The 63,324-nt window shown below is 38.3% G+C and overlaps 1 protein-coding gene across 1 annotated transcript; it reads right to left on the bottom strand.

Moving 5' to 3' along the window:
* Positions 1 to 4,280: 4,280 nt before the first annotated feature.
* On the bottom strand, positions 4,281 to 58,373 carry LOC101408850 (antigen WC1.1-like). Its single transcript, XM_087442806.1, has 16 exons — positions 58,251 to 58,373; positions 45,024 to 45,338; positions 39,156 to 39,464; positions 38,745 to 39,062; positions 25,700 to 25,792; positions 25,308 to 25,622; positions 23,861 to 24,175; positions 9,059 to 9,100; positions 8,644 to 8,966; positions 8,498 to 8,540; positions 8,390 to 8,422; positions 7,856 to 7,993; positions 7,358 to 7,453; positions 7,048 to 7,134; positions 5,824 to 5,970; positions 4,281 to 4,537 (listed from the first exon to the last, which is right to left on the bottom strand). Exons 1-16 carry the CDS (start codon positions 58,315 to 58,317, stop codon positions 4,419 to 4,421), a joined length of 2,760 nt encoding a protein of 919 aa, XP_087298932.1. The 5' UTR covers positions 58,318 to 58,373; the 3' UTR covers positions 4,281 to 4,418.
* Positions 58,374 to 63,324: the final 4,951 nt, after the last annotated feature.

Genomic DNA, 63,324 nt, shown 5'->3' with positions numbered 1-63,324 from the left:
AAAGACATTTTATGATGTATGAAAACTGAGAAGATTTCTTGTTAGCAGATTTTCACTATAAAAAATGCTATAGGAAATTCTTCAGGCTGAAAGTAAATTGCAGTAAATGAAAACTTGGTTCTACCAGAAGTAATAATTAGAAGCGTGAATGGCAAACAGATAAGAAACTATGAAAAATCAAATTTTTCTTAATTTCTATGAAATACATATTACTATTTGAGGCAAAAATCATCAAACTGTAGTATAGTCATCAAAATCCATGTAAGATATGATATATATGACAGCAATAGCTCTAAGGATGGGAGTAAATAGAACTATACTGTTGCAAAGTTCTTATATTCTACCAAAAATGGTGCAATATTACCTCTAAGGAGACTGTGAGAAGATATTGGTGCATATTATAATGCCTAGAGGAACCACTAAAAATTGATGTAAAAATGTGTAGCTGAAAATCCAGTAGAGGAATTAAAATAGAATATTATATATATTCAATTAACTCAAAAAAAGTCAGTAAAAGATAAAGGAGGAAAAAAGACAGATAGTACAAATAGAAAACAGAGAGCAAAATGGTAGTGCTAAATCCAACCATATTATAATTATATTAGATGTAAATGGACCAAACCCTCCAATTAAAAAACATAGGTTGACTATTACATACCTGTTAGAACAGCTAAAATAAACAATAGTGATAATACCAAATGCTGATGAAGATGCAGAGAAACTGGATCTCTCATACATTGCTGGTGAGAATATAGTCAGTCTGTAAAACAGCTTGGCAATTTCTTCAAAACTAAACATGAACTTACCATATGATGTAGCCATTACACTCTAGAGCATTTATCCCAGAGAAATAAAAACTTATGTTCACATAAAAACCTGTACACAAATGTTCTCAGCAGTTTTATTTGTGATAACAAAATACTGGAAACAGCCCAAATATCTTTAATTGGTGAACAGTTGAACAAATTCTGGTACATCCATATGATGGAAAATTACTCAGCAACAAAAAAGAATGAACTACTGATGCATACATCAACCTGGATGGTCCTCAAGAAAATTATATGTACTGAAAAAGGTCAATCTCAAAAAGTTACATCCAATATGATTCCATTTATATAACATCAAAATGACAAAAGTATAGAGATGGAGAACAGATTAGTGGTTGCCAGGTGATAAGGAGAGGGGCAGGGTGGGGTGGGAGGTGGGTGTGAATGCAAAGAGGTAGTGTGAAGGAGTTCTTTTGTGTTTATTGACTAATTCTGTATCTTGATTTTGGTGGTGGTTATATGAATCTATAGAGGGGATAAAATTGCACAGAGCCACACACATGTGTACCCATGCATGCACATGTGTACACACGCACACACACACAAATGCAGTTTCACTTTCCTCCTCCATTGACATTTAGAGTGCAGGATCAGTGCTGTTGCAGAAATGGGACTAAAGGTGACTTTAAGCTTTTCTTGTGTTTTGTATATATATACTTTCTCAAGTTCAAACCTCACTGCTTCCATGTAAGCATAAATTCAGTACTTTGCCCTTATTAATAGAGGAGATGACTGGGTGGTAAAGTGTAATATTAAACTTCCCTGTTGTTTACATATAGAAATGTACATAATAATTTTTCACTTCTTTGCTCATTTCTTCTACCACATACTAATTCCATAGTGGTGAGTGGATTTCCTATCCTATTTACACAATCTTTCTCATTTCTCAATGGATATGAGTTCATTATCTTAACTTTTAGGTACTTGCAAATAACCAGCCCTCTTTTAGTCAATAAGAAACCAAAATCGGCCCTCCATTTAACAAGTTCAGTTCTGTTTAGTCCTTTGCCCTTTTTACCCTTGTCTTTACATAGTTTTCACAGCCTCTTGTGAAAGCTGCTAGGCGTTTATTTCTGTATGGTCTATTCTTGATTGATAGCTTGGGAGGGAGTACTGGTGCACGAATTTTATCCTGTAGATGCCCACTTTATTTTCTTTGCTGTAATTTGGATATTGGTTTATATTTGTAAATTATATTCCCGGGTTTACATGCAAATAGCGAAAAATGAGTGTGGTTGTCTCTGTTTCCTATTTGTCTCAGATCAATAGCTGACTCTGGTTAGTACACAGAGCTAGCTAGGGTCAATGGGTTGGTATAGACCTAGGTCAGAGGAGATAGTGACAGGAAAATAGTCCTCACATAGAAATTGATGCAAAGTTATTCTCTCAAACTCTCTTTAGAGAAAGAGGATCTTTAGGATTTCAATCAAATGAATTCTCTTTGCTGTATTTATTGTGCTATTTAGGGTCTGATCCTGATTTAAAAAACCGATCTTATTTCTCTTTCAATCTTATTGCCTCTCAGTGGGAACTGAGTCTGTTCTATACAGTGTAGTTAGAACAATTGCCAAAGGATTAAAACTCAGATTTGGTCCAAAGAATTGAAACCACTTGGAGTGATCCAGGCAAACTTTTCTAACTGGATACACAGAAAAGCTGAAAAGCAATGTGTGAAAAGACTGAGATCATCAATTAATGAGTTTGTCTTAACGCTTATTTGATGTTTGAATGAAATTAGAGATTCCAAAAGCTTTGTGTTGGTTAGCTGGAGTGAATGTTGTTTCTGTCTATCCCTTGTATTTCAAATATGTGGCACACAGGGACAGAATAAACTCTAGTTTTACCATTTCTGGAAAAAGGAATTGTGATAGCCTGAGTTAGATAGCATTCGTTCTGAATGCTAGACATGCACGTATTAAAAGAGGTAGTAAAAACAAAGAAATATATTCTCAGGGATGACAAATTTATTCATTTTAAAATCAGTTATCTTAAGCCGTACAAAGTAATTAATATATAAATATTCTCCAGTAGGACTCTACTTCATTAAGTATCTGATAATTACGCTAACTCAGTTTAGCTTATTGAATTGATAACTGATATGAGTAAAAAACAGACAAACAAACAAAAACCTCAGTTAAAATTGGGAGAGATAAAGGGGAAAAAGGTAAGGACTGGAGAGTGAAGAGGGCCGTTACAGAGAGAAGAAAAATGTATAAAACACAGAGTTGCAAAAGAAGCTGATGTGTTTAGGGAATGCTGAACAGTTCGGTATTGCTTGTTCCTAAAATAACTGTAAGGAAATAGCTAACAAGGCTAAAGAAAGAAAGTAGAGTTCCAAATGTGGAGAGCTTCATAGACTAAGATAAGAGATTTGAGCTTTCTAATGTGGCTTAGTGTTTCCCAAATTTTGATTTAAGGTAGTGCATGGAGGGATTTTGAAAAATAACTGTACACATAGTTTGTGCATTTTAGAAAACTTTCATTATTTTATGGATATTCTTTGCAGTAATATATATTTTATTTTTGAAGAAAATATTTGAATTAAAAAGATAGTAAATGTAAAGAAAATCTTGGTTAAACAATTATACAGTTAGGATGCAGACATGGAAACATTCATTATTCTGGCATGCAAATGCAAATCACTGAATTTTGTAAATTTTGCTATAGATAATAATGAACCAGTAGTATTTTTCAGGAAGGAAAATAACATTGTTTGGCTTGTGTGTCCTCCTCCTCCCTGCTTTTTCTCTCTTTTGATACAACTTCAGTAAATATGTGAATACGGTTTGGGATGGGAAGAGTTCAAAGTAAATACAGCCACTTAAAAAGCTTTCACCATGGGGAAGGTTAGAGCTTTTGGGTGTCTACACAAATACAGCCAGAGAAGGGAATGGAAGAGAGATAGCTAATGGAAAAGGACAGAAAACAATAGGATTTATGAACAATATAATGTGCAATTTGATGGAGAAGGGGAAGATTTAGGATGTTGAGGAATAACTATAAAAGAGAAAAGGCAGTTAGAGTAAAAGATATTGTTAGGTACAGTAGATTTTTGCTATCGATATTAAAAAATTTGAGCAAAATTAGAAGACCTGCAACCACTTTCCTTCTTCCTGACCAATCTCATTTACTTTGAATCTCACTTCTAGGTTTTAGTAGAGGATGGGTGGGATATATTGGAATATTCAGTTATGTGTTTCCAAGTTTATCTTCCTAAGAGTAAATATTTGGTTCAGGGCCAGGTTTCAGAGTTTCATGCTTAAAGAAAAGCATTAATTTCTCTCTGTTGCCTAAAGGAAGGCATGAGTATAGTCTGTGGGAAGGTGATACTGATTTTTCAACTGAGATTTCACTTGGTGAAAGGGATATGTTTGAAGAATGAATTTTCCAAAGTCAGTGTGGGTGAATGTACTTTTAGATTCTTAGAGAACAGCACTCTTCTGTGAAGCTCAGAGTATTTATTATGAATAATTTCCTTTCATTATAGGTACGTGTAAAAGCTTTGCAGTAATGAAGAAGACAGGACTCTCATTTGTTTGGGAAACAATGTTACAGAGATTCTTCAGCGAGTTACTGGCGCCAAAAATGGTGCTACATGGTGCTAAGCTCAACATCATCATACCCAGGGTCTTCTTGTCTCAGGACCAATGAAGGTCCTTTCTCTTCCATGCTAGACTTGACAGCTTGTCTAAGAGACAGCAGAGAGATGCCTGAAATAGTAAGGAAAATCCTGGTTTCAGTGCTGACAAAAAGACAGGAAGGAGACTAGCACAAAGTGGTTACGAAATGTCTGTAAGAACCCAGCACTTGTCTGAAAGGCTAGACAGAGCTACTTTGTACTGACTCAGCTACTCTGTGCAAAGTCTTGTCTTGATCTTGGCAGTTGGAAAAAAGACAGATCAATAACGGCAAGGAATGGAAAAGAGACATGAATGTTCTCTTCCACACTAGTCTGGTCTGATTTCTTAAGGAATGGATGCAGGAGATGACCTCTCTAGAGCACCTCACATGACCTTTCTTGGCACCTCAATAACAGATCAAGCCTGACCTAGCAGTATACGTGAGAACAATTTGGGTCCTCTGTCAGATCCCAAAAGGGAGCAGCCCAACCAGATCCCACAATCTCCTGCTCTCCAGGGACCACATGTTCACATATAAGCAGAAAACCTAGTCCTAAGGAATGAAGGTCTTCATTTGTCAAATGAAACAATGAGAGAAAATTGTCTCCCAGTTTCCTTCTATTGCTGAGATTTTATGACGCTCTAATTAAGGCCATTGTACGTACTGCATAAATAATGGGCAATGTCAACTTTAAACATTTGGTTACATGAACTGCTCAAGACAATTTTTGTGTGTGTGTGTGAGGAAGATCAGCCTTGAGCTAACATTCATTGCCAATCTTCCTCTTTTTGCTAAGGAAGATTGGCCCTGGGCTAATATCTGTGCCCATCTTCCTCTACTTTACATGGGATGCTGCCACAGCGTGGCTTGACAAGCAGTGCGTTGGTCCGCAACTGGGATCTGAACTCGCAAAACCCGGGCCACTGAAGTGGAGTGCACAAACTTAACTGCTACACCACTGGGCCAGCCCCAAGACAAATTTTTATAGCTCACAAATTTAATTTACATTGCTATTAAAAAATTTTCCAGATTAGTTCTCGCAATGTGAGAGAGCACCCAAATTTACTATTGGAAAATATATTTCAATTTGGGGTATGAAAAATGAGAAAAAAGCCTCTGCAACACATATAGACTTGTCTACATCCAATTGATAGTGGACATGGACACAGAGAACATTATATGTTTCTCCTCTCAGAAGAGATGAAATAGCTACAATATACCAGGGATAGGGAAGAACTGATCTTATCTAGGTATACGAGGCTGATAGTAGATTTACTAAATGCTGATAGTAAAGAAAAACTGACTATTGATGGTCCAAAATCATCTTCTCCATGACAAGGAAATAAGGCTACTGGAGACAGAGCTGTCTACTCACCTTTTTGGGAATACCTGGCACTACTTCCCTCCTCTGGGAAAAAATAATTCTCATTCATCCCAGGGAAAGAAGGAATTTCAGGAACAGGCAACTCTTCAACATCATCATAACCATTTCCTGTGGCATTGACATGCTGTCCTGGAGGCTCTGAAAGCAGACAAGGACTTAGGTGGAACAGCAAAATATGGGCTGGACTAGGTCACGTCCTAAGTCCCTTATAATGCAAAGATTCTAATAGCTGATAAATATAGACACAATATTCCAGGTTTGTCTCAAAAGCATATCTATGATCTCAATATTCTGGGATTTCATTCAGATCTTCTAAGTATTCTAATATACCAAGGTCAATAATATTTTTCTAACATGACCCCTCATACCATAAAGCATCAACAAAAGCTATTGTGCTATAAGTTTCAGGTACTACTTTCAAGCGTATGGTACAAAGTTGTAACATATAATATGCACATATCAGTGACGGACGAAAGCTGAATCTGGATCAAGAGAACCCAGGCTGTTCACGTGTCCTCTGAAGCTGTGGGAGACACAGAGCAGGTAGGGAGAGGGAAGCCTGGATATCTGTCACTCACGGACAGGAGATCCCACCAGTCCCAATCACAGGAGACCTGCATTTGAATCCCATCTAGTGCTCGATTGACCTCAGAATCCAACCTCTAGGAACCCTTCTGGACATGCCTCATTCCAAGAGCTATCCATCTTTACTATCTGGAGAAGATCCAGGAGGGACATCTCTTCTCTTAGGTCCCTTGTAAATAAGAGTTTCTGGTAGTTGATAAGTACAGGCACCAAGCACTCCATGTATTCCAGGGCTTATCATCAAAATCATTTTTTTTGGTCTCAATATAAACATAATCTTTTAAATGATCCAAATATCATACTATCTCAGGGTCCAACCATACTTCCTAGTGTTCTCTCTCACCATGGAATTTTTGAGATTATGTTTCAGATGTTATTTAAAAAACATGGCCTTTGAACCTGTAATAATACATTAGATGCATGTCTGTAAGTGAGTAGAAGTAGTGGTGGATACAGAAAACTGAGTCTGATCTTTGCCTTTCTGAGGCCACAGAGTGGGCAAAGAGAGGAAAAAATTGTTGTCAACTGGAGAGAAGAGATCCTTCTCATCCTAATCACAGGAGGGGTTCTCCTCAGATGACATTCCTCCTCCTCATCCCCATCACCTAAGGGAAGACCTGTCTCTACTACCTGGGGCACCTTCAGGGCCTCCATTCTCCTCGTTGTCCCCTGAGTAATACGGCAGCTTAGTCACTGAGTCATCAGACAGGTTACCTGCTAGAGAGAAAAACATCACAAACAGAAAATCTTTTCCCATAGTTGGAGGTCCAATGTCATGGTTTAGAAGAAATCTTGAGGATTCAGACTTGCAGAGAAAGGGTTTGGAGCTCTTGACTTAGGAGGAGGCTGACTCTTTGAGGTTGGGTTAGTTGTTGGGTCTGTGCTTCCTGAAGAAAACCCACAGCCAGCTCATGAATAAAGGGGAGGGCATGGAACATACCTGAACTGTCCAACAGGTCCTCCTTCTCTGGTTCTATGAGATAATCGATCTCCTGGTACAAGGGCTCATTGACAGCATCTTCAAAAGCAGATAAGGCTGGGGAATGTGGCATGAATTTAGAGCCTGCCCCTGGAGATATTCCTTTTACCAAAGCTTTCAGTGCTTTCCAATGCTCATCCTTGGAGAAACCTCTCTGGGCTGCTAGGGCCCCTTTCTTAGCCTTGGGCCCTTTTGGGACAGAACTAAATTTGCTGACCCTGATCTTGATCCTACACTCAATTTCCACTGTTCACAAGGGAGTCATAATTTTTGAGAGATTTTACATTCAACCCAGGACCAAGGATTCAGTTCTTTCAAATCTTGAAGTCTATTGTAGAGAAGGTGGAGTTTTGCCAGATAATGAAGATGGAGACCAATACTTGTTTAATTTTCTTGATGTTATGACTGAAAATAACCTTCCCACTACTTTCCAGATCATTTAGCATCCCTAAGGCCCACCTTGATGCTCTGCTCTCCATCTATGCAGCTGAATCCCCAGGACAGTAAGGACCAGGAAGAGAAGGGCCCCCAGTATGATACAGAGGATCACAGGTAGGGAGAAGAAGCCAGGTATAGGAGCTGAGCCTGAATTGCTGCCTGAGGAGAGAAGAGGGCCATGAGGTTTTAGAGAGGGTCATAAGCCCAGGAGAACTCCCCCTTACCTTGGGGTGATCTCCTGAGTCCTCAAGACCGTGAAGTCACCATTCAGATACAGTGGATCTGCCTGTAGCCTAAGATATGATTCAACCAGCCCTGAGCTGTGTCATCTGTCTTCCAAATCTGGTTCTAAGAGATTTTTATAAAATGAAAGCGGGTAAAGCTTTGGAGCATCACAGCTGTCACAACTCAATAGGACTATAAACACCTGATCATTAGGCCTTTCCTATACTAATATGGTTAATTTTGCCAGAAATATGTAGAGTCCATAGTGCATGTGCCTGAAAATATGGATGTCTCCTCTATCACATGGCTCGGAGCAGAAGAATCACTTACTTCCACGGGTTGGGAGAACTGCTGTCCTCTTACCTGCAGAGAAGAGAAGGAGAATAGGCTCACTGTACTGAGTTGGCCTGGCAAAGCCATAGGGTTACACCTACCAACCGCTGGCATATTGTTTTCTCCCAGATCCCAGGAGATTAGGCAATACCATCTCCTGGAGCCAGAGCAGAGAACAGCAGGTTAGTTCAGGAGGTGCTTCTGGATTCAACCTCATATATCCTTTGATTCCAGCCCAGGGCCCTGGTCCTCCACTCACCAGAGCACCTCACTCCAGCATCCTCCTCATGCTTGCAGTTGCTCTGCCCCCAGGGCTTCGCAGCACAGGCCCACAGGGAGGACTCCCTGCCCCTGCACTGCACCTCATCCAGCCAGATGCTCCCATTTCCTGGGCCAAACGCTGCCTTCGGCAGGGCGTCCAGGGCAGAGCCACAGCCCAGCTGCTGACACACCACCTCGGCCTCTGCCAGGCTCCAGGAGTCATCACACACGGTGCCCCAGGAGCCCTCGTGCCAAACCTCCACTCTCCCTGAGCACTTGGTGTCTCCTCCTCTCAGTCGGAGCTTCTCTTTGTCTGAAAAAACAGCAGCACCTTCTGTTACTGCCCCTGGTGGGAAGGAAGGAGCCCTTGGGAGCCAACAGGGGAGGTAGGAGGGGCTGATGTACCTGTGCAGGGGGCAACAGTTGGACAGCTCTTGGGTCTCATTCCTGCAGAAGCAGACAGTGGGGAAACACTGGATCAGGGACAGCTGGGGGTGGTCTGGTCCACAAACAAGATTATCTAAGGTCCTTGGCTCAGTTCAATGAAAGGTGAAAATAACAGGTTTCATAATTAATCTAATGGGCTATGTTGCTGTGACATTCACTGGATCATTGTCCTTATCGCCAGTTGAAATTATTTTATCTGTTTACTTGTTTATCACTCTCCACATTCCACAATAAACACAAATAGAGACATGCACACACACACACACACTCACACACACACACCCCTGAATGAAAGTTCCTCGCGAGGAAGGACCTTGCATTCTTACTCACCTCTGTGTTTCTACTACCAAGACAGTGCCTGGTATGTTGTATGCATTCATTCAACAAGCATGTAAGGAGAACCTTCTACAAATACTAGGTATAGGAGCTTGATAAATATTTGAATGAATGAATAGATGAATAGAATCCAGTGAAATATAATTCCTTTAAATTATTACTGATCAGTAAAATAATAAAAGAAATGTAAATTAATGGTACTGGTTTGTGGTAACAAATGGTGCATATTAAAAAATAATTATTAATAAACAGAATTAATTTACATTCAATATTATGTTTACATAATTTTTAATGGAAAATTATAAAACAGATTCTAAACTACTCATCTATTTTTGAGTATGACATGTGGGCAAACAAAGATTACTATAGTAAGAGGAAAGTCTTAAAACAGGTAATGTACAGACTAGAACAAGTAGAATTCAGAGAAAGATAGGTGGACAAATAGCTAGCTAGTAAGACATAAATGTCTACATGAGACTCAAATAAATATGCTGAAAAATATATTGAGGCAACATAGAGATAAGCAAAAGACTAAAAAAATAAAACAATTGAAGCTGAAAGAAATATATATAAATTCAAAACAACACAAGAAAACATAAGTGTACATGGTATGTTTCATAAAACATCAGAATTTGTATATCCTTTCTACACCATCGTATCAAATCTCCTATCCTATGCAGAGAACATCTCAGAAAATGATGGCAGGACCTCTGTGGGGTGGCTGCTCACTTTCAGGGTCAGAGACTTCACTACCTCTCAATTAATAGTGTTTTCTTGTAGAAAAGATATTACCATATAATGTCTAATGATTTAAACACTCATTGGCCTTCAACAGGGAAAAGACAACGAGATGAGGAAAGAGGCACAGAAAAGAGTGAGCCTCTGCCTTGGAAATATCTATCGCTACATTCTCCCCAGCTGTGGATTTCAAGCAACTCCCAGCATATTGTCCATGGTAAACCTGAATGGGGTGTGTGTGTGTGTGTGTGTGTGAGAGACAGAGAGAGAGAGATTGAGAGAGAGAGGACAGAAATGTTGAGGAAGGTGTCCCCCCACAAACATTTATTTATTTATTTCAATATGTGGAATATCCAGGTAAGACTGACAAAGAAGAGGCAACAAAGTTGAATATAGTTAAGGGAGAATGATTATGATGTTAGATCATGTTATATAATCTGGCTAAGAAAAAAATATGCAGATATGAGGAAAGTGAAAAACTAACTAAAATTGACAGGGGAAAGGTGGGGTATCTTCATAATGATAAAAAATTATTTGTAAAGTAGCATTGCAGGATATAATCCATAAGGTTAAGAAGCAGTGGTCAGAGAATGGGGTAAAGAAATCAAGATTTCAAGATGTTCAGTTATTGATGGTCATTAGTGTATGCATAGGCAGAGGAGGGATGGAAGGAAAGGTGCTTGGAAATGAGGAACTCAATGAATTGAGAGGCCAGAATGTAGTCTCAGTTGTGTTTAAGGAGGCTGAAGTAGCTACTAATGGTTCCAGGATTCAGACAGAGATGAAGAACCTGGCGAGCCTGGTGCTGCAGTCTTCAGTGGACAAGGGGGAGTGACCAGAATGTTGGATATGACAACCACAAACATAAGTAGTGGGTGATATCACCTCAAGGCATGAATTTCAAAGTAGCTGGATGTTGAGAAGAAACACACAAAAGGAATTGTTGAAAATGACAACTGAGACCAAGGAGTATACCTATTCCAAGTCTCAGCCCAGAGAAAAGTGTGTTGAAAGAGAAACACACAGCCACTAATTCGTAGGGAAATCAATGTTTTCAGAGAAAAGTCAGGTTTTGATCAGAACAGGAAAGTGAAGGAAATATATAGGGTATAGAGGAAATTTGAAGATGAAGGGTTCCAAATTCCAGCAGGTTCTGCAGAAGATTTTGGGAAAGTGAGATGATGGGGACAGATTAGTACACAGTAGTGAATGAGAAACGCCCAGAAGATGAAGGATTAGCCAAGAAGACTGGGATTCTGAAAGTCTGTTAGAAGAGATAAATTCAAGTAGAAAGATATGGGGAGCCCAGGTGACTGACCACTCAACAGTTCTCCAAGATGTGGCAACTGAGAAGATAAACAAATTCCTCTTTAACAGGATTGTTTTCTTGGGTCCTGCACAAGAGAGGTCTTGGCTCTGCTCACCGTTCCAGGGTAAACTTGCATTGCTCTCCCTTACCCTCTTTCTGCTCTGGCCATGATGGAATTTTCTCAGTACCTCAAAGACACCATGTTTCCTCCCACCTCAGTGTTTACACTGACCAAAGAGATCTCTCCACTTTCTTTCCTTTATTGACTTTATTGATGTTATTGACTCATCCTTCAGGTCTCAATCTAAATAGATTTATTCTTTTGCCCAAGTACACAATTCCACAGCACTTTCTAATCCTTCACAACACTAGAAATTTCTGCCTAGTGAGTGTTTCTAGCATAGGATTGTAACTCCATGAAGATAGTGTGTGATATATAATAAGAAATATATATTTGGTCTTCATCCATGGTTCCTGGCACATAGTTCCTAAAACCCTAATTTCCTAAGTGATAAGAGCTTTAGGGGCATCTTTTGTTATAATATTATTTTTTTGTTCCTGGATCCGGAAATAGCTCTGAAGCAGAGAAATAAACGTGCAAGAAGTGTTTTTTAGTTATTCATAAGAAGTCTCTTTCAATCATGCCTGAGTTTATGTAACAAAGTGGTTTCTGGAAAGCCCTTAGATAGATAGATAACCTCAGGATGGGGGCTGGTTGGACGGGAACCAGCCATGTATTATAGGTTTGGAACTTTCAGCCGCAACCCTTGACCTATAAGGAGGGGAAAGAGACTGGAGGTTGAATCAACCACTGATGGCCAATAATTTTATCAGTCATGCCTCCAAATGAAGATTCCACATAAATATTAAATGATGGAATTTGGAGAGCTTCTGAGTTAGTGAACACAGGAATGTGCTGGGAGAGTGGCACACCTTGAGAGGGCATTTAAGCTCCATGCACCTTTCCCCATACGTTGTCCTACGTATCTCTTCTGTGTGGTTGTTCATGAGTTGTATCTTTTTATAATAAACCAGGGATCTAGTAAGTAAAATATTTCCCTGAGTTTTGTGAGCCATCTTAGCAAATTATCAAACCCACAGAGGGGGTTGTGGGAATCTCTAGTTTATAGCTGGTCATCAGAAGCTCAGGTGACAACATGGACTTGTGATTGGTGTCTAAAGTAGGAGCAGTCTTGTGGACTGAGCCCTTAACCTGTGGGATCTGATGTTATCTCCAGGTAGCTAGTGTCATAATTGAGTTAAATTGTACGATACTCAGCCAGTATCAGAGAATTTCTGGTGGGAAAATCCCCCAAATTCGATGACCACAATAGAGGTATTGATAGTAGAGTAGAGTGGTGAATAGACAGAAAAAAGAGGAATTTTCCTTTACACAATAGCTATATTTCCTCCCCTTCTCTGTCCTCACACCTGGAAGTTAAGTTTGTACCTACAGGCACTCAATTACTATCTGCCAATAGACAGACTTGAGAAGTAGTCTAAGTGATGTAAATGCATGTCAGAGTAAAAAGACCATAAGCCTAAGAGATGGAGCAATCAGGATTGGATTCCCTGCACTGTTGAGTCTATAGTTTAAATACTCCTAACCTCAGTTTCCTCATCTGAATTAAATGATCACCGTAATACCTATTAATACTTTGTTGCACATATTGAATTTCATTAGATGTGAAAAAATTCAACATAATGGCTAGCACATAGTAAGTTACTTGTATAACTGAAGTCTTACTTCTCACCCTTTGGACAAAGGAAACATAAATTAATAAATATAGTCTAACATTGCATTAGCAATTCCTTAGAAAGTTTATCAAAAGTGATGGAAAAATATATTTCATGTAAATGGAAACCAAAAGAAAGCTTGGTAGCTATATTTATTTCCGACAAAATAGACTTTAAGACGAAGACTGTAGTAAGAGAAAAGAAGGTCATTATATAATGACAAAAGGGTCAATCCCACAGAAGGATATAATATTTACAAATATTTATGCACCTAGCATAGGAGCACCTACATATAAATCAAATACTAATAGACCTATAAGATGAAAGAAACGGCAATATAATAATAGTAGGGGACTTTAATACTCCACTTATATCAATGGATAGATAATTCAGCCAGAAACTCAATAAGGAAACATTGGCCTTCAATCACACATTAGATCAGATGGCCTTAGCAGACACACACAAAACATTACATCCAAAAGCAAAAGAATACACATTCTTCTCAAGTGCACATGGAACATTCTCCAGGATAGATCATATGTTGGTCTCATAAATGAAATAGAGACTAAAAAGACAATAGAAAAGATTAATGAAACTAAGAGCTGTTTTTTTTTAAAAGATAAAATTGGCAAAACTTTAGTTAAAATAACTGAGAAAAAAGAGAGAAAACTCAGATAAATAAAATCAGAAGAGAAAGAGGAGATATTACAACTGATACTACAGAAATGCAAAGGATCATAAGAGACTGCTATGAACAACTATCTGCTAAAAAATTGGACAACCTACAAGACATGGATAAATTCCTAGAAATGTATGAACTATCAAGATTGAATCATGAAGAAATAGAAATTCTGAACAGGTTACTAGTGAGGAGATTGAAACAGTAATCAAAGACATTTTAACAAACAAAAGTCCAGACATGATGGCTTAACTAGTGAATTCTGCCAAACATTCAAAGAAGAATTAATACCAATCCTTCTCCAACTCTTCCAAGAAATAGAAGAGGAAGAAACATTTGCAAACTCATTTTATGAGGCCAGCATTACCTAGACAAGGACACTTAAAGAAAAGAAAATTGCAGTCCAATATACATAATGAATATAGAATATGCAGAAATCCTAAACAAAATACTAGCAAAGCAAACTCAACAATACATTAAAAGGATCATACACTATGATGAAGAGAGATTTATTCCAGGGATGCAAGGATGTAACATCTGCAAATCAATCAACATGATACATTATATTAACAAAATGAAGGATAAAAATCATATGATCATTTTGGGAGTGACATCACCATCATGATGGAGTGAATTGTTCCCTTTGTCTCCCTCATGAATTACAACGAAACAGACATCCATAGACCAACAGAGGATTCCCTACACAGCACAACAGGATGCCTAAGAGATCCAGGCAGTTATACATCTGAAGGTGGGTGGACTGGACCCCTGGAAATCAATGGACCTATGACAGCAGCCCCCTTCCCCCGGTGGCAGCAATACAGAGTCTAGATCCTCATGCAGCAGCCAGGAGAATGTGAGCAAAGGTAATGGTGGCCCAACCCCATGCATGTGAACACCTGAGGAGTGGTGGTGATGGTGGCCAGCAGCAGCATGCCTGGCAGTGGCCCAGCCTTGTAATGATTGATGGAAGTGGCAGCAGCTCAACTCACACAACTGTGAGCAGATGGGGCAGGATCACCCAGCTCCCAGTGGTGGCACCACTGACACCAACTTCACCAGCAACAGGGGCTTCATACAAGTCCCCAGGTCCTGGGCCCCACGAGTGACAGCGACAACTGTGAATCCAGCAACCCAGGCAGTGGTGCAACCAGCATCCCCATACAACTTGGGAACAGCAGTGCAGGTGGTGCACAGGACAACAGCATCTGAACCTATGAAGACCCAGTGGGGGAACACGAGATGCAGGTGACCAGAAGCAAAGTAACCATAGTCATACCCTAATAAGAAAGGGTGATTACTACCACAAATGCACTGGCAGAGGATCAATTCCTCAAACACCATGAAGAACTACAGTAACACAGCAGAACAGAAGGAAAATGACAAATCTCCAGAAACCAAACCTGAAGTCACAGAAGATTAAAATATAAATGACAGAGAATTCAAAATAGCTGTCATAAAGAAACTCAAGGAGTTACAAGAAAAGTCAGAAAGACAGTTCAGTGAGCTCAGGAATAAAATGAATGAACAGAAGGAACATGTCACCAAAGAGATTGAAGCTTTAAAAAAAACCAAACAGAAATTCTGGATATGAAGAATACAATTAATGAGATGAAAAATAATGTAGAAATCATTAAAAAGAGAGTGGAGCTTATGGAGAAGGGAATTAGTAAGCTTGAAGATAAAAACATAGAAATGATTCAGGTGGAAGAGGAGAGAGAACTAAGTTTTAAAAAAAAAATGAAGAATTCTTCAAGAAATAGTTGACTAATTAGGAGAACTAACAAAAGGATTATAGATATCCCAGAGGGAGAAGAAAGGGAGAAAGAGGCAGTGAGCTTATTCAAAGAAATAACAGCTGAGAACTTCCCCTAGAGAAGGAACCAGACTTGCAAGTACATGAAGCTAAAGGAATTCCTGATTACATCAATGCAAAAATACCTTCTCCAAGGTATAAAACTGTCAAAACTGAATGACCAAAAAAAAAAAAAAAAAAAAAAAAAAAAAAAAAAAAAAAAATACTAAGGGCAAGCAGAGAGAAGAAAATAACCTACAAAGGAGTCCCAATCAGACTTTCAGTGGATTTCTCGGCAGAAACCTTACAGTCTAGGACAGAATGGAATGACATATTGAAAATACTGAAAGACAAAAACTACCAGCCAAGAATACTCTGTTCAGCGAAATTATCCTTCAGATATGACAGAGAAAAAAGAGCTTTCCCAGACAAAGTATAGCTGAGGGAGTTCACTTCCACTAGACCTGCCTTACAAGAAATGATGAAAGGAGCCCTCCTACCTGAAACAAAAAGGCAAAGGTTTACAAAGCTTTGAGCAAGGAGATAAATAGACAGGAAAGTTCAGGAAATTGCAGTTCTATATCAGAGTAGGTTAGCAAACACCTAATTATTACATAAAGGATAAAGGGAAAGAAAGCATAAAAATAACTGAAAGACTTCAATTTGTTCACCAACTCACAAGACAAAAAAGAATAATTTGTGATAACAAAAGGAAAGAAGGGAGAGGAAAGGGATGGAACCTGCATAGGCTAATGGAGATAAGAGGCTATCAGAAAAAGGACTAGCTTATCTATGAGACCTTTTATACAAACCTCATGGTAACCACAAAACAAAAAATTAGAGCAGAGTCACAAATCATAAAGAGAAAATGGAGAAAACCATCACAGAAAACCCCCAAACTGAAATGGCAGACAGAAATACAAGGAAAAAAGAAACAATGGAAATATAGAACAACCAGAAAAAAAAAGATAAAATTGCAGTATTCAGCCCTCATACATCAATAATCACTCTAAATGTAAATGAATTGAATTCACCACTCAAAAGACAGAGAGTGGCTGGATGGATTAAAAACGAAGACCCAACAATACCCTGCCTCCGGGAAACACAGCCCTGCTCTAAAGACAAACACAGGGTCAGAGTGAAGGGATGGAGATGATACTGCAAGCAAATGACAAACAAAAGAGAGGAAGTAGCCAAACTTATATCAGATAAAACAGACTTCAAGATAAAAAAGATAATGAGAGACAAATATGGGCTTTATATAGTGATACAAGGGACATTTCACCAAGAAGACATAACACTTATTAATATATATGCACCTAACACAGGAGCAGCAAAGTACATAAAGCAACTATTAACAGATCAACAGGGAGAAATTGACAGCAACACAATAATAGTAGGGGACCTTAACACCCCACTTACTGGATAGATCATCCAGACAGAAAGTCAGAAAGGAAACAGTGACCCTAAATGAAACACTAGACCAGATGGATTTAATAGATATATACAGAACATTCCATCCAAAACCAGCAGAATATACATTCTTCTCAAGTGCACATGGAACATTCTCAAAGATAGACCATATGTTGGAAAACAAGGCAAGCCTCAATAAATTTAGGAAGATTGAAATCTTATCGAGCATCTTATCTGACCACAATGCTATGAAACTAAGAATCAACTACAAGAAGAAAGCTGGAAAAGACACAAATATGTGGAGACTAAACAACATGCTACTGAACAACTATTGGATCAATGAAGAAGTCAAAGGAGAAATCAAAAAATACCTGGAAACAAATGAAAATGAAAACACAATATACTCAAACCTATGGGATGCAGCAAAAGTGGTACTGAGAGGGAAATTTATAGCAATACAGGCTTACTTCAACAAATAAGAAAAATATCAAACAATCTAATACTATACCTAAAAGAACTAGAAAAAGAAGAACAAAAAAGCCCAAGGTCAGTAGGAGGAAGAAAATAATAAAAATCATAGCAGATGTGAATGAAATAGACACTAAGAAAACAATAGAAAGGATCAATGAAACTAAGAGCTTGTTCTTTGAAAGGATAAACAAAATGGACAGACCCTTAGCCAAACTCACTAAGAAAAAAAGAAAGAAGACTCAAATAAATAAAATCAGAAATGAAAGAGGAGAAATTACGATGGACACTACAGAAATACAAAGGATTATAAGAGAATACTGTGAAAAGATATATACCAACAAACTTGATAACCTAGAAGAAATGGATAAATTCTTAGAATCATACAACTCCCTAAAAGTGAATCAAGAAGAAATAGAGAATCTGAACAAACCAATCATAAGCAAAGATATTGAAACTGTAATCAAAACCTCCCAAAAAGCAAAATCCAGTACCAGATGGCTTCTCTGGAGAATTCTACCCAACATTCAAAGAAGATTTACTTGCTATCCTTTTCAAATTATTCCAAAATTGAAGAGGATGGGATGCTTCCTAACTCATTTTACAGGGCAAAAATTACCCTGATACCAAAAACAGACAAGGACAACACAAAAAATGAAAATTACAGGCCAATATCGTTGATGAACATAGACGCAAAAATCCTGAACAAAATATCAGCAAATCGAATACAACAATACATTAAAAGAATCATACACCATGATCAAGCAGGATTTATTCCAAGGATACAAGGATGGTCCAACATCCACAAATAAATCAATGTGATACCCCACATTAAGAAAATGAGGAATAAAAATCATTTGATCATCTCAATAGATGCAGAGAAAGCATATGACAAGATCCAACATTCATTGATGATAAAAACTCTCAATAAAATGGATATAGAAGGAAAGTACCTCAACATAATAAAGGCCATATATGACAAACCCACAGCTAACACTGTACTTAATGGTGAAAAACTGAAAGCCATTCCTTTGAGAACAGGAACCAGACAAGGGTGTCCACTCTCACTACTCTTATTTAACATAGTATTGGAAGTCCTAGCAAGATCAATTAGGCAAGAAAAAGAAATAAAAGAGATCCAAACTGTAAAGGAAAAAGTAAAACTCTCAGTGTTTGCAGATGACATAATTCTATTTATAGAAAACCCTAAAGTATCCACCATAAAATTATCAGAAATAATGAATAGCTACAGAAAATTTGCAGGGTACAAAATCAACATGCAAAAATCAGTTGCATTTCTATACACTAATAACCAATTAGCAGAAAGAGAAGTCAAAAATACAATCCCATTTACAATCACAACAAGAGAATAAAATACCTGAGAATAAATTTAACTAAGGAAGTGAAATATCTACACACTGAAAATTATGACATTATTTTTGTTTGTTTTTGGTGCAGAAGATCAGCCCTGAGCTAACATCCATGCCAATCCTCCTCTTTTTGCTGAGGAAGACCTGCCCTGAGCTAACATCTATTGACAATCCTCCTCCTTTTTTTTTTACCTTTTTCTCCCCAAAGCCCCAGTAGATAGTTGTATGTCATAGTTGCACATCCTTCTTAGTTGCTGTATGTGGGATGCCGCCTCAGCATGGCCAGACAAGCAGTGCGTCGGTGCGCGCCTGGGATCCGAACCCAGGCCGCCAGTAGCAGAGCATGCGCACTTAACCGCTAAGCCATGAGGCCGGACCCTATAAGACATTATTGAGAGAAATCAAAGAAGACACAAAGAAATGGAAAGATATACCATGCTCACAGATTGGAAGAATAAACAAGGTTAAAATGTCCATATTACCTAAAGTAATTTACAGATTCAACGCAATCCCAATCAGAATCCCAATGACATTCTTCACGGAAATAGAACAAAGAATCCTAAAATTTATACCAAACAAGAAAAGAGCCTAAATAGCTAAAGCAATCCTGAGAAAAAGAACAAAGCTAGAGGTATCACAATCCCTGATTTCAACAGTACTATAAAGCTATACTAATTAAAATAGCATAGTACTGGCAGAAAAACAGACACAGATCAATGGAAAAGAATTGAAAGCCCAGAAAGAAAACCACACATCTATGGACACCTAATCTTCAACAAGAGCCAAGAATATACAAAGGAGAAAGGAAAGTCTCTAATAAATGGTGTTGGGAAAACTGGACAGCCACATGCAAAAGAATGAAAGTAGATCATTATCTTACATCATACACAAAAATTAACTCAAAATCGATTAAAGACTTGAATGTAAGACCTGAAACCATAACACTTCTAGATGAAAGTATAGGCAGTACACTCTTTGACATCTGTCTTGGCAGGACCTTTTCGAATACCATGTCTACTCAGGCAAGGGAAACAAAAGAAAAAATAAAGAAACAGAACTATGTCAGACTAAAGAGCTTCTGCAAGGCAAAGGAAACCATGAACAAAACAAAAAGACAACCCACCAACTGGGAGAAAATATTTGCAAATCGTATATCTGACAAGGGGGTAATTTCCAAAAATATATAAGGAACTCATACAACTCAACAACAAAACAGAAAATGACAAGATAAAAAAACGGGCAGAGGCTATGAACAGACATCTTCCCAAAGAAGACATTCAGATGGCCAACAAGCACATGAAACCTAAGTGCCCATCAAGGGATGAATGGATAAAGAAGATGTGGTATATATACACAATGGAATACTACTCAGCCATAAGAAACGATGAAATCCAGCCATTTGTGACAAAGTGGATGTAATCTATGCAGAAATAGAAGTACAATGATGTACACCTGAAATTTTTACAATGTTATAAACCAATGTTACTGCAATAAACAAAAAATTAAAAAAAAAAAAAGATGCTCAACATCACTAATTATTGCAAAAATGCAAATCAAAACTATAATGAGATATCACCTTACACCCGTAAGAATGGCTATAACTAACAAGACAAGAAATAAAAAATGTTGAAGAGGATGTGAGGAAAAGGGAACCCTCATACAGTGCAGGTGGGAATGCAAACTGGTGCAGCCACTATGGAAAACAGTGTGGCAATTTCTCAAAAAATTAAAAATAGAAATGCCATATGATCCAGCTATTCCACTACTGAGTATTTATCCAAAGAACTTGAAATCAACAATTCAAAGAGATTTATGCATCCCTATGTTCATCACAATATTATCACAGCATTATTCACAGCAGCCAAGACATGGAAGCAACCCAAGCAACCCATCAACAGATGAATGGATAAAAAAGATGTGGTATACATATACAAGGAATACTACTCAGCCATAAAAAAAGACAAAATTGTGCCATTTGCTACAACATGGGTGGACCTTGAGGGTATTATGCTAAGTGAAATAAATCAGACAGGGAAAGACAAACACTATATGATTTCACTCATATATGGAAGATAAACATACAGATAAAGAGAACAGATTAGTGGTTACCAGAGAAGAAGGGGGTGAGGGGGAAGGCAAAAGAGTAAAGTGACACATACATATGGTGATGGATAAAGAGTAGACTACTGGCAGTGAACACGATGCAGTCTATGCAGAAACTGAAAAACAATAATGGACATCTGGATTTTATACAATGTTATAAGGCAATATGACCTCAATAAAAATAAAATCATATGATCATCTCAATAGATGCAGAAAAAGCATTTGACAAAATTCAACGTCTATTTACGATAAAAACTCACTACAAACTTAGTAAAAAGTGATCATACCTCAACATAATAAAGGCCATATACGACAAGGCCGTAATTAACATCGTACTGAACTGTGAAAAGCTGAAAGCTTTTCCTCTAAGATCAGGAACAAGACAAGGATACCCACTCTTGTTGCTCTTATTGAACATAGTTTTGGTAGTCTTAGCCAGAGATATTAGACAAGAGAAAGAAATAAAAGATATCCAAATATGAAAGGAAGAAATAAAACTGTCACTATTTGCAGAAGATATGATATTATATAAAGAAAACCGTCAAGATTCTACCAAAAAGCTGTTAGAACTAATAAATGAACTCAGTAAAGTTGCAGGATACAAAATCTATATGCAAAAATGTTACATTTCTATACACTGACAATGAGCTGCCAGAAAGAGAAATTAAGAAAATAATCCCACTTATAATTGCATTGAAAGGAATAAAATACCTAGAAATAAATTTAACCAAGGAGAACAAATATCTGTACACTGAAAACTATAAGACATTGATAAAAGAAATTGAAGAAGACACAAATTATTGGAAAGATATTCTGTGATCACGGATTGGAAGAATTAATATTGTTAAAATGCCCACACTACGCAAAGCAATCTACAGGTTCACTGCAATGTTTATCAAAATTCCAATGGCATTTTTCACAGATATAGAACAAACAATCCTAGAATTTGTATGGAACCACAAAGACTCCAAATAGCCAAAGCAATCTTGAGAAAGAAAAACAAACCTAGAGGCATCATATTTTCTGATTTCAAATGATATTACAAAACTATAGTAATCACAACAGTACGGTATTGGCATACACATGGACACATAGATCAATGAAACAGAATAGAGAGCCTAGAAGTAAATCCATGCATATATGGTCAATTGAGTTACCACAAGGGAACCAAGAATATATAATGGGGAAAGGACAGTCTCTTCAATAAATGATGTTGGGAAAACTGGACAGCTACATACAAAAGAGTGAAACTGGACCACTATCTTACACCACACACAAAAATTAACTCAAAATGGATTAAAGACTTGGAATTATGATCTGAAACCATAAAACTCCTAGAAGAAAACATAGGAAAAAAGATTTTTTGGATTTGACACCAAAGCAAAGTCAACAAATGCAAAAGATAGGCAAGTGGGACTATATCAAACTAAAAAGCTTCTGCACAGCAAAAAAAAAAAAAACAAAAAAACAACAAAAAAAACCCCCCAAAAACCCATCAACCAAATGAAAAGGCAACCTACATAATGGGAGAAAATATTTGCAAATCATATTTCTGATAAGGGGTTAATATTGTAAAATATATCAAGAGCTCACACAACTTAATAGCAAAAAAACAAACAATCTGATTAAAAAATGGGCAGAGGATCTGAATAGACATCATTCCAAAGAAGACATACGGTTGGCCAACAGGTACATAAAAAGGTGCTTAACATCACTAATCATCAGGGAAATGCAAATCAAAACCACAATGAGATATCACCTCACATCTGTTAGAATGGCTATTATCAAAAAAACATGAAATAATAACAGTTGGCGAGGATGTGGAGAAAAGGGAACCCTTGTGCACTATTGGTGGGAAAGTAAAAAGCTGTAGTACGGAAAAATCTACCACGGAAAACAGTATGGAAGTTCCTCAAATACTAAAAATAGAACTATCATATGATCCAGCAATTTAACTTCTGGGTATTTATCTGAAGGAAATGAAAACACTAATTTGAAAAGATATGCAGACTCCATTTTTATTGCAGCGTTAGTGACAATAGTCAAGACATGGAAGGAATCTAAGTGTTAATCAATGGGTGAATGGATAAAGAAAAAATGTGTTATATACATATTGCATATGTTTTATTTATATATATATATAATGGAATATTAATCAGCCATAAAAAAGAAGGAAATCTTGCCATTTTCAACAACTTGGATGGAACTTTAGGGCATTGTGCTAAGGAAAATAAGCCAGACAGAAAAAAACAACTACCATATTATCTTACATGCAGAATCCTTAAAAAAAAAACAAAAAACTGAGCTCATGGATACACAGAACAGTTGCTGGGTACCAGAGGTGGGGGGTTGGGGTGGGCAAAATGGGTGAAGATGGTCAACAGGCGAAAACTTCCAGTTATAAAACAAATAGTTCCTGGGGATGTAATGTACAACATGATGGCTATAGTTAATATTGTATTGTATTTTTGAAAATTGCTAAGAAAGTAGATCTTAAAAGTTCTCATCATAAGAAAAGAAATTTGTAACTATGTATGATGATGGATGATAACCCCGAATTATTGCAGTGATCATTTCCCAATATATACAAATATATAATCATTATGTTTTACACATGGAGCTAATACAATGTTATGTCAAGTATATCTCAGACAAAAAAAACAAAGTTGGAACATGAGGATTAAACTTGCTCCATCCTAACTTCATTTTGTAGACTTATCTTACACCCATCACTTAGATTTGAAAATATAAAATCTCACGAACAACATCTCACAGAGTTGAGACAGACACATAGAAACAGACAGTAATTCACCTGTACATGTGATATAAGCTTCCTGTGATGGAGGACATGAACTGTATTTCCAAGGGTCAGAAGGACACTCCCAGAGAGAGGTATCAGTTTTCCGACACTGGATGCCATCTACCCACCGGGGTCTAGAACCTTCTCTAAAGGCAACAGAAGAGTTGAGGGTCCCACTGTCCCCACAGCCAAGCTGTCTGCAGATCACGGACAAGGTCATGGCTTCCAAGCGGTTGCGGCAGACACTGCCCCAGGTCCCGTTGTAGAAAACTTCCAGCCACCCAGCACACTCCTGGTCCTCGCTCAGCATCCTGAGGGTCAGAAACTCTAAAATTGAAAGGAGGTGAACAGGGCACAGTGAGCCTTCCACTCAACACTCTGGGTTTTTCTTTATCCCACAGACTGTGAACACTCATTGCTGACTCTGCTGAGGAAGCACCCACTAGGTGGCAAGACTGAAATCTGTCTCCCTTTTACCTGACTTTGCCCATTTGTATCTCTTTCTATTTCTACCACAATGATGAAGTGGAATGTGAACTGAGAGGACCACTGACCTGGGCACTTTTCACAGAGAGAAAGCTGAAACCTGCATCCTGACAGAACTTCTGACAGAGTATGTGAAAGGGAGTGTGGATAGTGGGGTGGTAGGTAGAATAATGGACCCCCAAAAGTGTCTACATCCTAATCCCTGGAACCTCTGAATAAGTTACCTTACATGGGAAAAGGGACTTTACTTATATTATTAAGATAAGGACCTTTGGATGGTGAGATTAACCTGGAATATCATGGATTAACCAGGTGAGCCATCTAATCCCATCCTTAGACCTACTATCCTTAAAAGTGCAATACCTTTCCCGGCTTTGGTTAGAGGGAGTTGTCATTATGGAAGAGTAGTTAGAGATATGCACATTGCTGGTCTGATGATGAAGGAAGGGGGATATGAGTCAAGGAATGCAGTCAGATTCTAGAAGCTTGAAAAGACAAGAAATGGATTCTTCCCAAGAGCCTCAGAAGAGATGCATTGCTGCTGACAACCTTGATTTTAGCCCAATGAGATCTGTGTTGGACACCTAACATACAAAACTGTAAAATAACCAATATATGTTGTTTTAAACCACTAATTATGTGATAATTTGTTACAACAGCAAATGGAAACTAGTACTGTGGGTCTCAAGATTTTACTATCATTGGTAACTAAAGAGTGAATCCTGCTTTCCAATGGAAACTCTGTAAGAAATGGCTCTGCGAGGAGATATTGCTGAGAAGGAAGGACCAGAAACTCAGCTGCTATAGGAGGAAATGAAAGCACCTAATCTTCATAACTGCTAGAAAGACAGGCACTATGGAAGGAAGCTTTCTTCTCCTATGGTCCTCACAGCCACATCCACTTGAGGCTCAGACTCCCATTATCAAGAGCCCCACCTCCTCCCTCAGCCTACAGACAATGTGAAGCACAGACCTGAGCAGATGACCCCTGCGTCCTCCTTGTGCCTGCAGTCATGCTGCCCCCAGCCCCGGGAAGGGCAATTCCACACGTGGGACTCCTTTCCTGTACAGTTCAGGTCGTCCAGCCAGATGGGGTCTGATCCTGCCCCGAAGTGAGCAGAGACTGTGGCGTTGAGGGCTTCTCCACAGCCCAGCTGTCTGCACACCACGTGGGCATCGTTCAGGTCCCAGCTGTCATCACAGATGGTGCCCCAGGAGCCCTGGTGAAGGATCTCCACTCTGCCGGCACAGGGACCACCCCCATCCACCAGGCGGAGCTGTTTGCTGTCTGAGGAGAGAGAGTCATGCCAATGGGGCATTTAACAGGGAATGAGAAGGGTTTTCTGGCCCTGGGGGACCTCTCACCTGAGCAGTTGGCAGCTCTCTTTTCTGAGGCTGCAGAGCCTGCTGGTTCAGACACAGAGTCATTGCACTGGGCCAGCAGCTGGGTCTGGTTTCCTGCAGAAACCACAGTGGTCAGAGGGTTAGTAGGGTTGAAGAACAGGAAATTGAATTAAAGTAAATAATAACCTAGTGATGGGGTCTGAGATGAAAGCTGTAACACAGAGTAGTTGGTGTCAAGATGGCAGCATAGGTGGACTCTGAAACTCACTTCCTCCCAGAGACACAATAAATTTGCAACTACTCTTGGATCAATTACCCCTGTGAGAGAAGTGAAAACTGGATAAAAAGAACCCCAGCAACAAGGGACAGTCCTGACTGAAATGGAAGAGGCAGAAATTTCTTTCTGGAGAGAAAAAAGCCACCTCCACAAGCTGTGGCACTTCATGGCTGGCTGGGAGAAATACTAAGGTATGCAGCCTTCCTTGGAGGAGTGGGGGACATGAGTGGGGGAGCATTACCACTGGAAAAGCATCTTTTGGATTCAGTACAACCGAGATGAGTGTCATAATATCTGGCTTTGTTGGCTACTAAATACAGTGGAGAAGACCCCCAGAAAAGATATCAGATATAAGGGGGGGAAAGCCAGCTCTTAAAGGACCCAGGCACAAATTCACCCATTTCAGAAAGCAACCTAAAATCACCAGGAACAATGAGACACAGTCATTCATTTAAAAAAAGTTCACCTGCTAGGCTCTGGGTGTATCTTGGTGAGAAGTGAGATCTCTCCAGGGACTGAGACATTCATGGCAGCCATTATTGTGACCTAGTATAGGCATGCTGACACAGATGCTGGCAGACACCATTGGAGTTCTTTCCCTGGCCTGTTAGCCCAGGGTCTGCCCCACCCAGTAGGCCACTGATTTAACCCGGCTCAGCCAGGGCAGGCAGCCCACCCAAGGGACTGGCCTCACCCAACTGCAAGCCCTCGGGCAACACGTGGGCCTTGATAGTTGGGGTGCCTGATCCTCTGCAGCCGGATGAGTGGGTCCGCATCTGTGTGGCAGGGCATGCACAAGGAGTGGGTGGAGTGTGTGGAACCTTGGTGGAGTGGGTGGGGCCTCTGCAGTGGGGCGAAGGGGTCCACTCCATGGGTTCAGGGCACACGCACAGGGCAGGACTGTGTTGATGGTGTGTTTGGCCTTGCGGACAGTGGGGCTTGTCAGCTACAGAAGGCTTGTGTTTCTCAAACAGCCACATAGGGGATCTGCCCCACCTGCCAAAGCCTGAAACAATTGGGTGTTCCCATGCCTGGTGCCAGCCCCTCTCAGCTGCAATCCTCAGAGAGCTGACAAGAGCCTTGCAGGCCAGAGGCCTACAGCAATTGTAAGCCCTGGAGCTTAGCAACCAGCTATGCTGGGGGCCTACACACTTAACAGAAAAACTGCAACAGGAATGTGCTATTAGACCTTGCAGCCAACTGTGCTGGGGCTCTCCATGCCCAGTAAAGTGACTGAAGGATCCACAGCATCCACACACAGCTGAGCATTACAACCAGCCAGCCAGGGGAACAGCCTAGCCTCCTTGGGCACCTGCAGCAAGAGCAACACTGCCACAACAGAAGGATACATGTAGTCCACACAGGGGTCACTCCTGGAACATTTGGAACTGGTGAAAAGAGGGAAGCACACTGCTGGGCCTCATAAGACATATTTTACATAAGGCCACCTCTCCAAGGTCAAGAGACATAGCTGACCTACCTAATACATAGATATAAGCACAGAGAAAGAGGCAAAATAAGGAGGCAAAGGAAAACGTTCTAAGTAAGGGAACAGAACAAAACCCCAGAAAAAGAACTAAATGAAGCAGAAATAAACAACCTACCTGACAAAGAGTTCAAACAAAAAGTCATAGGGATGCTCACTGATCTTGAGAGAAGATGGGATGAATTCAGTGAGAGCATCAAAAAAGAATTGGAAAATACAAAACAGAACCAATCAGAAATGAAGATTGAAATAATACCAAGCATCTTTTCTGACTACAATGGTATGAAACTAGAAATCAACATAATACTAAAGAAAGCTATCAAATCACAAGGGAAGAGAACAAGAGAAGAACTATGAAAATACCCAGAAAAAAGTAACAAAATGGCAACAAGTACATAATTATCAATAGCAACTTTAAATGTCAATGGACTAAATGCTCCAATCTAAAGGCATAGGGTGGCTGACTGGATGAAAAAAGAAGACCTATATACATGCTGCATACAAGAGACACACTTCAGACATAAAGACTCACACAAACTGAAAGTGAAGGGATGGAAAAAGATACTCCATGCAAATGGCAATGAAAAGAAAGATGGGGTAGCAATACTTACATGAGAGAAAAAATAGACTTTAAAACAAAAACTGTAACAAGAGACAAAGAAGGGCACTACATAATGATCAAAGGAACAATCCAACAAGAGGATATAACACTTGTAAATATCTATGCACCCAAAATAGGAGCACCTAAATATATAAAGCAATTATTAACCAACATAAAAAGAGAAATAGACAGTAGCACAATAATAGTAGGGGACTTTAACACTCCACCTACACCAATGGATAGATCATCCAAAAAGAAGATCAATAAGGAAGCATTAGCCTTACATGACACATTAGACCAGATGGACTTAGTAGTTATACACAGAACATTCCATCCAAAAACTGCAGAATACACATTCTTTTCAAATGCACATGGAACATTCTCCAGGATAGGTCACATATCAGGCCACAAAACAAGTCTCAATAAATTTAAGAAGATTGAAATAATACCAAGCATCTTTTCTGACTACAATGGTATGAAACTAGAAATCAACTACAGGAAGAAAATCAGAAAAGTCACACATATGTGGAGATTAAACAAAATGCTACTGAACAATGACTGGGTCAATGAAGAAATAAAAAAATACCTGGAGACAAAAAAAAATGATAATATGACATGCCAAAATTTATGGTATACAGCAAAAGCTGTAGTAAGAGGGAAGTTTATAACAATACAGGCCTACCTAAACAAACAAGAAAAATATCAAATAAAAAATCTAACAGTACACTTAAAGAAAATGCAAAAAGAGGAACAACCAAAGTCTAAAATCAGTAGAAGAAGGGAAATAATAAAAATCAGAGCAGAAATAAATGAAAAAGAGACTAAAAAAAAAAAACAATGAAACTAAGGGCTGGTTCTTTGAAAAGATAAACAAAATTGACAAATCTTTAGTTAGACTCACCAAGAAAAAAAGAGAGAAGGCTCAAATAAATAAAATCAGAAATGAAAGAGGAGAAATTACAATGGACACCTCAGAAATACAAAAGATTATAAGAGAATACTATGAAAAGCTATATGCCAACAAATTGGATAATCTAGAAGGAATGGGCAAATTCTTAGAACCATACAACCTTCCAAAACTGAATCAAGAAGAAATAGAGGGGCCGGCCCTGTGGCTTGGTGGTTAAGTGCGCGCGCTGCAATGCTGGTGGCCCGGGTTCGGATCCCGGGTGCGCATCGAGGCACCACTTCTCCGTCCATCCTGAGGCCGAGTCCCACATACAGCAACTAGAAGGATGTGCAGCTATGACATACAACTATCTACTGGGGCTTTGGGGGGAAAAAATAAAATAAATAAAATCTTTAAAAAAAAAAAAAAAAAAGAAGAAATAGAGAATTTGAGTAGACGAAACACCAGTAAGGAGATTGAAACAGTAATCAAAAACCTCCCCAAAAATAAAAGTCCAGGACCAGACGGCTTCCCTGGTGAATTCTACCAAACATTCAAAGAAGACTTAATACCTACCCCTCTCAAAACTTTTCAAAAAATTGAAGAGGAGGGGAAGCTTCCTAACTCATTCTAGGAAGCCAACATTACCCTGATACAAAAACCAGAAAAGGACAACACAAAAAAGGAAAATTACAGGCCAATATCACTGCTGAACATCAATGCAAAATCCTCAACAAAGTCCTAGCAAATTGAAAACAACAGTACATTAAAAAGATCATACACCATGATCAGATGGGATTTATTTCATGGATGCAGGGATGGGTCAACATCCACAAATCAATCAATGTGATATGCCACATTAACAATGAAGAATAAAAATCACACAGTCATCTCAATAGATGCAGAAAAAGCATTTCAGCATCCATTTATGATAAAAACTCTGAAAAAATGGGAATAGAAGGAAAGTACCTCAACATAATAAAGGCCATTTATGAAAAACCCACAGCTCATATCATTCTCAATGGAGAAAAACTGAGAGCCATCCCTCTAAGAACAAGAACCAGACAAGGATGCCCACTTGCACCACTCTTATTTAACATAGTAATGGAAGTCCTAGCCAGAGCAATCAGGCAAGAAAAATAAATCAAAGGGATCCAAATTGGAAAGGAAGAAGTGAAACTGTCACTATTTGCCGAAGACATGGGTCTTACATATAGAAAACCCTAAAGGATCCACCAAAAAACTTCTAGAAATAAATAAATACCGTAAAGTTGCAGGATACAAAATCAACATACAAAAATCAGTTGCGTTTCTATACACTAGCAATGAAGAAGCAGAAAGAGAAATTAAGAGTACAATTCCGTTTACAATTGCAACCAAAAGAATAAAATACCTAGGATTAAACTTAACCAAAGAGGTGAAAGACCTGTACATTGAAAAGTATAACACTGTTGAAAGAAATAGAAGACACAAAGAAATGGAAAGATATTCCATGCTCTTGTATTGGAAGAAATAACATAGTTAAAATGTTCACGCTTCCTGAAGCAATCTACAGATTCAGTGCAATCCCTATTAAAATTCCAACAACATTTTTCACAGAAATAGAACAAACAATCCTAAAATTTATATGGAACAACAAAAGACCCCGAATAGCCAAAGGAATCCTGAGAAAAAAGAACAAAGCTGGAAGTATCACACTCCCTGATTTCAAAATATACTACAAACCTATGGTAACCAAAACAGCATGGTACTGGCACAAAAACAGACACACAGATCAATGGAACTGAGTTGAGAGCCCAGAAATAAACCCACACATCTATGGACAGCTAATTTTTGAGGAGGGAGCCAAGAACATACAAAGGAGAAAGAAAGTCTCTTCAATAAATGGTGTTGGGAAAACTGGACAGCCACATGCAAAAGAATGAAAGTAGACCATTATCTTGCACCGTACACAAAAATTAACTCAAAGTGGATTAAAGACTTGAATGTAAGACCTGAACCATAAAACGCCTAGATGAAAACTTGGGCAGTATGCACTTCGACATTGGTCTTAGCAGCATATTTTCAAGTACCATGACTGACTGGCAATAGAAACAATAGAAAAATAAACAAGTGGGACTACATCAAACTAAAAACCTTCTACACAGCAAAGGAAACCATCAACAAAGCAAAAAGACAACCTAAGAATTGGGAGAAGATATTGTAAACCATATATCCGGTAAGGGGTTAATCTCCAAAATGTATAAAGAACTCATACATCTCAACAACAACAAAAATAACAACCCAGTTAAAAAATGAGCAAAGATCTGAACAGACATTTCTCCAAAGAAGATATACAGACAGCAAACAGGGACATGAAAGGATGTTCAACATCATTAACTACCAAGGAAATGCAAATCAAAACTACAATGAGATATCACCTCACTCCCATCAGAATGGCTATAATTAATAAGACAGGAAACAACGTGTTGGAGAGGATGTGGAGAGAAGGGAATTCTCATACACTGCTGGTGGGAGTGCAAACAGGTGCAGCCACTGTGGAAAACAGTATGGAGATTCCTCAAAAAATTAAGAATAGAACTACCAAATAATCTACCTATCCACTGCTGAGTATTTATCCAAGGAACATGAAAACACTAATGTGTAAAGATATATAGATCCCTAAGTTCACTGCAGCATTATTCACAATAGCCAAGACTTGGAAGCAACCTAGATGCCCATCAAAGGATGAATAGATAAAGAAGTTGTGGTACGTATACACAATGGAATACTACTCAGACATAAGAAACGATGAAATCCGGCTATTTGTGACAACATGGACAGACATTGAGGGTATTATGCTAAGTGAAATAAGTCAGAGGAGGAAGTCAAATACCGTATAATCTCACTCATAAGTAGAAGATAAAAACAACCACAAAAATCACATAGAGACAGAGATTGGATTGGTGGTTACCAGAGGGGAAGGGGGGAGGGAGGGGGGTGAAAAGGGTGATTAGGCACATGTGTGTGGTGATGGATTGTAATGAATCTTTGGGTGGTGAATATGATGTAATCTACACAGAAATCAAAATATAATGATGTACACCTGAAATTTATATAATATTATAAACCAATGTTACCGCAATAAAAAAACAAAAGAAAGCTGTAACATAGTAGTCATGTTATAATTTTAGAGTTCACCTTCTTTATGGAGAGTTCTGCTTCTGACAATGCCAAATTTTCTGTTTTAAGCCAAGTGTTGCACTAAGAATGAGTTTAGCAAAGCAGCAATATAGTCATAGTGTTTGAAAGTGTTGTAGACCTACCAAGGCAGTGAGAATTTTTGGCGCTAAGAGCTCAGAGAGAAGTAAAGGGCACAGGGGAGCCACTTTCCCCTTGAGACCTTTGTCAATTCAAAGGTCATGGCTGAGACTCTGAAAAGCTCAGCAAATATTTGCCAGACTCACAGGGCTCTGGGAACACAAAGTGTAGCTCAGGGTCAGCCAAGGAGGAGGAGCTTGTTACTCAGAACACTTGTACCACAGAAGAAAGAATGTACTGAAAGTAGACTATTGCTCACAGCTTCTAATCACTTCACTTCCTTTTAAACAAGGTGATTTACCTATAAATCAAGTGACTGGAAGAAGCAAAATATCCCTTCTGAAGGATGTCTACAATTTTTCATCTAATGTCTGTCATTAAAAATACTCATATAAAAGAGATCTCATGGAAAATCAAGATGAAAAAGGGAGACATTAGAAAGATATTCACAGGGCACGCAGCTATTGAAGTTACCTGACGGGGAGTTTAAATAACCATGATTAAATTGTTTGTAGAGTTAAATGACAAGATGCTCTTAGATACTATGTTTTAGTTTGCTTATTGGCTATTTGTATATCATCTTTTTTTTTTTTTTTTTTTTTTTGGTGAGGAAGATCAGCCCTGAGCTAACACCCGTGTTAATCCTCCTCTTTTTGCTGGGGAAGACCGGCTCTGAGCTAACATCTATTGCCAATCCTCCTCCTTTTTTTTCCCCCAAAGCCCCAGTAGATAATTGTATGTCATAGATGCACATCCTTCTAGTTGCTGTATGTGGGACGCGGCCTCAGCATGGCCGGAGAAGCCGTGCATCAGTGCACGCCCAGGATCTGAACCCGGGCCTCCAGTAGCCGAGTGCGCGCACTTAACCGCTAAGCTATGGGGCTGGGCCCTGTATTTCATCTTTTAGGATGGGTGTCTTTAAATCTTTTGCCCATTTTTAAACTGGGTATTGTCTTATTTTTGAGTTATAAGAGGTCTTTAAGCATTCTAAATATAAGTACTTTGTTAGACATACATATTGCAAATTTTTCCCTATCAGTGGAATAGTTTTTTATTTTCTTAATGTTGCTTTTCAAAGAGCAAAAGTTTTAAATTTTGATGAAGTCCAATGCTCAATTTTTTAAATGCTTAATGCCTTTTGTGCCTTAGGAAATGTTTGTCTACCCAAGATCACAAAAATTTTCTCTTATGTTTTCATTTAGTAGTTTAATAATTTAAAATTTTACATTTAGGTTGGTAATCATTCTGAGTTCATTTTTTTGGTATGGTGTGAAGAAAGGGTTTCAGTTCATTTTTTACCCGTACAGATATCTATTGATTCCAAGATCACTTTTTGAAAAGACTATACTTTCCCTGTTGAAATATTTTGGCATCTGTATTAGTTTGCTAGGAACGCCATAACAAAGTGCCAAAACTGGGTGTGGCTTAAACAACAGAAATTTGTTTTTTCATAATTCTGGAAGCCAGAAGTCCAAGATCAAGGTGTTGGCGGGATTGATTTCTTATGAGGGCCATGAGGGAGGGATCTGTTCCAAGCCTCTCTCCTTGGCTTATAGATGGCTGTCTTTTCCCTGTGTCCTCACACGATCTTCCCTCCATGTGTATCTGCATCTGAATCTCCTCTTCTTATAAAGCTAGCAGTCATATTGGATTAGGGCCCATCCATATGACCCCATTTACCTTAATTACCTCTTTAAAAGCCCTATTTCCAAATACAGTCATAGTCTTAGGTACTGGGGATTAGGACTTCAACATATGAATTTTGTGTGTGTGGGGGGGTGGGGCGCACAATATAGTCCATAACAGCATCTTTGTATACAATCAACTTACTATACATATATTTGGGTCTATTTCTTTCTTTCTTTTTTTATTTTTTTGTTTATTGCGGTAACCCAAAGAATATGAAAACACCAATGCGTAAAGATACATGCACCACTGTGCTCTTTGCAGTGTTATTCACAACAGCCAAGACTTGGAAGCAACCTAAGTGCCCATCAAGGGACGAATGGATAAAGAAGATGTGGTATATAGACACAATGGAATACTACTCAGCCATAAGAAACGATGAATTCCAGCCATTTGTGACAACATGGATGGACCTTGAGGGTATTATGCAAAGTGAAATAAGTCAGAGGGAGAGGGTCAAATACATATTTGGGTCTATTTCTGAACTCTCTATTCTGTTCCATTGATCTAGTGTCTATCCTTACTCCAAGACCCATACTGTTTTGGTTACTACAACTTAACAGTATGTCTTGAAATCAGGTAGCTTCCAAATTTGTTCTTCTTCTTCAAAATTGTTTTGCCAATTCCATTCTACATAGATTTTAGAATTGGCTTGTACATTTCTACAAAAAATACTTACCTCATTGAAATGAGTGAGTATGGTCCCTTGGCTGCTTTTGTCTGTTTTAGTGAAAATAAAAATAAGAGAAACAGTCTGAGGTTGACAGAACCTCAGAGTTACGGCTAGTGATTTATTCTGTAAAACAGAAGGCCATAACACCATAAAAGAATTGAGTGGATATCTTCTGAGATAAGAATACGGTCCCAGACCAACAGACGATCACTAAAATGACCTTACATATTGCAAGGGAAAAGAATCAAGAACTCCTAAAACATGAGGATGTTAAGTCGGAGGGTTAAGACACTTTGGGGGTCAGTATAAACATTTTTCCCAAATCCCTGTTGATAAATTTTGTGCATAGGAGGTCAAAAAGCTATTTTCTTTGTACTAAATTCTGCTGAATGGAAGGGCGCATCCAGTCTTCCTCAGGACCATTAATTTGCTTCAGCTTTTGCAAAAATGCAGATAGAGAGACAAATTCTCCATCTGGTGAGTTATATACAGGCAGGCGTGCACAACTCTTACCCTGTGTAAGAGGATTGTCCAACTCTACCCTTAAGTGGAATCCTCTCTCGAGGGTGCTGAAATATTAAGAATGCAAGTATCTTTGGATTGGTTATATGATGATACTAAAATTTTCCTAAAATTTTTCTATGCCTTTGACCCAGGTGATGGCTGATGCTGTGATAAACGGGGCTTTTGCTGCCTGGGCTCTCCATCTGACTGTTACTGGGGAGACAAAATGATGTCAGGGTATCTGTTGTGGATCTTCCTACCCAGCTACTGTAAATGGTGCTAAACAATGGGCAAATGATTAGAATTTTTCAGAAGAAAGGAAACAATAAGGTTATAAAAACACGTTGGAGCAATTAAACTGGATGGAAGTGTTCAGATGGTTGATTAAAAATGGAACAAAATAGGGGGCCGGCCCCTGGCGTAGCAGTTAAGTGCACACGCTCCGCTGCTGGCGGCCTGGGTTCAGATCCTGAGCATGCACAGATGCACCGCTTGTCAGGCCATGCTGTGGCGGCGTCCTATATAAAGTGGAGGAAGATGGGCACAGATGTTAGCCCAGGGCAAGTCTTCCGGAGCAAAAAGAGGAGGGTTGGCATGAATGTTAGCTCAGGGCTGATCTTCCTCACCAAAAAAAAAAAAAAAAAAAAAAAAGGAACAAAATAGAAGGAGACAGATGGAGTAGCTGCTAAAACTTTGGTGAATCACCATAAGACATTAGCTGGCTGGCTGTCCCAACAACTCTTCAACTGTAAAAAGATCATGATAAATTCATTTGATTACAACCAGGCTTGATGAATTTAAAACATTCACTGATCATACAAAAGAGGAATCTATAGACCTGTTAGAGCCAGTGCAGATTAAAATGGTACAAGATAAAGGAGATGTTTATGACTTTGAGTGACAGGTGGGCCAGGGCACAGCCACCATCAGGGGACAGAAAGTTATTTAAATTGGTAGGAGGAAAATGGCTTGACCTGGCAATGGTAAATGCAAGAGCAATATAATTAAGTTAGAAGGGATGGTGATATAATTAAAGAAGGCTTGCAGGTAAAGTATGGCTGAAAGGAAAAATTTATAAATAGAAGTAATGTATGTTTTTGCCGCATCCCTACTAGAAAGTGTTACAGTAATGGATGTGATGTCTGAATGGAGGAGTCTTTCCTTACCCAAACCGTTGAGAAAAGGGAAGGTTGTGCGAATCTGCTCTTCATTCTGTTTTAATTGGTCTGCTAAGTAGGAACTTTAGAATTACCTAAACCCACTCAAATGACTAATTCAAACTGGCATAAGATACCTGGAGAACACCAAGAATTTAGGCCCTATTTAAGGATATCTCCGATACCACCTGTGAGAAAAACAGATGGATCCTGCAGACTAACCATGGATTACAGAAATCTTAAAGCAGTGCTCCCTATAGCATTAGCTGTATCCAATATAATACTAACAGCTCAAATTGTGCTACAAGTTAAGGAAGCTTGATGTTTTGTAATTGATTTGGCTGAAGCTTTCTTTCCAATTTCTACTTTGGAAAAAAGTCAAAGTCAATTTGCTTTTTTGTGGGATGGACTCCACTATCAGTTTACTGTGCTCCCAAGTATTTAATTCTCCTGTGTATTGTCACAGTTCAAATTGAGGAACCTTGTTCATGATGATTGGCATGTATTCTTTAAAAATGTCAGTGTCATGAAATATAAAGCAAGCTTCAGAAAGTGTTCCATATTAAACGAGACTAAATGGGGATGACAACTGAATGCAGCACATTACCTTAAATGTTCTTTTTGCTGTGACTAACATACTTGGATCACTTAATAAAATCTGAATTAATCTATGGACTAGAAAATAGTGTTATAACAATGTTAATTTCTGAAATTTGGTAATTGTACTGTGGTTATTTAAGGAAATTCCTTGAAGTATTTTAGGGGTAAAGGGACATCATGTTTGCAACCTATAAATGTTAACTATGAATTCAGAAAGATTTCACCTGTTCAGGGAGGAATGGGGCAGGAGGAGAGAGAGAGAGATTACAACAAAATACTAACATTGGGGAATCTGGGTAAAGGTTATCTGGGAATTTTTATACTATTCTTGCAACTTTTCTGTAAATCTCAAGTTATATCCAAATAAAAAAAATTAAAAATTAAAGGTGAAAACAAGTCAGAGAGAATGCATTCCTAGGACGACTTCACTAAAAACATAAAACACTCAGGAGAAAACCTAGTAAAAGATGTGCAAAACCTCTGAGAGAAACTGAAGACCTAAAATGAATGGAAGGATATACCGTGTAAATGAATTGGGAGACTCAATATTGTCCAAGTCAATTATCTCCAAATTCATGTGTGGATTAAATCTAATCTCAACCAAAATACCATTACGTTATTTTTGTTTTGCTGAAAAATTGCAAGATTCTAAAAGTTATATGAAAATGCCAAAGCCCAAGAATGACCAACATAACTGGCAAGAAAAGCAACAAGGTTAGAGTTACTATAAAGTAACTCCTTTAAAGTAAAGTTATCCAGACTTACTATAAAGTTACAATAATTAAGAAAATGTGGTATTGTGCGAGGATAGACAAAAGATACAATGGAACAGAATAGAGAGTCTAGACAGACTCAGACTTTCACGCATTCTGCTTATGACAAAGGTGGCACTGCAGTAAGGATGATAGTCTTTTCAGGAAAAGATTCTGAATCAGTTGGATACCCATATAAAAATAAGAAACTTGACCCTTATCTCACACACACACACAGATATCAATCCCAGAAGGATTGTACAATTTTATACGCAAAAGAAAAATAATTAAACTTCTACAAGATACTCTCAGAGAATAGTTTTATGATCTTGGGGTAGGCAAAGTTCTCTTAAAAAGGATATAAGATGCACTCAATGTACAGGACAGTTTGATAAGTTATACTTTGTTAAGATCAAGAATTTGGCTCATCAAAGAACATTATGCTATTAAGAGAGTAAAAATAAAAGACCAAGTGTTAAACACACAAAATAAATAATATATATTTGCACCAAAAATCATTGTTATGGTAATTTGTGGCATCATATTTGTAATATTCAAGACCTGGAAACAACTCAAATTTCTTCCATCAGTTGAATGGATCAGTACATGGTCATGTGATCATTCAATGGAATACTCTACAGCAATAAAAATGAGTAAAATGCTGCCATAAACAACAACATGAATGACTCCCTTGAGTTAAGGAAGTTAGAAAAGAAAACATACTACATAGTTTTAAATAAAGTTAGAAAAGTGACAAAAATATTCTATGGCAGTAGAAGTTAAGAAAGTGGTTTTCTTTGGAGAGGAGGGAGGGTACAGTGATTGGTGGGATGTAACAGTGACTTCTGGGGTGCTGTTAATGTTCCCTTTATTGATCTGGGTGAGGGTACATGACTGAGGTATATACTTATTGCTTATACATTGTTCTCTATGATTATATTTACATAACAATGTTTATTAAAAAATATTATTCCTCTTAACACTTCTTGCCCTGACCTGAAAAATGAGTGAACAATGAGAAGAACCATATCTCACCATGAAATATCTTACTTTTGAGCCACTTTTTCCACACCCTCTGCTCTTATGGACATTTCACTCAAGGAGCATCCAGAGTACCAGTTAACCCCTCCCTCTCTCTTACCTGAGCAGATCACAGAGGCTGTGTTTCCAGGGGTGCAGTCAGGAATGCCCAGGGCAGTCATAGGGCAATTCCACAAGAAGGACTCAGCCCCTGAGCAGTGAAATTGGGCTTTCCAGATCTGATCATCTCCTTCCACAGAGTATACTCCTTTTGGGGTAGAGGTGGCAACTCCACAGCCAAGCTGATGACAGACAACATTGGCATTGGCCATATTCCAGTGGGAAGCACAGAGCATTCTCCATTTTCCAGAAATATTCATCTCCACTTGTCCCTCACACTGAGGGGTGCCATTTTTCATGAGCCGGACTTCTGTGTACTCTGATAGGAGAAGACAGGGTTTCAGCCAAATCTCATGTTTCCCTTACCCCAGCAGAGTATGCAGGGAGGTTAAAGTTCTGCTCTATATCTCACCTGAACAGACAACTTGAACAGCCCCACTATGGTGGCAAGTACCTCCTGGACAGGGCACTCTGGGGCAGAACCAGAGCTGAGGCTCCTGCCCCTCACACCAGAACTCTTCAGCCAAGACTTGTCCATCTGACTCTTTGAAGGGCACATCTACTAGGACAGACACAGCCTTGCCACACCCCAGCTCTGCACAGATGACCTGGGCAGTGGGAAGTGTGAAATTTCCAATAGACATCGGAATCCATTCTCTTCCAGAACGCACTTCCACTTGCCCTGAGCAGAGTCCATCCCCACCAACCAGACGCACAAATCCTAAGAGAAAACAAACAAACAAACCCAGGGAGTGTTTATGATTTTGGATCAGCAATTGGAAACAATGTGTTACAGGCGATGTGTGAAAACTTTTCTTTTCCAGGGGTGGGGCATAGAGAGAGAATTTGACAGTTAGTATCAGAGTTGCATTTTCATAAGTGAATTTCTGAAGAAAAATCCAGAAGGATTTGCAGGGTCAGTTTGGAATGGCTAAATCCCAGGAACGTATAACTTGAGCTTGGTTAGAAATGTGAATTCCTTATCTAGGGGCCCAAGGAGATTGCATGGTAGTGGGAAGTCAAACTTGGGTGTAAAGGTATGAAGAGACTAACTAACCCAGAGTGAAAAAGGACCATGAGATTCAAGAGGTTAGAGGCATATCAGCGAGACAAGGTTAGACGGCCATCCTCAGATGTCTGGGGCTAGAATTCTGGCCAGCTTTCTCTCAGGAGCCAATCCTCAAGTGATTGAGGATAGGGAATATCATGAGGGCTGGATCTGTGAGTGCATGCCAAACTGTAGACAGACCGATGGCTGAAGGGAGGAAATATAAATATGATAACCAGCTCACCTTTAAGATGTCACATTTTATTTTTCTGATGATTTTTGATGGTGAAAAATTATAAAAATTTTTTAGGTGAGCTGATTGTGAAAGAAGTTGTCTGCAGATAAGTCTTGGTGTGAAGAAAGCTCAGAGAGGCATAGGAGAGAGAGAGGCTGGTTTTAGCCATCTGTCTTGCAACTCTAGTTTTTGTCAGTGGACCTGGGAGCGAGTGAGTTCTCAGTGGGAGTATGCAGGACAGCTGAGTTTGCTGATCACTTTGAACACGGGACTTCTCTTTGAAGACATGGGCATCTTAGCAGATGCTATAGAGTGATAGTAATTGATGTATTTTAATCCTGTCTATACCCTAACTGTGTACTCTTCTGCTATTTGGGTTCTTGAGGTAAGAAGCCAGCATGCTATAAAAAAGGTGAATGAGAGGAAGGAAGCAGAGAGCGAACAAGCCATAATTTGGAGACTTCTAAATAGCAAAAGCCTCAATATGGATGGAAGATATAAATATTTGGGGAAAATATTTGTTGAACAAATTCTTAACACACTTTGTTACCCTGTGCTCCTCCCTTCCACCACCTGACTCTGCTACTCTTTCCATTTCTCCCACCGCAGACAAGAAAAAACAATCTTAAGAGCTACGAATGTGTGAAAAGGAGAATCAAAAAGGGAAGCAACTTCTGTAGAAGTGGAGTCCGGGTGGAGTGTGTGGTAGGTTATGTTGGGAGTGCCTGAAATATGGAACTGAAAGAGGGAGACCAAAGAAAAGTTTCATGATCACAGTTTGGTCATCCAGGGACCACATTTTGGATAGAGGAAAGGTAATTCAATGAAAAAAACCCCCAAATCATAAAGAACAATTTTTTTATGCACTTGCCTGATGTCTGAGCGTGCTCATGATTATTTATGTACATGGTAGAATTCTTTCCGGTAAAGGACTCTGATTGCATTAGGATTCAAATTTTGAGGCTTGTATGATAAGATTTGCAGAAAGACTGTTGTAAAAAAACAAAAATGTGCTACAGAGAGCAGGAACAGAAATGACACCACAGGAATTAAAGAATTGAAAGATCAGCTTGACCTCCTATACAAAAATGAGTAGTGAGAGAGAAGATGATCTGCTGGTCCTTTATTTCTCCATTTCCATCTCCCCAGAGAGGCTTAGGTTAGGACTCCTAGTCTGGTCTGGTTGGGAGGTTGATCAGAGGCTACTCGTTCTAAATAAACCACTTTTTACATAACAGGTTTCTAGTTTCTACATTAATCCCATGAGATTACAAACTTAGAACAAGAAAGAAATATTTCTTGTATGCTATTTTACTTAGCCTGACACTATTAGATACTCAAAGACATGCAGAATAATCAATAAGGTCTTATACACATCAGGATAGAGCCTTCTGAAGCAAATTATTATTAATTCTTTTTCATTTTTGACTTGATTTTAAAATTCATGTGGAAGAATGTGTAAAAATTCAAGGGAATTTATTAAATGGAAGGCTGACTCTAGGGGATGAGATATTAAAACCAATTATGTTCTTGTGTAACAATAGACTAGAGTGGAATGGAGCAGAATATAAATATCTAATAGTCTAAAAGACACACATACACACACACATAGAAATTTATTATTTGAAAAAGGTAATATTTTAAATCATTAGAGAAGATAAATTGTTCAATAAATAGTGTTGAAAAACTTAGGGATAGATTTAAAAATAGTAAAATAAAATCCCTACTTGCTATCAATCTCCAAAATAAATTTTATAGTAATTAAATATATACATATCAGAAGTGAAGCATAAGACACCGAGAGAAAAAAATAGATTATGTACATCCTTAGAAAAATAAAATTGATTGTAAAGAAGACTCATTCTAGGTCTTTCCCATTAACATAAAGTTTTTCAGCGTGTCATCTAACATGACCCCACATTTCCATATTGACTAAAGTCTTTCACCTCTGTGATATGACAGAAATCCTTTCGTTGGTCTATGATTTGGTAAGGACATACTAATTTCTGTGCAAGACTGGTATTGTTAGTGAAAAGTGAAGTTTTAATAATCCAATAATTTCACAGATGTTGTTGTCTGAGGTAAAATAGAATTTGGGCTTACTACAGATAACACCCACTTGTTTGGTGCCATTTCTCTGTTTATTGGAAGGTAAATGAAATTTCTGTACAAATGAGGACCAAGGAAGAGCCTGACTGACATGGAGCTCCTCACTGAACTCCTGACTGGCTCGTCTGAAGAGAGTGAAATTTTTAGGGTGAAGACTGGGTTTACGTTGAGAGCTCCTGTCCAGCTCCTTGACCTTTAAATGAAGTCGGTTTTCCTGACTTGATCTGAAAAAAAGTCAGGACATATTTCTAAAAATCTGCCTAAGTAAAAGAAATGGCAGAGAAAAATCAGTTTTACCAAGGACTACTGAATTTAGAATTAATACATTTAACCTAATACCACAGAAGCCCAAAGGACCAACATAACAAAAATGGAAAGTAACAAAAAACCCTAAAAGTTGGAATCTGTGTCTTGCACTGTGGAGAACTAGGTTCACATGTTGGGTCATAAATATGAAGAGATATGCACACTGTTACTTTGATCAAAAAGAAGGAAAGCACTCAGACCCACATCAAGCAAAATATGACCTCTTTCAGAGCTAAGATTAAAGATCAACGAGCTTTAAAAGCTGTAAATGATATTGTGGATGCTCAAGCACTATGTTCTTATCTTGGTCCAAAGAAGACAGAACCTGGGGAGGTTCTGTCACGAGAGTGACTTGTTCAAGGTTACAGAGTCAGAGAATACCCTTGGCCTCCAGACTTGGCCTCTTCTGTGCTTATTGTATGCTCTGAATGACAGCTCCACGTCCCAGGTTACTGTACAACATCTCATCTTCCTTCATGCCCAGAGTTAAGTATATATCATGACCCACTCTCCTTGGTGTTTCACCTCTGCTCTGCTCTTACATAGGTGGCCTCCGTTTTCCAAATTTAGCCCATTTGCGAAACAGACATCAACCTGAGTCAGAGGAGGGATCTCAGGGGGCCAGGTCTTCAGGCAACTACTCTTTCTGCACCTGTGCCTGAGCCTGGGAGATCCTCAATTTCCTACACCTCAGCTTCTGCTTAGGAGTCTTTTGGCCAGAAGAAATGTCCCCTCTCACTGTTATAGCTTTAGGGCTCAATTTTATTAAGGGAAGCAAGAGAGCAAGGATGACCAGGTTGGTTTTAATCATCTTTCATCTGAATCCCATTTTTATTCTTCCCCTCTATCCTGCCTGTAGCTGTGACTTATCTGCATCCAAACCAACTCTCAGGGCCTCTGACCATCAGCCTCACCTGCCTCTGTAACCTTCTGGCTCCTTATCCACCACTCCAGGCTCCTACTATTCTGATTGGAACAGAACACTGAGTTGCCTGAGATATGGGAAATGTCTCCATTGGGTGTGGTATTTGGCCACTCAGAGATCCACAAAGATCAAAGTATCTTCCTTGCAGACCAAACTTTCCCTCTACCTTTGGACTGCCATTCACCTTTGAAAGGTAGAGGTGGTCAGCATGACCTTTCCATTAAGGTGCACGGAGAGTGGGTCACTGGAGACACAGAAATAGGCAAAAACTGAGCCTCTCCGTGGGAAATGAAGAAAATGGAGAGAGGGGACAGGCTTCAAAGGAGGCATATCTATACTCTCTGCACAGGTCTGATATTTAGGTAGGAGAAAAGTATTTGAAGGCAATATTGAGGGTCCATTTTCGTGTTGTTTTATTCAAAATACAAACATCTTTTTAGAGTTTGCCATGTTCTAGGAAATTTGGTAGGTGCTGGAAATGTAAATCACAATAAAACAATGTTCTTATCTTTGTAGGGCTTGACTTCTAGTGGAGGAGAAAACAGGTAGACAGTTTTAAGCCTTCTGAAAAGTTTATGAGGCCTGCATAGCACAAAGAAAGGGAAACTGTCCTTTCAGAGGGCTATTAATTTATATGAATCAACCCCACCTATGGCAAAATGAAAATTATGGTCACATATATCCTCATCTGGGCTCTTGCTATATAGATCTCCTGCATCCTTGGGCACACACAGCGTTCTTCACACCACGCCTGGACCCTCAGTGCTGTGCAGAGAACCCCGTATGTGCCGTTTGTCAGCCCACATTGCCATTCCTCTCCAGCCCAGCTACTACAAGCCTCTTCTACCTTCTTCAAAAATTGTGTTCGTCCGCTTACTCCCATTCTTGTCAAATAAACCCCCAAATGCAATTCTCTTATATCATCTAAGCCATCAGGTATAAACTATATAATTTCTTACCATAAAACAAACAGAGTAATATTTTATTGCCTCCATCATTGATTTGTCGGTGCATGGCTAAGTGTCCCTCCAAAGTTTGAGTTTATACAGACGTTTTGAAAAAAAAAGTGGAGAGAGAATCTTTTCTAGTGACAATGGAAGGAGAACCTATGACAGAGCATTTCATCCACAGTTCTCTGGTCCTACTGGCCAAAGAGGTACGAATATTTACATTTAAATTTACAGAGGAGACTTGCAATTTTGCACAAATCCATAAATTCCTCTATGAGTTGTTTAATAATCTGTTAACCTAGTGCAAAATGGTATCTCACACTATACATACAGAAACAATTCAACAATGGAAAGTACATCCTCATTCTTGTCCCTCCCTCTGATAGGCTCACTCTACAAAGAGAGTATGTGTGGTGATTTGCAAATGTTTAACTCTTACAAAAAGTAAATTATAAAAAAAAATTATGAAGATTGATTTTAGTTGGGATAATAGAATAAACTATTTTGTCAGGTAAGACCACTGGAGAAGAGAAGAATAACAGATGTAAATTAAGCCCATCTTTCACAGATGCTTTGTGTACTTAGGGACGGTGGGTTGATGTCCCAGATCTCTCTAGCACATCCATTTCCTATTGCCCCGGTGATCAGACACCAGCTTCCTTGGAACTTTCTATTCTCTCAGCCCATGGACAATGCACTGACCATACCTGAGCAGATGATCCCTGCATCCTCCTGGTGATCGCAGTTGTGCTGCCCCCAGTCCCGGGAAGAGCACTTCCACAGGTGGGACTCCTTTCCTGTGCAGTTCACGTCATCTAGCCAGATGGGGTCTGATCCTTGCCCAAAGGGAGCCAAGAACAGGGCTTCGAGGGCCTCTCCACAGCCCAGCTGTCTGCATACCACGTGGGCATCGTGCAGGTCCCAGTAGTCATCACAGATGGTGCCCCAAGAGCCCTGGTGAAAGATCTCCACTCTCCCAGCACAGGGACCTCCCCCGTCCACCAGGCGGAGCTGTCTGCTGTCTGAGGAGAGAGTCACGCCATAGGGACATTAAACAGGGAATGAGAAGGGTTTTCTGGTCCTGTGGGACCCCTCACCTGAGCAGTTGGGGGCACTCTTTTCTGAGGCTGCAGAGCCTGCTGGGCCAGATCTGGAGTTGTGGCGCCAAGGCAGCACCTGGATCCGCTGTCTTATGGTAGTAACCAGAGAGTCATAGGGTTGAAAAATAGGAAAGAATAGGAAAAATTAAATTGAGGACAATCTAGTGAGTAGTCTGAGATAGAAAGTGTTACATAGGTCCTACCAGAGTTAAACTTCTGACTTGTAGAGTTCTGCATAGCATCTGAGAGGATATACAGGAAATGTTAGAATCTCTACCCTGAGCAGCTAAATGAGCTCAGAGTTACTGTAAATGGGCTAGCAGCTGGATGGGTTTCTTATGAACCACACACACTTCAGTGCCATTGACTTGAGATTTAGAAGGATTAGATTAAAGGGAATGGAGTGAGGAACAGGGCTAAGCTCATCAGAAGGCTTAAGTAGTAGCCGTGAATCCTATACCAATCAGAATTGTTCTTGTTACAGTCATTCAGAGCTGAAAAATGAATGGACCATGAGATTGGCCATGGTTTACCCCAGAATATTTCACTTATGATTCTAAGCCTCAGACTCCAGATCTGGATACTTAGTTTCAAAAAAAGTACTCCTCTTTGAGTAGATTGGGCAACCTCACATGAGAGATGATGTCAGATGATATAGATTGACATTGGCCAGATTCCATTGGGAATCATAGAATATTGCTCCTTCCCCCAAACAAATCTAATTGCTACTCAGACTTTATGTCAGGAATTGCAATTATTAAATTTGGAGTTATTTGTTCTCTAGGGGAAAAATATCATGTATTTCTAACCCCATCACAGAGCAGAAATAGGTTATATTCCTGCTGTGAAAGCACTTGAACAGACAATTTTGATGGACTCACTGTATTATTATTCTCTCCGTTTCACACATGAAAAAAGTGATGTAAAGAGAGGTTAACTAATGTCTATCAAGGTTGCACCTTAAGTAAATGATGAAGTATAAAATAAAACCTAGAACTTCTGCTTCCATGAAGACTGGAGGAGTTTACAGAAGGCCAATGATCCTACTGGGTACAACTGAAAAAGCTGGAAAATGTTAAAAAAAAAAGTCAACTTGTTAGACATTTGTGGATACAACATGGACTAAATACAGTAGTCTATCCTTATCCGGGGTTTTGCTTTGAGCAGTTTCAGTTACCTGGGGTCAACTGCGGTCTGAAAATATTAAGTGGGAGATACCAGAAATAAACAATTCATAAGTCTTAAATTGCACACCGTTCTGAGTACCATGAAAAAATGTCACACTGTCTAGCTCCATGCCACCCGTGACATGAATCACCCCTTTGTCCAGCATATCCACGCTGTATACACTACCCACCCGTTAGTCACTTAGTAGCCCTCTTTGTTATCAGATCGACTATTGCAGTATCTCAGTGCTTGTGTTCAAGTAACCTTTATTTTACTTAATAATGGCCCCAAAGTGCAAGAGTAGTGATGCTGGCAGTTTGGGGGAAGCCGTAAAGTGCTTCTTTTAGGTGAAAAGGTGAAAGTTCTTAACTTAATAAGGAAAGGAAAAAAATCGTATGCTGAGGTTGCTAAGGTCTACGGTAACTTTTATTACAGTACATTGTTATAATTGTTCTGTATTATTATTAGTTATTGGTGTTAATCTCTTATTATGCCTAATTTATAAGTTAAAATTTATTACAGGTTTGTATGTATAGGAAAATGCATACTATGTATAGGGTTCGGTACTGTCTGTGGTTTCAGGCATCCACTGGGGGTCTTGGAACGTATCCCCTGCAGATAAGGGGCATCACTATATGCTAAAATTCCAAAGAGTGGAGATCATTTCAGTGTTAACCAAGGGTCTACAGCTTCTTTTACTCTATGGGAATTTCCCAAATCAGTGCATGAGTTAATGGCTCAGGATAAGGGTTTAGGTGAGGCAGAGGACTACTGTTGGGACAGAGCAGCCAGCATAACTTTGGGGGTTACTTGGTGTCAGAGTGACAAAATTGGAGATGGAGGGCCACTCCCGCATAGCAGATTTTCTCCTCAAATATTTGCCCAGTATAAAAATCTGTGAAGGGCAGGAGGCCAAAGAACTATGTCAAAAATCTTGGAAAGCAGAGTGGATATTCCCTCATTCTCCTGGGTGCTGAGCTACCAAAACATCGCGGCATTATTCATTGCAGGCTCTCAATTGAAACCCCTGACAGCCCATGCCATAGGAACAGGGAAAATCAGAGGTAGACTGAGTGCTTCCAAAACTACAACCTAGACTTGTTCTGGCTCAGTTCTAGGTTGTATTTAGACATTTGGGTGATCAGCATCCCCTCCTCCACCTGCGAAGCAGAATAAAAGAAGAATCCTTTCTGGTGTTAGAAAATATATCTGGAGTATCTTATTTTTTCACATGCAATTTTCAGCATTCAATAAAAAATTACATGGCATGTAAAAAGATGGGATCACATGACAAATTAACAAAGTGAAGAAAAAGAAGATAGGAAGGCATAAACACACTTGGTAAAGATGTTGGAGTTAGCAGATAAGAATGTTAACCATGATCGATACATTTAGGAGAAAAGAGGAAAAGAGAGAACAACAGGTGAAAAGATAAAAAACAGTTAACAAAGAATTGTAAATATACAAAAAATATCAAAGTAAGAGTTTCCAACTCACAATAGAATGTCTAGAATTAAGAACTGAATGAATTGATTTAAAAGAATTTTAGATAGACTTCAAGACAGAATTAGTGACTTAGAGGAGTCCTAGGGAGGAGAGAAGAGAAGGAGGAGGAGTGAAGAGACAGAGAGAGAGAGAGAGAGAGACAGACAGAGAGCAGCAGAAGCAATATTTGAAGAGACAATAGTTGAGAATTTAAAAAAATGGATGAAAGGTATAACCTACATATTCAGGCAGCACAGAGAATCTCAAGAAAGACAGGAAAACCCACATACCTAATAAAGCTGCTGAAAATCAAAGGAAAAGAGGAAGATACGGAATAATAAGAAGTTTGTTTAATACAAAAGAAGGCAAAATAGGATACAAAAAGGACCATAAAGCAAGTGGGTCAATTAAAAGCAACTGGTAGATACGAACCTAATGATATCAGCAATTGCATTAAAAAAAGAAATGGATTAAATACTTCAAGTAAAAGCCAAGCTAGATAAAACAACATTCAAGTAAATGCTACTTGCAAGGTATTCACCTTATATACGAGGGCAAAGAAAGGTTGAAAGTAAAATGATGGAAAAAATGTATATACTATGTACACACTAACCATAAGAAAACTGGAGTAGCTATATCAATATCAAAAAAAGTAGACTTTAAGGCAAGATACACTAATTGAGTTAAAGAGGGAATTTTCATCATTATAATGGGATAAGCCCTTAATAAAGACATTATAGATATCAAAATCCAAGAAAGACGTTAAAACATAGCTTTGATGGGCCAGCCCCATAGCTTAGCAGTTAAGTGCGCGCGCTCTGCTGCTGGCGGCCTGGGTTTGGATCCCAGGCACGCACTGAGGCACCGCTTCTCCGGCATGCTGAGGCCGCGTCCCACATACAGCAACTAGAAGGATGTGCAACTATGACATACAACTATCTACTGGGGCTTTGGGGGAAAAATAGATAAATAAATAAAATTAAAAAAAAAACATAGCTTTGAAGTATAGAATAATATTTTACAGAATGAAAAGAAGAAATAAACAAATTCACAATCAAAATGGGGGAACTTTAACATAACTTTTTCATAGCAGGTAGACCAAGCAGACAAAAAAGAAGGAAGAATATAGTAGATGTAAAACACCACAATAAACACATTTAACTAAATAACGTATTTAGAGCACTACACCCAAGAGGGAAAGAATTCACATTATTGTAAATGCACGTGGAGCATTTATAAAAAATGACCAAATAATAGGGCAAAAACTTTCAGATAATTGAATTCATACAGAATGTTTCCTCTGACTACAGTGAAATTACATTAATAATTAATAAGAAAATATAGTTAGTGATCTCTAAATTTTGGGAAATTAAGCAACACTCTTCCAAAAAATACCTGGGTCTAGGAATAAATTTTAAAAATTAGAAAACGTTGTGAAATAATGGTTATAAAGATACTATGTAACTAAATTCCTCTAATGCAACTAAAGTAGTGCCTAAGGGAAATTTATACCTAGATTTAGAAAAGAGGAAAGAATGAAAATGAAAAAAATGTTAGCTTCCATTTAAGAAACTAGGAGATGAACAAATAAAGCCTAAAGGAAATAGAAGATTGGAATTAATAAAGACAAAACCAAAAATTAGTGAAAAAGAAAGCAAATATAAGATAGATAAAATAAAGAAAAAACCCTTCACACGTAGTTCATTGAAAATTGGTAAACATCGAGCAGTACTAATCTAGAAGAAAGAAAAAATGAATCTAACAAACAATACCAGGAATGAAAATAGAAACATCACTGTAAATCATATAGATTTTTTGGTAATAGTTTTATTGAGATACAATTTACTCATTTAATGTGGATAAATACTCAGAAGAGTTCCAGTTATCTCCACAACATTGCCAACATTTGCCTTTTTTTTTTTTTGATGATAGCCATCCTAACAGGTGTGAGGTGATGCCTCATTATGGTTTTGATTTATATTTCCCTGATAATTAGTGATGTTAAGCATCTTGTCATAGACCTGTAGGCCGTTTGATGTCTTCTTTGGTGAAAAGTCTATTCAAGTCTTTAGCCAATTTTTTAATTGGGTTATTAGTTTCTTTGTTCTTGAGTTGTAGAAGTTCCTTCTATAATTTGGAAATTAACCTTTTATCAGTTATATGGTTTGCAAATATTTTCTCCCATTTCATAGGTTGCCTTTTCACTCTGCTGATGTTTGCTTTGCTATATAGAAGTTTTTTAGTTTGGTATAGTCGCACTTGTCTATTTTTGCTTTTGTTGCCTGTTCTTTTGAAATCTTTGCCCTATCCATGAATAATTTATATATTTATTTACATATTTATTTGTTAGCATTTGACCAATATAGAAAAAAATAAAGAAGTATATGGAGGGCTTGATTTACATCAACAAGTGAGTGTGCGTGCACATACAAGAATATGGGGATCTCTGTTATACGGATATTATAGGCATAGATATTTAGCTTTGTATCTAAAACAATTTCAATTCTACAGTACATTGTATCCCCTTATATTTTAGTTCTTTCAGGAAGCCTTCCTGGACCACGTCTGAGTAGATTATTAGACTTTATATTGTATTCCTAAAGCGGCCTTAACTTTCCTTTCCAGTTTTATTGGGATATAATTGACATAAAACATTTTGTAAGTTTAAGGCATACAACAAGTTGATTTCATACACTTACATGTTTCAAAAGGATTATGACCTTAGTGTTAGTTGACACGTTCATCACCTCACACAATTATCATTTCTTTTTTGCAGTGAGAACATTTAAGATCTACTCTCTTAGCAACTTTTAACTGTATAAAATAGTTTTGTGAACTATAATCAGAATGCTATGCATTAGATCCCCAGAACTTATTTATCTTCTAACTGGACGTTTGTACCCTTTGACTAACATCTCCCCATTTCTGCCACTCCCTAGCCGCTGGTAACCATCATTCTGCTCTGTTTCTATGAGTTCAGCTTTTAAAAATTCCACATATAAGTGATATCATATAGTATTTGCCTTTCTCTGTCTGACATTTCACCTAATGTAATGTTCTCCAGATCCCTCATTAGCCTATGAGCTTTACTGTGAACTGTGTTCACTGCTGTAACATTGGTGCCTATTTGAGTGCAACGGAGGAATATTATATCTAGCAACATAGTGTAGCAGGTACTCTGGGGGAACCCTCCAGTATGTGGAGGAAATGCTCCAAAGAACAACCAAGGAACAAACCATGAGACCAGACTGGACTTCTGATATATAAGATTATAACCAAGCAGGAGAAATAGCTTAGCTCTGGGAAAATTCTGATGGGAGCCCTTTTAAGGGTATTATGCCTTGGACCTGTATTGAGGGACAATGTGGGAACTATAATGAGACTCTCCTTAAATCAGGACCATATAAGGGGTCAAATGTGATGTGAGGAGCTATGGTGGTCACCTGGGCTACTGGCAGTAGCAGACTCAAGTCTCTTCTTAAGGAACTCATCCTTAATTTAGACCTTCATGAGTACAAAATATTTAGCACAGGAGGAGGCAAGCCACCATCTCAAAGAGGCTTTCTCCAAACAATATATATAGAATTGCAAACTTGTCTACCCCATCGTCTTTTACCCCATCACCCCGCTTCCCCTCCTTCTTTATTTCTTTCCACATAACATATCATCTTATATTAAATTTACTTATATATTTGTATTGTTGTCTATCAATCCTCCTCCAGAATCTGCTCCATGAAGGTAGAGGTTTTTCTTTAAATTTTGGTCGCTTCTATATCACAAGGACCTACAAACTTTCCTGACACATAACACTCAATAAATACTTGATGAATAGCAAATGAATGAGTCAGTAGAAACAAACAAGAGTTTTAGATTTCCAGCAAATTCAGATGATGGATTTATCATATAAAGAATATATAGTCATATATAGAATATTTTAAAAATAAAGAATAAAATTTAGATGTGCAACTACAAGAGACTATTGGAAATGAACAGACACATTTGAAAAACAAATAGTGCTTTGAATTATGAAGAGTATAATTGTTAAAATAAAACACTCATTGGATGAATTATATGTCAGACCAGATACAGACGAAAAAGAGTAAATGAACTGGAAGACAAATACAAAATATTGCCATGAATATGGAACAAAGAGTCAAAGAATAAAAAAAACTGAAAAGAAAGTTAAGAAATAGGAGTCTGCCCGGTGGCATAGTGGTTAGGTTCGCATGCTCCGCTTCAGCGGCGGCCCGGGGTTCGCCGGTTCAGATCCTGGGCAGGGACTCATGCACCGCTCATCAAGCCATGCTGAGGCAGTGTCGCACATAGAGCAACTAGAAGGATGTACAACTATGAGGTACAACTGTCCACTGGGGCTTTGGGGAGAAAAAAAGGAAAAAAGGAGGAAAATTGGAAACAGATGTTAGCTCAGGGCCAAACTCCCTCAAAAAAAAAAAAAGAAAGTTATGAAATATGGAAAATAAAATGAAAAGATATATGCGTAATGGGGTTCCAGAAGAGAGGGAGTTCAGAGTAAAGAGAGAGAGCAGTTGGAATAGGCTATATTTGAAAATACAATGGGTGAGAATTTCCAAGTGATGCAAAGAACTCAAAATATATCAAGAATCACAATAAATAAATCTATTATAATGATCAGTTAAAAAACAAAAGATATCATATTAAATATTTTTAAAAATGTAGTCATTCTTTGTAAGGGAAACATCTAAAATATCAGAACACAGAAAATTTGCAAATAATGGGGTAAAGATACATGGGGCAAAAATAAACAAATAAAAACCAGGATATTTATATTAATAGAAGACAAAAGAGACTTTAAGATTCAAAGAATTATTAACAACCAGGAAATAAATCAATAATGAAAAATATTTTAATTGACTAAGAAGATATAATAATTTAAAAGCTATCTGTACTCAATAAAAAGCCTCAAAATATATAATTCAATGATGATAGAACTAAGGAGATCACGTCTATCTCCGTAAATGATAGGTCAAACAGACAATAACAAAAATTATAAGATTTGAACTAATCTATTAGCATTCTATTAGGTCCTATACACACAATAAAGAGTATACACATTTTTATCAAGTATAAACGGAACATTTACAAAAATTGAGTAGTACCCATCCACAGCACAAGTTTAAGCAAATGCAAATGAATCAGTATAATAGTGATCACATTTTCTGATTGCAATGAAATTGTTAAAAATAAATCCAAAATATAAAAAAAATTTCCCTGTATGTTTGGAAACTAGAAGAAGAAAATCCATGTGCAAATTGTTTGAGAGTCAAAGAAGAAATCATAAAGTAAAAATGCTTCAAAATGAAAATGAAATTTCTACTTTTTTTTTTTGGTGAGGAAGATTAGCCCTGAGCTAACATCTGTTGCCAATCCTCCTCTTTTTCCTGAGGAAGATTGGCCCTGAGCTAACAGCTGTGCCCATCTCCCTCTACGGTATATGTGGGATGCCTGCCACAGCATGGCTTGATAAACAGTGTGTAGGACCACACCCGGGATCTGAACCTGTGAACCCCAGGCTGCCGAAGTGGAGCATGAGAACTTAACCACTATGCCACCCGGCCGGCCCCTGTAATTTCTACTTTTTTAAACACTGAAATGTAGCTAAAACAGTACATAGAGAGAAATTTATGGCTAAAATGCTTATACTATAAGAGATAAAAAAGCTGCAATTTAATTCAGTAAAGTTTTCTTTAAATTGAGGAAAAAAAGGAATACTTTCAAAGCAAGTAGAGGGAAGAATAATAAAGAGAAGGAAACATATGTTAAAGAAAAAATGATAAAATAGAGCATATCACAAGATCCAAAGGTGGTTTTTTGAAAAGATTAATAAAATAAAAAAATCCATGAAAAATATGTCAGATCCTGGATATATTTTGCAGAAAAAGATGACGGACTTTCCTGATAGACTGGATATGAGATGTGAGAGAAAAAGAAGAAGGAGGGATGACTCCAAGGTTTTGGCCTCAGCTGTGGATGAAACACACATTTATTTTGGGGGTTGAGAGTACCAGGAGTTCAGTTTTAGATGTGTTAATTTGAGGTGTGTATTAGATATCCAAGTGGAGAAGTCAAGCACATGAAGGATATACAAGTTTGGTTTTGTGGGGAGAGATCTGCTAGAGATATAAATTTGTGAGTTGATGGCACATAAATGATATTTATAAACATGAGATTAAATGTGATCACCAAACATGTGTTGGAGATATTAAAAAGGAGAGGCTCTGGGAGTGAGTCCCTGAGCCACCCCACAATTAAGAGTTCTGGGAGAAGAGATTGGCTTAGCAAACAACACTAGGAAGGAGTGACCAGTGAAGTAGAATAAAAGCCAAGAGAGTATGGTGTCTTAGAAGTCAGATAAAGAAATGTACTAATAGGAGGGAGTAATCAACTATGCTAAATACTATTGATATATCAAGCAAAACCAACCAACCAACCAACCAAACAACAACAACTGAGAATTGATCGTTGAACTAGCAATGTGGGGATCATTGAACGGCTTTCTAGGGGGTAGTTTCACCACAGTGAGGGGCAGAAAAACCCGATCTAATTCAGAGGGAAATTGCAGAGAGTGATTGTAAACAGCTCTTGCCAGGGGTTTGCTGTACACGGAGGTAAAGATAAGGAGCAGTAGCTGTTGAGAAAGTTGGACCAAGAGTTTATTTATTCATTTGTTTCGAGATGGGAGAGATAACGACATGTTTGTATGTTAGTAAATATTCAGTATAAAGTGAAAAATGGATGGGATGTGAGAGACGGAGGAGAATTGCTCGATAGATGCCCATGAGTGGACATGGTAAAATGGGATCTAATACACAAGTGGAGGAATTGGCCTCAGGCAGGAGGCGACTAACCTATTGAGGAGGATTACTGATAGGTGAATAGATATGGTGGTGCGTTTCTGGGAAGTCGCTTTCTAATTGCTTTAATTGTACTTGGAATGCAGGCTGGCATCTTCTAACCACGTTGTTAAGTGATTGAATGTATCTCTCCTTCTAGTATAGTAAAAGAGTAAAGCCCATATTACACCTCTGTATTTTTATTATGTGATAGAACTATCACATATCTGAAGTGTGTCACATATATAAAATGTAATTCCTATCTGGTGCAAAAGATATAACACCATCACACACAGTAAAATAAATTCTGACACAATAAGATTTTAAATGCTCTTTAGTGAAACTATAAAATTATTAAATAAATAAATTAAGTAAGTTAAAATTATTAAATAAAACCATTAAAAGTAATTTGGGGATGAAGAATAGCATTGGAAGCATCGCATTAAAGGCAGAATCCATAAAGGTAAAGGATTGCAGATTTGATCACGTAACCCCCCCCCCACATATCTACAACCCTAAAAACATTAATGTGCAAAAAAATTGGGGAAAATATTTACAAAATAGACAGTAATAGTAAGACAAACAGTAAATGATGTTAGTTTATAGAGTTCCTATAAATAAATAAGAAAATGAAAAACAGTCTAGAGAAAAAAATAAAAATGGTTATGACAGATATCTTAGGACTGCAGTATAAGAAAGAAGATAATATTTCTATTTATAGGGTCAATATGGATAAAAAACATGATATAATACACTTACGGCAAGGTTATGAAAAAAAATAATACTCTCAGTTAATGTTATTCAGAATTAAAGCTACTGACAACTATTCTGATGGGCAATTAGGCAATATATATCAGAGGACTGCAGAATGGTTATCTTGAGAAAATAACGGCTTTAAAATTAAGTCAATGTATTAGGTCAATGTATATGTTCATTAAAAACTTTATCATAGCATTGTAATGGAAAACATAAATATACAACAAATGGGATTAGATAAGTAAGTTATGATGCAATAATACAGTGAAACACTTGCAACCATACAAGTGACAAAGAAGATATTTTAACAGGTTGGAAAGAAATTTAAAACATCTTGTTAATTTTGAAAGGGGATATAAAATGGTATACAAGAACTTTATGATCCAATTGTGAGTGTGTGTGTGTGTGTGTCTGCGTCTGTGTGTGTGTAGGGACTGAGACATGCCCTCAATTAAAGCAGAGATTTTGTGTACAGAAAAACTCTAAAGGGAGTTGTCAGATCTTGACTTGTACTGTAGAATCTCTGTAATATGCGCCAGGCTCAGGAACCATTTAATGTCTTTTGGCGCCATGATACCAAGGTTGAAATTTCACAAGTAGATGGGGCAAATTCATGTCAACTGAGTGCTTTAATATTGAACATGTGCTTTAATAATATGATCCTACAAAAAGTTCTCTTTGAGGAAAAATTATGCTTGTTTGAGTGAGGTGAGATTTCTTCTTGGCCTAATGAGAAATTTATTCATTGTCCTCATAGCTTGAATGAAGAGGCTAAAATGGAACCAGAGTCCCAATTTTATACAGCCACACTGCAGCATAATGGTGTTACGGTCAACAATCGACTGCATATATGCTGTGGTCCCATAAGATTAGTACCATATAGTCTAGGTGTGTAGTAGGCTGTATCATCTAGGTTTGTGTAAGTATACTCTACGATGTCTACACAATGAAATCGCCTAACGACACATTTCTTAGAACGCATCCCCATCTTTAAGCGATGCATGACTGTATTTTGTTTTGAGAGTTCACTTCTACCCCTAAGAGCCTGCAAAGCCTGAAAAAGGGCAACCATAATTAGCATATGGCCAAAACCCAAGGAATGGAAGTTCCAAGAAATACAACAAGGGAGTGAGAAGCAGAACTTCTTGCTTCTGTTGGGAGGAGTAGAATTTCCCAAAGAAGAGAGACAGAGACTTCTGACTGAAGGGACTTGAAATAAGGAGGAAACATGGGTTAGGGAAGGGATAGACAGATGAGGAGCATTGATAAAGCTTCCAGGACCAAGGCCCATATCTAAAAGACTCTCTAGGCATGTGACTAGATCATTCCCATTTCAGGAGCTCAAACACTGGTATCTTGGACTCTTCTGAGTCAGGGGCCCAGTGGAGACCAGATTTCATCTAGGATCTGAGAGAACTACAAGGGAGAAAATTTACCATAAGGACATTCATAGACATAGGTTCTTCCTGAATAGCAGATCCTTTAGGATGTCATAGAACAAGCTCAAGTATCCCAGTGGGGCAGGGAAAAATTGACCAAGAGAGGCATATCCTGAAGTTTCTAAGGCTAGATCCCCTCTTCTGCTTTCAATGCTCTAATATCAATCCATCCATGAGCACCAACATTTGGCATCAGTTTTTTCTGTGCTGCATAGTGGCGTTGGAGGACCATCAATCAATCCAAGAGGTAGGAAGAGAAAACACCACGGGCAGGAAGACAAGTTTCTGCCAAGAACCCAATGCTGGGGAAATACTACAGGAAAGCAGAAAAATGTCTGAGCTGTGGGTTTGTGGGGGAAGAAAAAGAAAGTCAGGCTTAGACTGCAGGTGCAGGGTTATCTGGGGGTGTAATTATAGTTTATGTTGGGAAGGCTGTCTTTATAGGCAGGAAGGTTTCCATATCTGCCTTCATCATATACACATGCACAAATATCATTGCTACCACCACCAACCCAACTGTCTGGCTTAGAGAGTGTGAAATCTAAAAAACTGACATCCACTCGGCAGACATATGCCTGTCCACATATTATCTTTTACATACTCTTCGAACTCGTCTTCACCCATTTACTCTGTCTCTCGCTCTGTCGCTCTCTCTCTCTCTTACACACACACAGACATATATATGCACACACACACACAAGTCCATAGGCTAAAAGAGCAGAAATACTAAAATACTGGTGGAGACATAATATAGAGTACAGGAAGGACAGATAAAGACCCAGCCTGAGAAGTCCCTCAGCCACAATCCATTATGGGAAAACTGGGAAGTGATCACATATTTTCTGAGCTTTTAGGTATTGTGAGGGAGGGCTGAAACACACACTCAGGTCAATCTGAAACCAAACTTTCTATCTCTGTAAACTCTCACTGCTGAACTTGAAAAACAGAGCCCCATAGGAGAAAAATCAACTTTCAGTGTTGCTAAAGATCACATTTGTTCAAAACCAAAGGGTCAATAGAGAGGCATTGTCTTTACAATCCCAAGGATCATTCACCCCGAGTCATAGAGCTGATCCAATATCTCTGCTGTTCTTAAGAAGTGAGATGATGCTTACCTTGAGCACTCGCTAGGAGACTGAAGAGGAAAAAAACAACTCCTTGGAGAAGGCAGTGTCCATTCATGGTCGTTCTGATCCTCCTGACTTCAGGTAACAGCCTCAGCTTTCCCAAACCATACAAGGAATCCTCCTGGTCCATAATGGGGGCTCCTACAGCAGGGAAGGGATTATATAGTCCCATCCCCTGAGATCGCCATCTTCCAGGAGCCAATAGAAACTCTCTTTAACATCTTCCCTGCCATCAGAGACTATATAAAAGGAAACTTTCTGAAGTTCAAACACCAATTAGATGCCGAATTTTGAATATCTCCTTATATGAGATATAAGGTTTTCTGACGTCAGATGTCATTCTGTCCCCAAAGCTGATACAGAAAAGCTATATTAAAAAAATATATGTGGCTTTCTTTTCTCCACCCCAGGGGTCCAGCTCAATGGTGGTTCAGCTTAGCTGGTGGGATCAATTCTGCTACCCCATGGGCCCAAGAAAAGATGATTTTTGTTTAATTAAGCCTAGGTCTCCAATGTCAAATGACCAACGTGTTGTGGCTACAAAGAAACAAGAAGTATATAACGGTAAGAACAAAAAGTCAGATGAGTAGAAAATTAGAATTAGAAAGATGAAAGATTCTCAGGTAAATGAAAAAAAAGGTAAGATGGACATCAAGGGGACATGATTATTGGCTTCATAGAGTGAGCTTTTCTCTCCTTTCATTTCTTCTTGGTAAGTGAAAGCCTCATAAAGATCCAAGCCTCCTAACAGCAACAAGTATAAAGTCTGTCTTCCCTTTCCTTTCCTCACATCACAGAGAACTTTTTGCCCCCAAGACTACTATGACCAGTACAGACACTTCACCTAGAAATAAATTATAGTCCCTTGGGACATGGTGGGACTACAGATCGCAAATTAATTATTTACAAGATTAATCTCCATTTTACAATGTGGCAGTCTGCACTTGAGAATCCAGTCTTCAGTGGTTAGAAAGTGTGTACCCATCTGCTCCTGGGTCCTCTTTTTCAACATTTCTGTCCCTAAGCCTCCCTTTCTTCCATTCCTTTTCATATAAACCAGTTAGTCTACTTGCACATTCTTTTCAGGCCTCTTTGAGTAAATAAATCAGATGGCTGGCATTACAGTGCTTGCAAATGAAATCAGTTTTACACTAATTGCTTATCTCACCTTTGCTATCAACAAAACAAGCATTCACTGTTTTATCACTTTTTTAAAAAATGTATTTTTATTGACATGTAATATAGTATATGAATTTAAGGTGTACAATGTGTTGATTTGATACTTTTATATATTGCAATATGATTACCACTGTAGAATTAGCTAACACCTCTATCATGTCACATAATTGCTTCTTTTCTGTTGTAAAAACAATTAAGATCTAGTCCCTTAGCAACTTTAAAGTTTACAATACGGTATTGTCATCTATAATCACTATTTTGTGCATTAGATCTCCAGGATTTATTTATCTACTGGTTGCAAGTTTGTGCCTTTAAACAACATCTCCCCAATTCCTCCAATAGCCCCGGGTAACTACCACTCTATCTCTGTTTTTATGAGTTCAGTTTTTTGATTCCACATATAAGTGATATTGAACAGTATTTGTCTTTCTTTCTGACTTATCTCACTTAGCATAATGCCAACTTAGCATTATGTGATCACGCTTGTTGATTTTTGCTTTTGTTGCTTGTGATTTTGGTGTCATACACAAAAAATCATTCACGGTCAAGACCAATGTCAAAGAGCTTCTTCCCTACGTTTTCTTCTAGGAGTTTTATGGTATTAGGTCTATGTTACAGTTTTTAATCCATTTTGAGTTAAGTTTTGTGAATGATGTAAGACAGGGATCCAAATTTACTTTCCTGCATAACGTTACCCAACATTCTCAACATCATTTGTGGAAGAGACTATCTTTTCCCCATTGAGTGTTCTTAGCTCCATTGACAAATATTAGTTGACCGTATGTGCAGGGGTTTATTTCTGGGATCTATTCTGTTCTATTGGTCTATGTGTCTATTTTCATGCCAGTACCACAGCGTTTTGATTATTATAGCATTGTAGTGTGGTGAATCATAATGGGCCACCCCAAAATGTGTCTTTCCGGTCATGTTTAACAAAATGTTTAACAAACATTTGCATTTCCATCTCCATTTAAATTGCTTTCCCCTCCTTTGAAGACCCAAACCACTACCCCCAACATCCTCCTTTGTCTTTAGCTGAAGATGGTATCTAAGGTGACAGTTTTGGCCATTCTGGCGAGTTGCTCAGTTTTCCTGGATTTCTCCCATGTGCACATGATATTAAACTTTGTTTTATTTTCTCCTATTATTTTATCTCATGTCAATTTAATTCTTAGACCAGCCAGAAGGACCTAGAGGGTAGAAGAATTGTCTTTCTCCCCTACAGTAGTATAGTTTGAAATCAGGAAGTTTGACGCATCCGGCTTTGTTCTTTCTCATAACTGCTTTGTCTATTCAGTGTCTTTTGTGGTTCTATATGAACTTTAGGATTGTTTTTTCTATTTCTGTGAAAAACACCATTGGGATTTTGATACGGATTGCATTGAATCTGTAGATTGCTTTGGGTAGTATGGACATTTTAACAGTATTAAATCCAATGATTTCTTTGATATAACTCTAAAAACACAGGCAACAAAAGCAAAAATAGGCAAGTGGGACTATATCAAACTAAAAAGCTTCTGCACAGTAAAGGAAACAATCAACAGAGTGAAAAGGTAACCTACAGAATGGGAGAAAATATTTGCAAACTCTGTATCTGATAAGGCATTAATATCCAAAATATATAAGGAACTCATACAACCCAATAGCAAGACACTAAATAACCCAATTAAAAAGTGGGTAAAATGCTTGAATAGACATTTCTCCAAAGAAGACATACAAATGGCCAACAGGTATATAAAAATATGCTCAGCATCACTAATCATCAGAGAAATACAAATCAAAAGCACGAGATACCACCTCACACTTGTTAGGATGGCTATTATAAAAAATGTTGGTGAGGATGTGGAGAAATTGGAACGCTTATACACTTCTGGCAAGAATGTAAAATGGTGTAACTACTATTTGGAAAACAGTATGACAGTTCCTCAAAACATTAAAAATAGAATTATCATATCACCCTGCAATCTCACTTCTGAGTGTATATTCAAAAGAATTGAAATTAGGATCTCGAAGAGATTATCTGCACTCTCTTGTTCATTGCAGCATTATTAACAATAATCAAGTTATGGAAACAATCTAAATTCAATCAAAGAGTGAATGGACAAAGAAAATGTGGTATACTCAGCCATAAGAAACGATGAAATCCAGCCATTTGTGACAACATGGATGGACATTGAGGGTATTATGCAAAGTGAAATAAGTCAGAGGGAGAAGGTCAAATACCGTATGATTTCCTTCGTTAAGTAGTAGATAATAACAACAATAAACAAACACATAGAGACAGAGATTGGATTGGTGGTTACCAGAGGGGAAGGGGGGAGGGAGGAGGACGAAAGGGATAATTCGGCACATGTGTGTCATGATGGGTTGTAATTGGTATTTGGGTGGTGAACATGATGTAATCTATGCAGAAATAGAAGTATAATGATGTACACCTGAAATTTATACAATGTTATAAACCAATGTTACTGCAATAAACAAATTTAAAAAAAAAGAAAACGTGGTATAAACATGCAATAGAATATTATTGAGCCTTAAAAAAAAGATGGAAATCCTGCCATAGGCAACAACGTGGATGAACCTGGAAAGCATTATGCTAAGTGAAATAAGCCAGTTATAGAAGGACAAATATTGCATGATTCCACTTAAATGAAGTATCTAAAATTGTCAAACTCATAGAAGCAGAGAGCAGAATTGGTGGTTGCCAAGGGTTTGAGGGAGGGAGAGATGGATAGTTGCTGTTCAACAGGTATAAAGTTTTAGTTATAGGTGGTAAACAAATTTTAGACATCTGTTATACAACATTGTGCCTGCAGTTAACAATACTAGATTGTGCACTTAATTTGTTAGCAGGGTAGATCTCATGTTAAATGTTTTTACTACAATTAAAAAAAAGTCAGCTGAACTGAAGTGTGCTTGACAACACAGTTAAAACAGAGAATCAGGTGAAGAATAATTATTTAAATTTGAAATTATCTCTTTACTATGTGTTAACTTGGAAGCTGGTCACAAACAACCATTATTGCATGCTGACTTACACTAGTTATTGAAGGGAAAAGTTCCCCAGAGAATGTTTGAATTACGGAATAAACTCTTAGTATTTCTGCAATAGAAGAAACCAATTTGATCCTGTTTTTGTGTGTGTGTGAGGAAGATTAGCCCTGAGCTAACATCTCATGCCAATCCTCCTCTTTTTGCGGAGGAAGATTGGTCCTGGGCTAACATCCGTGGCCATCTTCCTCTATTTTATATGGGACTCCGCCACAGCATGGCTTGACAGGCAGTGCATCGGTGCGCGCCTGGGATCCGAACCTGCGAACCCCGGGCCACTGAAGCAGAGCGCATGCACTTAACCGCTGCGCCACTGGGCTGCCCTGACCCTGACTTTTTAAAGATGTGAACTGGATAGCCAGGCTTGGTTAGTTGTCTAATATCTTTGGTATTTTTAATTATCTTAAAATTCCCATCTAAGGGAGTAAAGAATGAACTCATGTTACTTCTCCATTGCAGATAAGATAGATAGGCAAAAACAAAAGCTGGACGTTTGAAAGGAAAATGTTTCTAAAGATTGTGGTCATGATGTGCTCCACAATTAAACAACATTTATTAGCCAAGTCACTGATAATCTTGATATTGCTCATTTGTGAAAAGTTGTCAGTTTACAAATTTGATAGAATGTTTTGAATTTTATTTTCTGTCAAAAGAAAATTCATGAATTGGAATTCATGAACCCGGAATCTATTTCTTTTGTCAAATGGTGATTTAGATTTGACTAGTATTTTATTTAATTTATTTATTTTTTGGTGAGTAAGATTGGTCCTGAGCTAACATCTGTTGCCAATCTTCCTCTTTTTGCTTAAGGAAGATTGTCCCTGAGCTAACA

Source organism: Ceratotherium simum, chromosome 17 (genome assembly GCF_057802395.1).
Source record: "Ceratotherium simum simum isolate JZ-2026a chromosome 17, ASM5780239v1, whole genome shotgun sequence".
NCBI lineage: Eukaryota > Metazoa > Chordata > Mammalia > Perissodactyla > Rhinocerotidae > Ceratotherium > Ceratotherium simum.
The sequence above is the reverse complement of the archived record's forward strand: the minus strand, read 5'-3'. Positions and strand labels throughout refer to the sequence as shown.

What these genes read in the sequence shown, in the direction of transcription:
- LOC101408850 (XM_087442806.1), bottom strand. Translation starts at nt 58,317, where the DNA reads ATGAATGGACACTGCCTTCTCCAAGGAGTTGTTTTTTTCCTCTTCAGT. An exon ending in GGACCTGTTGGACAGTTCAG is followed by an intron (nt 7,135 to 7,357) that starts GTATGTTCCATG and finishes TTTTCTCTCTAG; the next exon opens with CAGGTAACCTGTCTGATGAC. An exon ending in AGGCCCTGAAGGTGCCCCAG is followed by an intron (nt 5,971 to 7,047) that starts GTAGTAGAGACA and finishes GTCTGCTTTCAG; the next exon opens with AGCCTCCAGGACAGCATGTC.